Source organism: Nicotiana sylvestris, chromosome 11 (genome assembly GCF_000393655.2).
Source record: "Nicotiana sylvestris chromosome 11, ASM39365v2, whole genome shotgun sequence".
Classification (NCBI taxonomy): Eukaryota; Viridiplantae; Streptophyta; class Magnoliopsida; order Solanales; family Solanaceae; genus Nicotiana; species Nicotiana sylvestris.
In genome coordinates, this window is record NC_091067.1 from 16,711,011 (window position 1) to 16,783,099 (window position 72,089).

General features: G+C 38.2%; 2 protein-coding genes and 1 non-coding gene across 19 annotated transcripts; 1 reads left to right on the top strand and 2 right to left on the bottom strand.

Moving 5' to 3' along the window:
- Positions 1 to 13,721: 13,721 nt before the first annotated feature.
- Positions 13,722 to 28,631, bottom strand: LOC104233561 (uncharacterized). 17 transcript variants are annotated; one of them, XR_011403536.1, is made up of 15 exons: positions 28,384 to 28,627; positions 26,147 to 26,455; positions 25,848 to 25,937; positions 25,517 to 25,606; positions 20,938 to 23,719; positions 19,500 to 20,238; positions 19,082 to 19,193; positions 16,860 to 16,957; positions 15,961 to 16,181; positions 15,812 to 15,856; positions 15,702 to 15,731; positions 15,397 to 15,477; positions 15,153 to 15,309; positions 14,912 to 14,995; positions 13,722 to 14,243 (listed from the first exon to the last, which is right to left on the bottom strand). XR_011403536.1 is itself a non-coding variant. In XM_070162414.1 (15 exons), the coding sequence occupies exons 4-7, from the start codon at positions 25,572 to 25,574 to the stop codon at positions 19,781 to 19,783; spliced, it is 543 nt and encodes a 180-aa protein (XP_070018515.1). In that variant the 5' UTR covers positions 25,575 to 25,606; positions 25,848 to 25,937; positions 26,147 to 26,455; positions 28,384 to 28,625; the 3' UTR covers positions 14,754 to 14,995; positions 15,153 to 15,309; positions 15,397 to 15,477; positions 15,702 to 15,731; positions 15,812 to 15,856; positions 15,961 to 16,181; positions 16,860 to 16,957; positions 19,082 to 19,193; positions 19,500 to 19,780. The 17 variants fall into 17 exon arrangements, 8 of the variants coding, with proteins under 8 accessions (XP_070018515.1, XP_070018514.1, XP_070018518.1 ...); XR_011403535.1 differs by lacking the exon at positions 13,722 to 14,243 and adding an exon at positions 14,345 to 14,599; XR_011403539.1 differs by lacking the exon at positions 13,722 to 14,243 and adding an exon at positions 17,202 to 17,292 and having other exon boundaries at positions 14,754 to 14,995; positions 19,522 to 20,238; positions 28,384 to 28,629.
- A 1,491-nt stretch (positions 28,632 to 30,122) lies between these two features.
- On the top strand, positions 30,123 to 31,929 carry LOC104233558 (RING-H2 finger protein ATL43). The gene has a single exon (XM_009786969.2). The coding sequence runs from the start codon at positions 30,387 to 30,389 to the stop codon at positions 31,737 to 31,739; it is 1,353 nt and encodes a 450-aa protein (XP_009785271.1). The 5' UTR covers positions 30,123 to 30,386; the 3' UTR covers positions 31,740 to 31,929.
- Positions 31,930 to 48,195: 16,266 nt separating this feature from the next.
- On the bottom strand, positions 48,196 to 48,302 carry LOC138882479 (small nucleolar RNA R71). The gene has a single exon (XR_011404081.1). It is a non-coding gene; the product is annotated as a small nucleolar RNA R71 (small nucleolar RNA).
- Between the last annotated feature and the right edge of the window lie 23,787 nt (positions 48,303 to 72,089).

The window sequence follows — 72,089 nt, forward strand, 5'->3', positions numbered from 1 at the left end:
GCCTTAAAAATTTCAAATTTCACTTAAAATTAATTTTTTTTTTTTTGAAAATTTTAAAAATCCAAAAAACTATTTTCAAAATTTTCACTTCAAATCACTCAAAAAAATTGTCTGCCAAGCAAGAGGATAATAAGTTTCAAATTTTATCTCGATACGACTTGTAATTCTGACCATCTCTATAATATCCTCTTTACTACTAAAGGCTGCCAACTTTAATCTCTTCTAGAGTAGGCATAGCCAGAAGTGCTTTATTATTTGTCACGACCCGAATTTTCCACCCTCGAAAGTTGTGATGTCGCCTACTCGTAAAAGCTAGGCAAGCAACGAAATATTGAAAATTCAATCTCTTTCATTTTCAATTCTTTTTAACGAATTGAATTAACAGGTGATCAACATTTAAATAATAGCGAAAGATGAAATTAAGCGGAAGACTTAGACTAATATAATACCAAAATCAGTACGAAAATGCCAACATGCGTCTCTACCCAGAAACCGGTGTCACAACATCCACGGACTGTCTATGAATACTACATACAAATGTCTAAACAAGGAAATACAGTTTGTCTCGGAAACAAGGGGAAACAGAACATATAAATAGATAGAAGAGAACGCCGGGCCTGCGAACGCCTGCAGGACTATCTCGGGATCTCTAAGTGGACTGAAGGCTGGATCCCCAAGTGCTACTGTCCAAATGCTGCTCCAGTATCTGCACATAGTGCAGAGTGTAGCATCAGCACAACCGACCCCATGTGCTAGTAAGTGTCTGGCCTAACCCCGGCGAGGTAGTGACGAGGCTAGGACCAGACTCAAGATAAACCTGTGCAGTTATATAATATACAGCAAAAAAAAACAGGAATAAACAATGTAAATGGGAGGGGGTACATGCTACGGAGAATATATCAAATCCACCAGAAGCTAAAGAGTGATAAGAGAGAACAATTCAAGTTCTACAACAAACAATAATAATACTGTTGCGGCGCGCAACCCGACCCCTTATCATTTAACACTGTTGCAGCGTGCAACCTGATCCATTTATATTACTGTTGCGGCGTGCAACCCGATCCAATATAATATTGTTGCGGCGTGCAACCCAATCCAATATAACATTGTTGCAGCATGCAACCCGATCCAATATAACATTGTTGCGGTATGCAATCCGATCCAATATATAACAATGTTGCGGCGTGCAACCCGATCCAATATATAAAAATATTGCAGTGTGCAACCCGATCCAATATATTTATATACCTTAAACTCAACCATACCACGAGTCCCGACAAGGGATCAACAATAAACTACACTATTCCGGCAAGGAAATTCAACAATAAAAGTATATACGTCCCGGCAAAGGAGAATCAGCTATAACCAATCTTAACTCAATCCCTACTCATCTCAGCTAACACCAATACTCAATCATAATTACTTTCCACGAAAATAAACTAAATCCTTGCTCAATATCGAGAATCAGCAATTAAAGCATTTGTAGTATCATTTAAGAACACAACAAATATCAATTTAAGACTCACGGTCATGCTCGATACCAACATATAGATACTCGTCACCATGCCTACACGTCGTACTCAACAAGAAGCAAATAGCAAATATGACACAACTCCTAATCCCTCAAGCTAAGGTTAGACCGAACACTTACCTCGAACCTCCACGACCAACTCAAGCCTCAAACACCGCCTTTCTTTTCGAATTCGGCTCCAAATCAATTGTATCTAAACATAATTGGCTTCATAACATCAATAAATGCTAAACAATCCAATTCCAATGCTTAATTATAGCTTTCTAATCATTCTTCTCAAAAAGTCAAAATTTGACCCCGGGCCTGCTTGGTCAAAATACGAGGTTCGGACCAAAACCCGATCACCCATTTACCCACGAGCCCGAATATATAATTTATTTTCAAATCCGACCCCAAAACGAGGTCAAATTCCCAAATAATCAAAAAGCCTTAACTCTACCCAAATCCCTAATTTTCTACCCTTAATTACATGTTTTAGGCCTAGAAATCTAGTGGGTGTTGATAAATATAGAAGAAAACAAGTTAAAGATTACTTACCCAAGAGGTTATGGTGAAGAAGTTCTTCAAAAATCGCCCAAGAGGTGTGGAGAATATGAAGTTTGTGAAAAATAATGAAAATCCTGTAATATGTTCTGTTTTTGGAACGTAAAATAACTGGGCGAAATTACTCATCGTGCTCGTGACAGGTCCATCACATTCGCGATGGGTTAGGCCTTCGCGTTCGCGGAAGACGGCTCGCGTTCGCGGAGAAATGACCCCTCGAGCCTTTGCGTTCGCGTCCATGTGGTCGTGTTCGCGTCCATGTGGTCGCGTTCGCGTAGGTTTAATGCCCCACCCCCTGCCCAGGCTCAATTAGCCTTCGCGTTCGCGTTACCAGGCCCGCGTTCGCGAAGGGAAGAACCCCCCAACGCCTCGCGTTCGCGACCTGGGTTACGCATTCGCGTAAAAGGAATTTCCTTCAGCATAATTAACACATCGCGTTCGCGAGGGTCCTCCCGCGAACGTGAAGAAGGAAATATCATAATACCAACAACTGAAAACCTGCAACTTTTTAAGAGTTTAAAACCTTCTGAAACACTTCCGAAACTCACTCGAGACCTCGGGGCTCCAAACTAAACATACGTACTAACTCGAAAACACCATATGAACTTATTTGTGCGATCAAATCGCCAAATTAACATCATTAACATCGAATTAAACCTCAAATCAATGAATTATTTCAAACTTCTTAAAACATCAAATTTTGCAATTTAGGTCCGAATCACGTCAAATGACATCCGTTTCTTACCATACTTCACAGAGTTATCTTAAATTACATATAAGACCTTTACCGAGCACCTGAACCAAAATATGGGCCCGATACCAACATGTTCTAATCAAAATTCATTTCAAATTCCTTTAAACAATTTCAGAAAATAATTTTAAAAAAATTCATTTCTCGGGCTTGGGACCTCGGAATTCGATTTCTGGCATACGCCCAAATCCCATATTTTTCTACGGACCGTCTGGGACCACCACATCACAAGTCCGGGTTCGGGTCCGTTTACCCAAAACGTTAAACGAAGTCAAATTAACTCATTTTATAGTCAAAACTTATCATTTTTCATAGATTTTTATATTTAGGCTTTTCGGCTACGCGCCCGGACTGCGTATGCAAATTGAGGTGATGCTAAATGAGGTTTTCAAGGCCTTGGAACATAGAATTCAATTTAAAAGCAAGTGATGACCTTTTGGGTCATCACATTCTCCACCTCTAAAACAACTGTTCGTCCTCGAACGAACATAAGAAGGAAGTACCTGAGTTGGGGAAAAGATGGGGATAACGGCTACACATATCGGACTCGGACTCCTAGGTCGATGCCTCAGGAGGCTGACCTCTCTACTGAACACGAATAGAAGGAAACCTCTTCGACCTCAACTAACGAACCTGCCGATCTAGAATAGCCACCGGCTCCTCCTCATAAGACAAGTCCTTGTCCAACTGTACAGTGCTGAAATCCAACACGTGGGATGGATTGCCGTGATACTTCTGAAGAATGGACACAAAAAACACTGGATGCGCGGCTGATAAGCTCGGCGGCAATGCAAGTCTATAAGCCACATTTCCCACTCGATCAAGAATCTCAAACGGACCAATGAACCTAGGGCTAAGCTTTCCCTTCTTCCCAAATCTCATCACACCCTTTATAGGCAACACTAGGAGCAATACCCGCTCACCGACCATGAAATCCAAATCTCGAACCTTGCGGTCGCCATAACACCTTTGCCTGAGCTGAGCTGTACGAAGCTTATCCTGAATAATCCTGACCTTGTCCAAGGCCTCCTGAACCAGATCCGTACCCAACAACCGAGCCTCTCCCGGCTCAAACCATCCAATCGGAGACCGACACCGCCTACCATATAAAGCCTCATAAGGAGCCATCTGGATACTTGACTGGTAGCTGTTGTTGTAGGAAAACTCCGCTAAAGGAAAAAACTGGTCCCACGAGCCTCCAAAGTCAATGACACAAGCTCGGAGCATATCTTTCAAAATCTGAATAGTCCGCTAGGACTGCCCGTCCGTCTGAGGATGAAATGTTGTGCTCAACTCAACCGGTGTACCCAACTCTTGTTGAACTGCTCTCCAGAAATGCGAGGTAAACTGCGTACCTTAGTCTGAAATGATAGACACAGGCATACCATGAAGACAAACAATCTCCCGGATATAGATCTCAGCTAACCTCTCGGATGAATAAGAGACTGGCACATGAATGAAATGCACTGACTTGGTCAGCCTATCAACAATGACACATACTACGTCGAACTTCCTCCGAGTCTGTGGGAGTCCAACAATGAAATCTATAGTGATTCGCTCCCACTTCCACTTGGGAAGCTCAATTCTCTAAAATGAACCATCGGGCCTCTGATGCTTGTACTTAACCTGCTGACAATTCAAACACCGAGCCACATATGCAACGATATCCTTCTTCATTCTACGCCACCAATAATACTGTCGTAAATCCTGATACATCTTCGCAGCGCCCGGATGAATAGAGTACCGGGAGCTATGGGCCTCCTCTAAAATCAACTCCCGAAGCCCATCCATATTTGGCACACAAACTCGACCCTGCAATCTCAAAACTCCATCATTATATAAGGTAACCTGCTTGGCACCTCTGTGCTGCACCGTGTCCCTGAAGACACACAAATGGGGATCATTATGTTGTCGATCTCGGATACGCTCCAATAATGAAGAACGAGTGACTGTGCAAGCTAACACACGGCTGGGCTCAGAAACATCCAACCTCACGAACTGATTGGCCAAAGCCTGAACATCCAAAGCAAGCGGTCTCTCACTGATCGGAATATAAGCAAGACTGCCCATACTGGCTAACTTCCTACTTAAAACATCGGCCACCACATTGGCCTTTCCCGGATGATATAAGATAGTGATATCATAATCTTTCAACAACTCCAAATACCTCATTTGTCTCAAATTCAACTACTTTTGCGTGAACAAATACTGAAGAATTTTGTGATCCGTGAACACCTCACATGCCACGCCATACAGATAATGCCTCCAAATCTTCAACGCGTGAACAATGGCTGCCAACTCTAAATCATGAATCAAATAGTTCTTCTCATGAATCCTCAACTGCCGCGAAGCATAGGCAATGACCTTGTTATCCTGCATCAACACTGTACCGAGCCCAATACGAGATGCATCACAATAAACTATATAAGGCCCTGATCCTGTGGGCAAAACCAACACCGGTGTCGTAGTTAGAGTTGTCTTGAGCTTTTGAAAGCTCGCCTCATACTCGCCCGACCATCTGAACCGGGTACCCTTCTAGGTCAACCTGGTCATCGTGGCTGCGATAGATGAGAACCCCTCCACGAACCGACGATAGTAGCCTGCCAATCCCAAGAAACTCTGAATCTTTGTAGCTGATGTTGGTCTATGTCAGTTCTTGACTGCCTTAATCTTCTTCGGATCAACCTGAATACCCTCTACTGATACAACATGACCCAAGAATGCAACTGAAATCAATCAGACCTCACACTTCGAGAACTTAGCATATAACTGACTATCCCTCAGAGTCTGAAGAACCACCCTGAGATGCTGCTCGTGCTCCTCCTAGCTGCGGGAATATATCAAGATGTCATCAATGAAAACTATCACAAATGAGTCCAAATAAGGCCTGAACACTCGGTTTATCAAGTCCATAAAAGCTACTGGGGCATTTGTCAACCCGAATGACATAACCAAGAACTCATAATGCCTGTACCGAGTGCAGAAAGTTATCTTAGGGACGTCGGATGCCCTAATCCTCAACTGATGGTAGCCAGATCTCAAGTCAATCTTCGAAAATACCTTGGCACCCTAAGCTGATCAAACAAATCATCAAATGTTCGGCGATACTTATTCTTGATTGTAACCTTGTTCAACTATAGGTAATTAATACACATTCTCATTGACCCATCCTTCTTCTTAACAAACAACACCGGTGCACCCCAAGGTGAAATACTAGGTCTAATAAATCCCTTCTCAAGCAAGTCTTGCAACTGCTCTTTCAACTTCGGCGGGGCCATACGATACGACAGGATAGAAATGGGCTGAGTGCCCGGAGCCAGATCAATGCAAAAGTCAATATCCCTATCGGGTGGCATACCCGGCAGGTTTGAAGGGAAAACCTCAGGAAGCTTACGAACAACGGGCACAGAATCAACAGAAGGAACCTCAGCGCTAGAATCACGAAAATATGCCAAATAGGCCAAACACCCCTTATCGACCATACACCGAGCCTTCATATAAGAGATAACGCTACAGGTAAAATGATCAGGAGTCCCTCTCCACTCTAAACGAGGCAAACCCGGTAAGTCTAAGGTCACAGTCTTGGCATGACAGTCCAAGATAGCGTGGTAAGGTGAGAACCAGTCCATCCCCAATATAACATCGAAATCGACCATGTCCAGAAGCAACAAATCTACTCAAGTTTCAAGACCCCCCAATCACAACTACACAAGAGCGATGGACTCGATCTACCACAATAGAATCACCCACCGTGTAGACACACAAACAGGAACACTCAATAAATCACTAGGCATGACCAGATACGGTGCAAAATAAGATGACACATATGAGTATGTAGACCCTGGATCAAATAACACTAAAGCATCTCTAACACAAACCAGAATAGTACCTGTGATAACCGCATCTGAAGCCTCAGCCTCGGGCCTGGCTAGAAGAGCATAACATCGGGGCTGGGCCCCACCATCCTGGACTACCTCTAGGACGGCCTGCAGCTGGCTGGCCTCTACCTCTAACGGTCTGAGCTCCACCTCTAGCACCTCTACCCCCACCTCTAGTTGGCTGGGCGGGCTGTGGAACACCTGGTGCCTGAACCATAGTACGGGAACCCTGCTACTGCGACTGAGTACCCACTAATCTCGGACAAGCCCTACGGATATGACCGTACTCATCACACTTATAGCATCCACCTAAGTGTTGCGGCTGAGGAACCTGAGACTGATGACCTGAATGACCACCCCGAAAACTCTGGAGCGGCGGTGCACTGATAGGAGCTGGTGGTGCACTATAGGGCTGCTGATCAAAATACTACATGTGAGAACCACGGCCACCTGAAGCACCGTGAGAGACCTGAAGTGCTGACTAAAAGGGCCTAGGAGGATGGCCTCTACCATATGAATCCCTACCTCCTAACGAGGCACCACTGAATCTGCCTGAATGACGGGGCCTCTTATCCGACCCATGACCACCTCCCTACGACAGAACCATCTCCACTCTCCTGGCCACATTGGTCGCCTCCTAGAAAGTAATCTCACTCCCAGCCTCCCTAGCCATCTGAAGACGAATCGGTTGAATAAAACCGTCAATAAACCTCCTCACCCGATCTCTCTCGGTAGGAAGTATGACAAGATCATGACGAGACAAGTCGATGAATCTGGTCTCATACTAGGTAACAGTCATAGAACCCTACTGGAGACGCTCAAACTGCCTCCGATAGGCCTCTCTCTAAGTAATGGGGAGAAACTTCTCCAGAAATAGTTGTGCAAACTGCTCTCAAGTCAAAGCTGGCGATCCGGCTGGTCTAACCAAGCAATAATATCTCCACCAAGTCTTGGCGGATCCAGGCAAGCCAAATATAGCAAAATCGACCCCATTGGTCTCAACTATCCCCATGTTCCTGAGAACCTCATGGCAGCTGTCTAGATAATCCTGGAGATCCTTAGTAGATGCACCGCTGAAAGTAGTAGTGAAGATCTTGGTGAACCTATCCATCCTCTACAAAGCATCGGCAGGCATATCTGCTCCATCACCCGTCTGAACTACCATACCCGGCTGAACTGCTCCAATTGGCTGAACCGCTGGAGTCTGAATCTGGGGAGCTACCTGCTCTAGGGTGCGAGTAGCAGGAGTCTGGGCTCCTCCTCCAACCTGAGAGATGGCTGGTGCTACAGGAAGCAAGCATGCCCGGGTGACACTCTCCATAAGGCCCACTAGACGGACTAGAGCATCCTGAAGAACTGGGGTGGCAATAAACCCCTCTGGGACCTGAGCTGGGCCCGATGGAATTGCTAGGGCCGGAACCTTATCATCAAAGTCAACCTGAAGCTTCGCCACTGGGGCTGCTTCTCGGGGCTGAGCTCTACCCCTACCTCGGCCTCTAGCACGGCCTCGGCCTTGCCCTCTGCCCCTCGTGGGAGCTGTTGCTGGGGGCTCGGGCTGCTGAGCGATGGATGAGGAAGTGCGTGTTCTCGCCATATGTGAAAGAACAGAGTAGAAATTCAATTAGCATTGAGAACAAAACCGCACGACAAGAAAGAACAAATGTGAAGTTTTCCCTAACTCTGTAGCCTCTAAGGGATAAATACAGATGTCTCCGTACCGATCCCTCAGACTCTACTGATCTTGTCCGTAAATTGTGAGACCTATATAACCTAGAGCTCAAATACTAACTTATCACGACCCGGATTTCCCACCCTTGGGAGTCGTGATGGCGCCTACTCGTAGAAGCTAGGCAACCCACGAAATATAGAAAATTCAATCTCTTTCATTTTCAACTCTTTTTAATAAATTGAATTAACAGGTGATCAACATTTAAATAATAGCGAAAGATGAAATTAAGCGGAAGACTTAGACTAATATAATACCAAAATCAGTACGAAAATGCCAACATGCGTCTCTACCCAAAAACCGGTGCCACAATATCCACGGACTATCTATGAATACTACATACAAATGTCTGAACAAGGAAATACAGTCTATCTCGGAAACAAGTGGAAACAGAACATATAAATAGATAGAAGAGAACGCCGGGCCTACGGACGCTTGCATGACTACCTCGGGATCTCTGAGTGGACTGAAGGTTGGCTCCCCAAGTGCTACTGTCCAAATGTTGCTCCGGTATCTGCACATAATGTAGAGTGTAGCATAAGCACAATCGATCCCATGTGTTGGTAAGTGTCTGGCCTAACCGCGGCGAGGTAGTGACGAGGCTAGGACCAGACTTTAGATAAACCTGTGCAGTTATATAATATCCAGCAAAATAAAAATAAACAGGAATAAACAATGTAAATGGGAGGGGGTACATGCTACGGGGAACATATCAAATCCACCAGAAGCTAAAGAGTGATAAGAGAGAACAGTTCAAGTTCTACAACAAACAATAATAACATTGTTGTGGAGCGCAACCCGATCCCTTATCATTTAACACTGTTGCGGTGTGTAACCCGATCCATTTATATTACTATTACGGCATGCAATCCGATCCAATATAACACTATTGCGGCATGCAACCCGATCCAATATAACATTGTTGCGGCATGCAACCCGATCCAATATAACATTGTTGCGGCGTGCAACCCGATCCAATATATAATAATGTTGCGGCATGCAACCCGATCCAATATATAAAAATGTTGCAGCGTGCAACCCGTTCCAATATATTTATATACCTTAAACTCAACCATACCACGAGTCCCAGCAAGGGATCAACAATAAACTACACTATCCCGGTAAGTGAATTCAACAGTAAAAGTATATACGTCCCGGCAAGGGAGAATCAGCTATAACCAATCATAACTCAATCCCTACTCATCTCAGATAACACCTATACTCTATTATAATTACTTTCCACGAAAATAAACTAAATCCTTGCTCAATATCGAGAATCACCAATTAAAGCATTTGTAGTATCATTTAAGAACACAACAAATATCAATTTAAGACTCACGGTCATGCTCGATACCAACGTATAGATACTCGTCACCATGCCTACATGTCGTACTCAACAAGAAGCAAATAGCAAATATGATACAACTCCTAATCCCTCAAGCTAAGGTTAGACCGAACACTTACCTCGAACCTCCACAACCAACTCAAGCCTCAATCACCGCATTTCCTTTCGAATTCGGCTCCAAATCAATTGTATCTAAACATAATCGGCTTCATAACATCAATAAACGCTAAACAATCCAATTCCAATGCTTAATTATAGCTTTCTAATCATTCTTCCCAAAAGGTCAAAAATTGACCCCGAGCCCGCTTGGTCAAAACACGAGGTTCGGACCAAAACCTGATCACTCATTCACCTACGAGCCCGAATATATAATTTACTTTTAAATCCGATCCCAAAGCGAGGTCAAATTCCCAAATAATCAAAAAGCCCTAACTCTACCCAAATCCCTAATTTTCTACCCTTAATCACATGTTTTAGGCGTAGAAATCTAGTGGGTGTTAATAAAAATGGAAGAAAATAAGTTAAAGATTACTTACCCAAGAGGTTATGGTGAAGAAGTTCTTCAAAAATCGCCCAAGAGGTGTGGAGAATATGAAGTTTGTGAAAAATAATGAAAATCCTGTAATATGTTCTGTTTTTGGAACTTAAAATAACTGGGCGAAATTACTCATCGTGCTCGCGACAGGTCCATCACATTCGCGATGGGTTAGGCCTTTGCGTTCGCGGAAGACGGCTCGCGTTCGCGGAGAAATGACCCCTCGAGCCTTTTCGTTCGTATCCATGTGGTCGCGTTCGCGTAGGTTTAATGCCCCACCCCCTGCCCAGGCTCAATTAGCCTTCGCGTTCGCATTACCAGGTCCGCGTTTGCGAAGGGAAGACCCCGCAACGCCTCGCATTTGCAACTTGGGTTACGCGTTCGCGTAGAAGGAATTTCCTTCAGCATAATTAACACATCGCGTTCGCGAGGGTCCTCCCGCGAACGCGAAGAAGGAAATATCAGAATACCAACAGCTGAAAACCTGCAACTTTTTAAGAGTTTAAAACCTTCCGAAACTCACCCGAGCCCTCGGGGCTCCAAACAAAACATACGTACTAACTCGAAAATACCATATGAACTTATCCGTACGATCAAATCGCCAAATTAACATTATTAACATCGAATTAAACCTCAAAATCAATGAATTATTTCAAACTTCTTAAAACATCAAATTTTGCAATTTAGGTCCGAATCACGTCAAATGACATCCATTTCTTACCATACTTCACAGAGTTATCTTAAATCACATATAAGACCTGTACCGAGCGCCGGAACCAAAATACGGGCCCGATACCAACATGTTCTAATCAAAATTCATTTCAAATTCCTTTAAACAGTTTCAGAAAATAATTTTCTTTAAAAAATTCATTTCTCGGGCTTGGGATCTCGGAATTCAATTTCGGGCATACGCCCAAGTCCCATATTTTCCTATAGACCCTTCGGGACCGTCACACCACGGGTCCGGATCCGTTTATCCAAAATATTGACCGAAGTCAAATTAACTCATTTTATAGTCAAAACTTATCATTTTTCATAGATTTTCATATTTAGGCTTTCCGGCTACGTGCCCAGACTGCGCATGCAAATCGAGATGATGCTAAATGAGGTTTTCAAGGCCTCGGAACACAAAATATAATTTAAAAGCAAGTGATGACCCACATTATCCTCCACCAAAAATCATTTTAGGTGTATACTGTGATTATTTTGTAGGTAGTAAAATGTAAAAAAAATATGATTGGGCTAAATCAAATCACATTAAAGTTCAGACAAAGTGTAAGACTTTCCCTTTTTTAATTTTCTTTTATACATGAAGTTAGTTATACTCTTGTTTGACCCAAAAACATAAATTTTGGTTCAAATCATTAATTTTGGCAAAACATAAGTTAATCTTAGTTAAGAATAATATTCTCAGATTTTCTAAATCACAAAATGAATGGCGTTTATGAGGACACTATTGATTCTATATAATAAATGCCTTTTACTATCAAGAACAACACCTATGTATATGATATTCAATAAATGACAATATAATGGCACTCATGTAATTAAGAGGAATAATTTAATCAACAAGATGTGGGACAAAAGAACCTTCCACCTGATAATGATTGAATGATAGATCCTCAAATGATTGAGGATTCTTCGGATCTGACGAGAATCTTTGTGAAAAGTCAAGTCATGTATGAAGTGAAGAATGAATCTTTTTAAAGTAAAGTCTTGTATTGAGTGAAAATTGAATCCGAGCAGTCACTGGTCACTACACTTGAATCGTGGCATATATACAGTAGACTAGAGGAGGGATGAGCATGGGCCCAACACTGAATTACAAAAATAATTTCCTTAATTTTATTTCTCAAGTTATTTTGTAAAGATTATTTATATTAATTTAAATAATATATTTAAAGATAAAAATATATATATGGATCTTTGTTTAATAAAAATATTATTTTTTCGAGTTAATCGTTTGATTTTAAACTTATTTTGTTGGAATTAAACATCAACGAAAAAGATATAAAAAGGTTTCAAATATTTCATTAGATTGCTTCTTCTTTTGTTTTTTATGTTTGTTTTTCCCTCATATTCTAATTTAAAATTTACAATAATTTTTTTTAGCAAAATAATAAGTAGTCTTGTTGGTAACACAAAAATATTCATAGGCAACTCATATTGATAATTTCTTAGTGAGTTAAATGTAAGAGAAAAAGACTCTAATTTATTTAAACCTCATCAATTTGTGAATAGCTAAAGAATTTGTACTTTTTCCGTTGATAATTCATTTGCTAATAGTTTTAAATAAGATGAGATGTCCTCTTCTAGCATAAGAAAAATCACGTGTTACATTAAATTAACTGGACATGAAAATATAAAAATAAATATTTCTAAAAGAATACCAGCTCTACTTTTTCTTTTTAGAGACTTTTCTTATTAAGTACTTGAATTAAAGACAATTATTTGAGCTTAAAATGTTACTTGACCTTCAAAATAATCATGAAGATAGTAAAGTTATTATAGTTTGAATAGTAATATCGTGAGTTCTAATTTGACCCCATGTTATTTTCTAATCAGATTACTCTTTTCTTATAGAATATATATATATATTCCAAAAACGTAAATTTACTACTAATATTCTATTTTTATTTTCCTTTTTCACATGAATTATCGTCATTGGATTTTCTTTTTTTCCTTTTCCTAATACTGCAGTACTATGCTATTTTACAAATTTTAGTATATTCTCTATTATTATTACTCCATTATTTTGTGTTTCCAATTAAATGAAAGGTTGAAATATAACTGTGTTGCAATGTCGCCAAAAGGAAAAACTCAAGCCCAAATATAATAAGGTGGACCTTTATGAAAACCAACAACGAACCTTTGGGTGGAAATGACACCAGGTAGTCACTTTTAAGCATCCAAACTTAAATTTGGATGTCAGGACTTAGTGTCCTGAATTTATGGACCGCTAATTTTAAATTCAGGACATAAGATTCAAACTTTTGGACACAATTCTTAAACTTTAGGCGATGTCCTGAAGCTTAAACAAATTGACTAATCTTAAATAGATTGTAAACTGTAAATATATTTTAAACAACGGGCTTAAAAATGGCTATCGGTGCACTTCGCGCAACCTTTGGTAGCTGAAAAAAGATAAGAACTGTTTGATAAAGCTATCGATTTATTTTCAATTTAACTTTAAAAACTATTATTTTCTCAAAAACTCATTTTTCTGAAGTAAAGAAAAATTTTGAATGCAAAATAAAAGTTGTGCCTAGTGTAAATAAAAGACAACTTTTACTGAATAAGTAATTTTTTTTACCAAATACACAATTATTGCCCGTCAGTTTCTACTTAATGGATTTCATCTTGTTCACTTATTTTGGAATATATGAATGCTAAATTGGTAATGCAACAAACCTTGTAAAAGAAGCTCCCGCCCCCATCATTTTTCATTTGAAAGCTTAAATTCCAATTACAAGTGATGGCAAAAACTTAGTCTTTGGCTCATTGACAACTTCCAAAAAGCGATCTAGTATTATTAAGGTGATCTCACAAGCTCTAAAGCCATGAAAGGTGCATCATGGATTATAAGAATAATAATACTCGCTTGCTTTTTAACAGTTAACAAAAAACAAAAACAAAAACAAAAATACTTGCTTGCATTTGTGCATTTATCATTCTTCAGAAGGATTCAGAATGCAGTGTGAGTCCTTCAGCAATCAATAGTTTTTCCGTGAGCATTGGGAGTTAGCACAAAGTCTTGAGCTCCTCACAGAGAACTAAACAGCTAGGTATGAATCATAAAGGTAAAATCAGAAGGTCCTTCGTTGGAAGCCACAGGCTGAGTGATGAACATCTTAGAAATTTTCCCAGTCAACCTTGTATCATTTCTCAGTGGATTGTTGAACGATCTCATTGTACTTCCCAGAATAGTAAGCAGCTGTTGCAGCAACTGCTTGAGTAACTTTAGGAATAATGAGAATCCAGCTTAGAGCGAGCCAAGCTGATGCTGCGTAAAGTTGTCTTTATTTGCAACAAAATATTAGAGCTAAATGAACAAGATCGTAAAATGTGTTACAAAGTACATATTACATAAACAACAATTACTTTCTCTTTTATGCAGAGAGGTCAAGCCACAAGCAGAACATACAAATATGCATATTAAAATTTAGCAGCAGCCTTATTTCGCGGTCAATTTTCCATACTGCGATGATTGAATTCCACAGGTTTAACATATTGTACTGGTAGATTTGCAAGTCAGCCCATGGTGTTGGTGCAGAACGCCAAAGCAAGCATCTTAGAATCGGAAGGAAAAAGAATGAAAAAGGATTATACTCACCCATTTAGACATATGTTGTTCGGCAAACAATTATGATTGGGAAAGTATACTCAGGGTAACTGGATCCTGAGTGTCGTCGAGGCTTATGAGCCAATTATAATGTCAACTGTATCTCATAACTTTCAATACATTTGTATATTCTGAAAGTATACACAGATGACAATAAGAGAGGTTTGATAGTTTGAGGCATGATCGGAAGAGTAACTGAGGTCATTCAAGAATGCTAAATGTAAAAAAAAAAAAAAAAAAAAACATGCTCTCTTTAGCACCTTCTTTGGATAGCTTTCTTTCTCAAAGTTGACAAATCTTATGTCCTAGAATATACCAGCTTTTGTCATTTCTGAATGAGCTTTCTAGAAAAAAGAAAAAGAATTATAATTAAGCATCTTTACCATTAAGGAGGAACAGATCTCCTCTGCATAACTCAAACACGACAAATCAACATTCGCAGATTGTGTCCATCGATAATCAATTAATTTAATGTTGTGGATGCACTGTTTGTATCCTTACCTGGCGAGCTAATATTTTCTTAATTGTATCTGGATCTGCATGTGGTTGCACATCAACATTTGATATTATTGGTATTCTAGGAGTTCTGATCTCTGTTGCACCCAGAGCAGCTTCTAGTCTTGAGAAAGCTGGATTCATAAAACTCAGCTAGACGTACCTGGAACAATCAAAATCCAATGTTAAGATGCGAACAACATTGGCAATTGGCAGCCAAAACAACAGCGTTTGGAGAGAAAGGAAATACCGTCATTAGAGCTTTGAATCATTTTGCTTTTGCTTTTACCACTTTCACTCCTTTAAGACCTCCGGAGACTGCATAATTTTCCTGTAAAATATACAATGTCAACAACAAAACTGGAAAATGCTTAGCCAGGTTCAATATTGCAAAATGTATAATAAATATAATATTAGTCTGGTTATAGAGCATTTGAAAAAAATCACTGGGCATAAGAAATTTGCAATTTGAACTTTGTTGGCTTCATCAACTTCCTCATTAGCTGCATCACACAGTTTGTGGACCTTCTAGGAGTCTAGTCCAATTATACTAACCATTGCACTTTTTGCAGCATCAGCAGCATCCTGAAGGAAAAGGGAAAGAGTAGATATTTTAGAGTTCCATGCAAGATATTTTTTTTTATCATTGGATTGTTGAACATTACCTAGCTTCTCCTCTTAGCTTGACCAGCTTAAGCCCATCCTCGAAACTGGCAGAGGTAATAGATTAATGGGGACAATAATGAAATTTAAGCACTTGCATTTTAAAGATTGGTAAATACTGAATGATAAGAAAGTAACATCTAATACATACGCAACTCCTAATGTATGTGTTTCCATAAGGTTATGCAAGCCAAGAACTTGAAAGCTCCTGCAAACGCCAGAGCAGTGTATTCGCCGAAGCTTAGACCACATGTGACATCAACTGAATTAATTATTTGCTGATCACCAGCACTTTTGACATCGGCTGCAACAGAGCGAGCAGCTGCAGAAGCCTAGAACACGAATCGCAATCTTACGAATAGACTCATCAACCTGCAATCAAATCAAATAGTGAGCAATCTGATGGAAGAGGTAGAGCAATTTAATAGTATGTTTTTAATAACTGACAAAGCATATTTAACTACAAGAAATATGACTACAAAATTTTATAGTGCCAGTTGGTACCAAAATCACACACTATTTTCACAAAAGGTTGAAAGTTGTTACATATCAATTTTCCTTCTTGTTGGTCGTCTTTGTTGTACCAATTTCAGGATAAGGCACACGGTACATAAGATCTTTAAAATTCTATTTATTTGGATCACTGAATGACGAAAAGTTAGTTCAAGTCTATTCTTTCGACCGTGCAGATACGCAAACAGATATAGGCATCTAGCAGAACAAGTAATATCATATATGCCACAAGGGAAGATATTTTTACCTCCAACAAAATACATGTATTAGTGATAGCTTAATAACTCTATATATCTGCTGAGGTACAGGAAGCTAGCCTTGCTGATGAAACAGTAGAAAATTCTTCCTCGTTCCATGGGTTTGTTGTTCTATCGCCAAACTAGATATCATATCACATGCTAAAGAACGGTGACTAATTTTGCAACAAGAACTACACCAGCAGATTTCAGTCTGCATCACCCGTATCTATAAGTAATACAAATACATGTACAGGGTTGCCTCTGGATGAGGGCTCTACATTCATTAATTTATCAATACCTCTTATAAACCCAAGCTTCAATATCAAGAACTTGATACTTGAAAGATTTGGAAGCCAATAATATCCTTCAAACCATACGGAGCCCCATGAAGAGGACCTATAAAGAATAGAATCAAATAAATGTTTTCCTTTAAGCAAATTCAGAGAAAGCTAATTGTATATGAAGTTTTCTAATTAAGATAAAAAAAACCCGACATGATTCATTTCTTAGAATAAAGTGAAAAGTGCTGGAATAATGGAGGATGTTGAGAATAGGTAAAATGCTAATAGTAGCAAGGGTATACAAGAAAGGAAGAGGGAAAGGGGAAGAGAGGAAGGATGAATATCACCCAAATATTTGCCTTTTGAAAGCAGTTGATCGACTTCTTTTGCTTGTTGATATGCTAATTCTTCAGTAATTTTGATAATGGATTCAAGGACAGGACCATACCTCTGAAGCTCCGGAATTGCACATCATTTTGAGAATCAAATTATTCAATAACAAATAAAGCAGATTACATGAAGGAAATCATTCACTATACCTTTTTAATCTGTCCAAAAATATTTCTGTTAGCGCGCTAGTGTAATTAATTTTTCCTTTAAAAGTTGCCCAAGTTCGGCAATTTGATATAACATATCATGTACTCAATTAATAAAATTTAAAATGGCATACATTGGTACAACATAGTTACTTAGTTAATATCTCCTATAAGTTAAAAAGACTAATTTCATTAGTCTTATCTTTTAGGACAATATAAGTAAAACAACTGTACAGATTTTTACTGCTAGTGTAAAGGAATCACAATATTTCAAAAGAGAGCAATTAGAGCATGAAATACTAACAAAGAGGGCTCCGGCGAGACAACAGAGACCACTGTTGTAAATTAATGGGAATGGAGACAACTGATCAGCTGAGTAAAATTCTGTACCAGTAACTCTCTTGGTTTTGGATATTAGGAGTGGAAGTTACAGATTCCATGTATTTGTAGTACCTTTGCTTGCTCATTAATTTCAAACTTTGATGTATATCACTCAATGGTGCTTTGCTTTAGCATAAGCAATACCACATATCAGTTCCATATTGCTGGAAGCTTCTATGCTGCACTTCATTGTAGACTTTTTTACATGTCCCTATACAGATAAGTCACCTAAAGGCTAAAGGTATATATAGCTTTGTTGGGCAGGACTAAGCCATGTATATATAGATGACCACATATGCTCAAATGACACCAGTATCCAAGACTTTTAAGTTATTTTCCCAGAAATGCATAATGGAGTTTACTGAGATTGGTAATATCCAAATAAAGTAACTAAATAATAAGAGTATGAAGAATAGAAAATGTTATTAGCTCAAGCGTCTCGAAGATACCCTGACAGCATGTGCCTATAGGAGCAATTTGTAAACATGATGATAATCTTTAAGGATAAAACAGAAATCAGCTTCAAGGTCCATATTTCAAAAAGACTGCAGATTTGTGGATTGAATTTTTGTGGTTTTTTCATTTGATAGCCAATTAGCTTAACTTTTCAGTCCCATCACCACCTTTGAACAATTTACCAGCACATATAAGGCTGATCATTTCAAGGGTGATCCTATTGCAACTTTTCTTGTTCCTATTTTTTGTTCATATATTCTTAATAAATACTACGAAAGCAGGAAGCAAAGCCAATTAAAAAAAAGGGAATACAATAATAGAGAAAGCCTTACCATAAGTATTGATATTGACAGAAGATGAAATCAAAGAGAGAAATCGAGAGTTAATGGAGAAAATACAGAGGTCAAGAACAATTTTGATATTGATGGAGAATTGAAGGAGTGAATAATTAGCAGTTGTTATGCGTTGTTAGTTCACTGCCAGTGTAGTCTCCATATTCTAGTGTAGGTCAGCAAAATTCCACTGTAAGATTTTAGATCACAATAGACATATCCTGTTCTTCAAACAATTATGATTGGGAAAGTATACTTAGGCGTAACTGGACCCCGAGTGCCCTAGAGGCTTACGAACCAACTATAATCTTAACTTTATCTCGCAATTTTCAATACAATTATATATTCTGAAAGTATACATAGATGATACTAAGAGAGATTTGATAGTTTGAGGCATGATCCAAAGAGTAACTGAGGGCATTCAAGAACGCTAACTTCACTCATCTCTACTTTATGACCTTAGAATGAAGCAGTATATATGTTATGTGAGATATGATAGAGTATAATAAAAGGAAAGGTGAAAGAAAAAAAAACCTGCTCTTTTCAGCATCTGCTTTGGATTGCTCTCCTTTCTCAAACCTCTGACAAAATCTTCCAGACCGATGTCCTAGAATATACCACCTTTTGTCATTTGTGACTGAACTTTCTAGAAAAAGGAAAAAGAATTATAATAGAGCATGCGTAGGAGGAACAAACCTCCTCAGTACTGAAAATGCCTTCTAAAAGACAGAAAAATGATGTGATAGTTCACCATTCTTAGATGATATTCTAACCCCTTTGGTTGCTTAAGTAGCGCAGAGAAATACATTAGTAAGAATAAGAATACATATAATATGATAAACTTCCAGATTCATTGCTAAAGTCTTAAATAGTACACATAGTAAATGTAAGTTGACTAAACAGTGGCAAGTAGAATAACTGAAGGCAGATACATGGAAGGATATTAAATCACCTGTCTTTTTCTAGCCAAATACCTCTTAAAGGATCCATGAGTTGAAGTCGAATTCTGTTGGCTAGGATCTCCCATAATTGATGGCTTCTCATCATCAATTCCTTTTATCAGTAGCTGATAATTTGTGTACCTTCCATATGTATCCTTGACGTAGAACCAACTGAAATGCAACGATAATGTAAATTAAAATCCACAATCAATAAGTCAAGACACTGTAAATCCAACCGATCAAATTGAATGGACAATCAATATCCAATTCGAAAGTATCCAGCTCCAAAATTTCACAGGTTGTGTAACCGTTTCGTAGAAGAGCCAAGATTATGTGCAAAACTATCAATATAAGAAGCAAGAAGTTCACTGCACAACAAAGAATTATCAACATGATTTGCATCAACTTTTTGTGATTCTCCAGCCAAACATGTGGGGTACTCCATTTCACACTTAACTTTAGCATCAGAAAACTGCCCTGGTTCTTTGGCAACTTCCACTTCGTAAACAACAAAATGAAAATCAATGTATAGAAAATGTAGCAAAATGCATACAGGTAGATATAATCACTTGAAAGTATGTTCATGAGTCTAATACTTGCAATTTTGTAAATCGAAATAAAGTAGTCAGAAGAGTTTAACTGTAATTTAATCAAAATGTATAACGTAGTAGTTTTATACGTTCTGCCCGCTTTATTCCAGGTATATGACATGTCCTTATCTTGTAAAATTTTGGAATGCAAACGGAATTCCTAATTAATAAGCACAAAAAGAAAGTAGAAGTTAGTCACAGTAAAACTAAAATTGGTAAGTATTTTGATACATATACATATAGTCAGCGATGTTGCTTTTAAGAGACAGTAAACTCTCCTCCTTTGTTTGGAATTAGGTCTGGTTGGGTTATAGTATAAATGGAGTTCCTTTTGGTTCTTCACATAAGAATCAGCTGTAATAGTTAAGCGAGAATCAATCTTATAGAAAAAAAAATGTTAAAACAACCATCAAGTTTTTCAAGTATGTCACCAAGCAAGTATCTAAATGATATGAATACATCAGCTATAACACTTTTTTTTATTTTCCGTTAGTGAGCTTTAAATTTTTTTCACATGTAGTAGTTATGTTCTAAATTATTGGCATGAAAGAACCTAATAGTATTGATGCAAGAAAATGCATCTGGATTATCAAATAATATTGAAGCAAGAAAAAGAAAGTAAGATAGATGGACAAAATAAGACAGAGATGGAGCAGATTATACATGCCATAAAAACAGTAAAATCAAATAGATACAACATTGAGCTATTTATTGCGCATTAAAAAGAACGATAAAAGTTTAGCAAGGATTTGCAAGAACAGAAGTTAACATTTTGTTATTACATAGTAAAGGTGCAAAAAATATGTTTCAAGATGAATCGTTAAATGAATAATAAGCATACAGGTAATAGTAAAAATACCTCTGTAACAACATCAGAGTAATTTCTGGGGCGATGCCAAACCTCAAGCCAATTTGCCATGAATTATATGAGCTCATTACGAGAACAAAACTTGGGGCCATCCAATGGAACTATTTATGGAAAGCTTTTTGAATGATTTCATTATACACTATATTATAAGTTGAATGATCATCATCGCTTTCTGTTATGGCTGGTCGAATTAACAGTTTTACACAATTGAAACTTTTTGCTCTTGATAGCGCTACGTAGAGCTGACCGTGGGAAAAAACAGGTTCGCGTAAATAAACTCCCACGAAGTCCAATGTTTGACCTTGAGCTTTATTTATTATCATAGCAAAACATAATCTCACAGGAAATTGTGTTCTTTTGAAAGGAATAGGCAATTTTTTATCTGTTAATGATAATAATGGTATTCTGGGAATAAATACATGTGTATTCTTAAAGTCCCAAGTGGCAATTTTAGCACTTATAACATATTTTCGAAGATCACAACATATAAGTCGTGTACCATTGCATAAACCTTCACATGATTTAAATTTCGTAACAACACAACAATACAATTCTTTTTCAAGGTCAATTTATGGGGAGATAAACCAGCAGGATATAAAGTATGCAAAAAATCTTCATATTGACTTTGATCGTTTGCTTCAATAGTCTCATCAAATGCAACATATATTTTAGGATCACCAGGAAATTGAGCTATGAGCAAATCATTTATTTCATCAACAAAGTCATTTTTGGTTGTCAGAATTACACGCGAAGTTATAGAAGATGCATCGGAAAAACATGTATGTAGATATGGATAAGTAACTCTAAACAACAGATCTAATGATTGATTTTCAGAAATGAAAGGGATAAGAAAACAATTAGGGATTTCAATTTTGTTATGGCTATTTGTTTTTTCTTGTCCATTTCCAATTCTCATAAAAAATTCACAAAAGGTAGGATCCGTCTTTGCATGCATATTTTCTGATAATCGTAGTTTTTCTAGTTGATTCCAAATTTCAGAATATAATAAGCTTTCTTGAATAAAATCTTCTTTTTTCCTACTCCTAATAACCGGGAGAGTTTGTCTAAAATCATCACCGAAAATGACCACTTTTCCTCCAAATAGAGCATTTGTATCCATTAGATCCTTCAAGAGAATATCAAAAGTTTCTATCACTTTCTTTTTTGCCATAGATACTTCATCCCAGACAATCAATTTTGCATCATGTATTAAAGCTGCAAGTGCGCTTTGCTTACTAATGTTGCAAGAATATTGTTCATCGATATCAATAAAAAATTTAAAGCGGGAGTGAGCAGTTCGTCCTCCTGGGAGAATCGAAGCCGCAACACCTGAACTTGTTGTTGCTAAAGCGACAAAGCCTTTTGATCGTATAGCAACTAATAAAGTACGATATAGAAAAGTTTTTCCAGTTCCTTCAGGCCCGTCAACGAAAAATGCTCCCGATTTGTTAGAAAATATCCTATCAAGAATGATGTCATACGTTTTTCGTTGTTCAGTATTTAATTTTCTCTCTAGAAGTAAATCTTCTTCTCTAACAATGATATTTCTTTCAAACTAACAGTCATTGGTTTCTTTGATAGCAGTTGAAGGTTTAATTTTCTCAGGAATAAGATTATATTCATTAATATCACGTCCCATCAAATGCAAAACATCATTAATATGATTTAAAGTCATAAAACGAATATCTTTAGCATTCATGTTAGGTAGAATCTTAAAATCTTCGGACATTGAATCTTCAAATTGTTTCCAAAGTTTTGCTGGATTAGCGGGATTACAGTACACCAATAATGTTGTAAATAAACGCCTTAAACTATACGGCATTTGATAATTTGTAGATTCAGACATACATTCAACCAAGTTCTTATCACCGTGTAACAATCCTTTTTTTCTACAGCCTCTCTAAATGTATTATAACATTTTCCGTCAGCTTTACATAAGTCCTGATATGATTTTGGTCCTCTAACGTTCATCAACAATAATCTAAGATAATATCTTTCTCCTTCTGTTGGATGACATGTTATAACACGTCCAATTACATTACGTTGTTTTCGATGTGTCCACATTTTTTCCTTAAATGACCATATAAAGTACTCAGGAAATTCTTTATATAATAATAATAGTTGCATAGCATCTTTATTTGTTCTGTTCATAACAAAGAATTCAGTTAACATTGCTTTTTGAATCATTGGATTACTCAGTACTCTATCAATATTCTCAATACTTTTAAAAGAGACAAATTATTGTCCTTCTAAATGTAACTGAAGATGAAAAACGCTTGGAGTCATTTCACTTATTGGAAACGAAATAATCGCCACGCAGCTTCTAGAGGCGAAACTCATCTAGCAGATTGATATTCTTTTATTTCATCTATGTTTGTATCTGTATCACTACCATGTATATGAAATGTAATTTTATCGTGTCCTTTGCAAATATATTTGTAAATATATTTCACTACCTTGATATCAGAACAAACTTCAACGTTCATATAACAATTATACTTGCATAGCAAAAATGGATTATATGGAACTACCCAAGAATTATCGAGAAACTCACCTCTTACTTCTACAGCTTCTCTGGTTCTTCTCCTTCTATATATTGGATATGAATTCTTCCCTTTTGATGTTTGTTCAGCAAAATCTTTTGGATACTTGAATTTGCAGTTATTATTTTTCATGCAAATATTTGTAGGATTTACCTTTCCACAAGGACCATGCATCATATGTTTAATAACAAGTGAATATAGATCGCGATCTTTTTTAGAATCAGGCAATTCTGCACAGACAAATTTATCATAAGATTTAGGAGTCAGTAATTTGTGTTCATCAGCAAGTATAATAAGGAAATGGGCATGTGGAAGACCCCGTTTTTGAAATTCTATAGTATACATGAATCCAGCAACTCTTCCAAAGATTTGTCTTTTTAAAATATTTGTCTTTAATTCTTCTACCTTTGCTCTGAAAACTCTACTAACTAAATCAGCTATGTTTTGTACCTCATCAGCTAGTGATAAATGTTCTTTTATTTCTGGCCAAGAAGGATTACAAGTCATTGTTATAAAGAAATCAAGTTTTCCAAAATATTGTACCAATGCGATAGCATCCATGTATCGTCGGCGCATGTCCCTTGGTCACCCTATAAATGTAATAGGGAGGAACATTTTGTTTTCAATTTTAGAGGCTTCCCTTTCACCAAATCTTAAAATATCAAGGAGTCCTTGCAAGACTTTGATTCTAAATAAATTTGGATTAAATGAGAAGGAGTCTAATCTTTGTGTTTCAAGTTTTATATATACATCTACTATAAACTGTTGGAATATTCTTCCACAATGTATCACTTCATTTGTTTCATTATCTCTTATTTGAAATTTATAACAGTAATACTCTCGACATGACACTGTATCTCTTTTTCGTTTTTCTTTTTGTAATGATTCGTCTTCCATATCAAAAAATCCATTAACTGAACATATGTTTGATATACTGCGCAACTGTTCATGTTCACAGTAAGCTCTATGTTTCGTCACCTTATTTGTTTGAATAATTTTTTGTATTCCACAATGCCATCCATTTTCACTGAAGGGAAATAATAACGGATATTGCAACGGATCATAACATCCATAATAATAATGTACTAATCGAGTTCCATTACTGTGGGTATAAATTCGAATATATGGTGCATAAATGTCTGTAGAATTTTCTTCAAGCCATAATGCTGCAACCTCTGATGAGCTGGGTAAGTTATATGTCTGTTGATCTAACGGTGAGTGACATTTAAGAGCTATAGAGAAATCAGATAATTGGGGAACATTTAAGAGAGATTTTAGGAAAACAGTGTATGGATTTACTTTCAATATGTCCATCAACTTTTTCATTATTGATTCATTAATTCTTGTCGAACAAGCCATCCTATTAGCTAGTTCATTATCATGATCATAGAAGTACAACTGTAAATTCCTGGGTTTTTCATTGGAAGGAATTAAATCATCTATAAAATGATATGTTTGCCCCTGGACTCTAAATGTGTAGATACCGCAATTTCTTCTCGCTAGCTCTTTATCATACTTTACACCAAGTAAAGTAAATGCAAACATGTTGTTGTACATTCTAATATAAGTTCGAAAGTTTTCAGATTCTTCAGTCTTTCCAAAGTATAACTCTGATAATTCAGGTGGCATTTTATGATATGTCAACCTTATTGCACCACTGTTGCAGCAAAATCCTGGAGGTTCATATTCAAACCTCTTTGCATGACAGTATTGGCAGTGCGACATGTTTTTTAGAGCAACATAGTCACTTCGTTGCTCTTTAGCAGCCAGACACACCTTTTTGGCCCGGCTATGAACTGAATATGTAAGAAGTATCATTTAAAAAACGAAACACGAAGGCATACATATGGTGGACATTATTATAATATAAAGTTTATGCAAACCTTTGATTGGAACAGCGTTCAAGCAAACAAGAGGCAGTTTAGATGTACCCGACGTGGACCCTTATATACAAATAGTCACAGATTACAGTAATGTACAAACAATATGTTATTCTCAAAGAAAGTATAATCTAAAGGCAGGTTTACCTGTTTCACGAATGATAGGGGGATCCAATATAGACTTTTCTTTTTCTAGATTATCCATCACTGTAGTCGTGCAAGTTTGAAGACTGGCAGCTAGTAAATAGAATAGCCAAGACGTTTAAAAACATACAGTGAAGCCGCAGTAGATATAAAATAAAGTGTAAAACATCATGTGGTATTTTTGTATTTTAGTTTATAGGCACATATAAGATAAGTAAGATATCATACTCAATCTCCAAGCAAAATTAAGAAGCATCCTTGTCCTAATAATATATAGTGTATAGACATGAGTACAACAATATAACCTTTTTAACGAAGAGAAGGATATGGTTACCTGTTTCACAAATGATAGGGGTATCCAATATACCCTTTCCTTTTTCTAAATTATCACACAATGTAGTCTGGCAAGCTTAATGTTTGGTACCTGGTAACACAACAACGAATGCATTTAAAAATGTACAGTGAAGCTTCAACAAGTGCTAAATATAGTGCAATAGAGCACGTACTATTTGAGTATTTTAGCTTGTAGGCACATAAGATAAATAAGGTATTATACTAAGTTTCCAAGCAAAATACATAAGAACCATTGTATTAATAACATATGGTTTCTAAATATGAGTACAACAATCTAACCTTTTTCCGCAAGGGAAGGAGATTCTCGTATGGTAAGAGCAGTTTGTTTTAGAAATCATGTTTTGTCCCAAGATGATGTTGCCTGCTCTGGGACAGCAACAATCGGACTTTAAAGAAAGTTGTGCTTTGCAAAATTTTGTCTTCTCATACGTCGTGATAGCAACATCACTTCCCTTCTACGAGTAGATATTTGGCTCTGCGTATCATACCGTTTGAGCTGTATTGCAGCCTTCCTTTTTTTTTGCGTATGAGTACTTGTTTGGTTCTTTGGAATCCATCAGTTTATGGTAGTTCAATTTTCCTTTTCACCTATAAATATTTCTAGCAGAAGTTTTCATGAGATGTTTAAAAAATAAATAAATTATATTTTTAATATCACGAAACACAATATCTATTAAATATTCTATCTAGGAGACCAAAAAAATGGCATACTGATCACTGAGGGCTCATGTCTCAGAGACATGTCATACATCACTGCAAATAAATTGGCTTTATATTAATTTGTATATCCTTAAAAATCCTCATTAATGGTTTTGGTTATGAAATCATCCTAGTAAATCCAACAAAGCGTTCATTTCAACATCTTCTTATCTTATTATTATTATACCTAATACCAGGCTGAATCCTTGTCCAATATAGTTATCATAAGTATATGTGTACCTTGCAATTGCACAAACAGAGTAAAAATATTGTTCTTTAAAATTTTAAAGCTATTTGGAGCAAATAGACTGTCATCCTCTACATTATGAAGGGGCCTTCTTTATGCTTTATTTATTTTCAATAATGACTGTTCTGAAACTTATATAGCCAGAACAGCCCCCGATGTAAAACCTCTACTACTTGTCTTTCTTAACTTTTAGCTAGCACATTCTGCGTTAAAGAACTCACATAAGATAGATTCTGGATCAACACCTGAACACAAATTCCCAACGTTCTTGAAATATGATAATTTTTGCAGCAGCATCTCATATGAAAATTTGAAACAAGATCAAACCTTTAAAGCAAGAACTGAGTGAAACAAAACAAACTACTATTGAAAAGAGACAATGATAATCATCTATGAATGACAAAAAAGCATTTGCCATAATAAAGTTACAACGTTTATCAGCTTTAAAGAAACTTGTAAAAAGTGAAGATTATACTTTAGCCTTTGACAGACCCAGGTTGACATAGGAGAGACCAGATAATTGCTACAAAGTCTTCTTGCACTACATTTTCAATTGTTTTGATCAAATAAAGCCACGTTAACTCTTTAATGTTGAGGCTACTATGCACCACCCAAAAAAAAATTGATGCCAGAAATCCGTCAGAAGAAGAACATGAATAATACCAAGAGGCACTTTAAGCTAGCTAATATCGACTTTGAACAATTCGTTCAGCTCTTTCTCTTTAGCTATCGAATTATGATTAGTGTTGTGCCCTTTCATATTGAGCCCAGCAAACAGATCTACATCTATAATTTTTTCTTTAATTCAGGAAAGAATCCAACTTGAGACTTTGCGTTTATATAAGCAGGCATGGGTTAATCCTTTTGCTGCTAATTCTTCATTCAAGCAGTCAACTCTCTCTCTTCTAATTATGCTTTCATTTGCTATTTCTGTTTATCTTCTTAGTTGATTTAAAGCGTTGGGCATATATGTTGAAAAATTATGAGTGCATAAAATAAGTATATATGTAACCTATTGGAAAGCGAGAATAATGTTTCATCAAAATTTAATTTTTTCCTTTCTATGTTCTATATCAAGAATTCAAGATACTACCATACCTAAATAGCTATTTAGTAGTTTATACTGCTAAAACAACATCTTCTTCTACTCATTCTAAATATCCTCTTCTACGTAAGTGAAATAACAAGACTTTGAGAATATTTATCGGCTTTTACAGATTCAGCAGCTAATCGATGTGAACAAAAAAATAAACTTGATTGAAATTTCTCTCCTTTTTGAGAAAAAAATACAAGGCATGAATAGTTTAGTTCAATTTGTACTGTCTAATTGAAAGCAAAAGCAGTTGTTAGCATTTTATCGTAGGTTTCCCCAACTATTTCACACTCGAGAAATTAAACTCAAAACAATAGTAGAAATCTAAAAAAAATGCCTAATTCATTCAAGAATTGCCTCAAACACCTAAAAAGCAAAATCGACGGACAGATTAAATTCTCTGAGCAATAAAGCCCTAGCATGCCATAAAGATTAAATAGAGAAACATGGGCGAAGAAGAAGAGGAGGAAAACTCACAAGAAACAACGATCCAAACAGGAAAATTCACAAAAGTGCAAAGATAAGATCAGCAAAGCTTTTCTGATAATGGTGATACTGAATTTGCAATAAACTGGTTGTTAACCTTTTGATACAAATAACCTGCATCTGCCAAGTATCTCAAAGAGTTGTCTGCCTGATACCGATAAGAACAAGAAGAGTGAGAAGAGAGAAGCGAAAGAAGAGCCTGTACAGTGCGGTGATTGCCAGGTTTTGAAGTGAAACATTAAAAATTAGATGAAAAGACAAAATTATCCTTGAAGTGTGAAGCAGGCATGTCGTCCAGGTGTGTGTTAAGTCCCTCTTATTAGATAGGAGAATATTTTGGCTATAAAAACGTAGCCTTAAATTGAATTTATAAGTTAGTTCTAGTATTATTCACAATCTAGTAGAACACAACTGTTCATCAAAAAGTAATAAAAGTGTACTATACAATATTTAGGGCACACATTCATCATTATTCAGCACCAAACTAGGATTCGAACTTGTGAACGAAAATCATCTCGCGGTAAATTAGAACATGATACCGTAAGCTCCCAAACAATAATAGAAGTTAGGACTTTAATTGCATATCTATCGAAAATGAGCCAGCAACTTATAAGCAGTGACTTGTTTAGAAAAAAACCTAGCAAAATAGTAGCAAATCAAGTCTTTGTGGGACATTTGTCATTGCTTATGGACTCGGACGAAGATGAACGTTCTATTCTTAGTGTATTTATTTGCAATACAACAATAACAACAATAAAAAAAACTCGTAATTCCATAAAGCAGTCTGTGGGAATGGTAGAATATACATATATATCCCAACGTTTTCTGGGTTCAAGGATGAATCTGTTTGCAATATTTAAATTAATTGGACTAATATACTTTAAGTACCACAAGGTTAAATCGAAAAAAAATAATATTTTAAATTCAATTTATTCGTCTATGTTTATAAAAAAACAAACCAACCATGTGTCACAAGTATAGTTAGTACACATTGCTTCAGTTACGGTATCTGTGTTGTGGTTCTTGTTTCCTCCTTCCCTTCTCATTCTTTTCCATAATAATCATATTCATCAATCAACATCTTCTCTTTCCCATTTTTCTTCTCCTTTCATCTATATTATTTACTGCACAATCATGTGGCCATTAACATTAATTTATTCACAAACAAACAATACTTACACAGTTTGTACATAACCAATTATTCTTCATTCCTTTCCTATTAGTAAATCCAAAGCTTCTTTCTTCTTGTTCTTGTTTTCTATATTTAATACAAAACAATTTAATGTGCCTTTGTCTCCCCTACCCCTCCTTCAACCTACCTTCCCTCAATTCCTGACCCTTATGTCCCATTTCCAGTTATACATTTTCCTTCTTTTTGGTAAAGTACTCCACTTAACAATACTTTCAAATCTCTCTTTGTCTTTTCTTTCTTGTTTCGTTATCTTAGGAGGTGTTTGGATGTCTTCGGCCGAGGGTCTATCGGAAACAGTTTTTCTATCCTTCTAGGTAGGTGTAAGGTTGCGTACATCTCACCTTCTCAAATCCCACTTGTGGAAAAATACTGAGATTGTTGTTGTTGTTGTTTGGATGTAAGAATTATAAAATTCCGAAAAAAAAGTGAAAAGAGTTTCAAGTTAAAAATGACATTTGAAAATTATAATTGTGTTTGGACATAATATACAATCTGAAGCTGTTTTTGAATTTCTGTGAGTGCTTTAAAGTAAAAATTCTAAAAAATAATTTTATGGAGTTTTTCAAATTTTAAAAAATTTAGAAATTCAATTTCAAGTGAAATTTGAAATTTTCACGGCCAAATATTCATTCCAGAAAAAAGTGAAAATCTTTTATGGCCAAACAAGCCCTTATATTTACACTAAACCTCATCTCCTAAAACCCACTATATATGAAAACAATTCTTGAAAATCAAATCAAAATTATAATCTTCTTTTTTTCTTTTTAATTATTGCATTCTTCTTGAGAGAGAAGAGCCAGAGATGGGCATGATTTTCAATGTTCATTTTCTTTTGCCTTCTCTCTGGCTCTTCTTCTTCTTCTTGAACACTCCTCAAACTATTACCTATGCACAAATTGCTCAAACCCCATTTTCTTCTACACCATTTTTAACAACCCCACCACCCCAACCTCCCACCCCATATAGATCTAGAGAATCACCATTTAGACCAAGCATAGCAGTAGTTGTAGCAATTCTCACAACAATTTTTTCCATCACATTTTTATTACTCTTATATGCAAAACATTGTAAGAGGGGTCCATTCGGAACCACCACCACCACTGCCGCCTACGGCGGAGGAGGAGTTCCGCCGCGGTCAAGCTTCAGAAAAAACTCTGGTATTGACCGTACGGTGATTGAATCTTTACCCGTTTTTAGATTCGGGTCTCTCAGGGGGCCTAAAGCAGAGGCTTTGGAATGCGCTGTTTGCTTGAACAAATTCGAAAACAGTGAAATCCTACGGTTATTACCCAAATGCAAACACGCATTTCACGTTGAGTGTGTGGATACTTGGCTTGATGCACATTCCACGTGTCCTCTTTGTCGTTACAAAGTTGACCCAGAAGATATTCTTCTTATCTCACATGAAAATAATGGTCCCCAATTAGAGAGAAAATCTTTTTCAAATTCTACGTCATCATCGCCGGCGAAAGAAAACAAGAGGATTTATTCGTCGGGAAGACATTCGTCGGCCGGAGAAAGAGGAAGTTCGTCGTTACAGATAATAGTAGAAACTCCAAAAGAGGAAAATGGTGGAACGGCGTCGTTTTTGAATAAAAGAATGTCGTTAGACAGTTGGAATTTTTACAAGAAAAAATGTAAGTCCACTAACTCAATATCATCAAGGAGAAAAGATACGATGTTATTACCGGCGCCGGAAAAAAATAACCACCGTATAGATGCGGCGGAGGATGTAGCGGAGCAAAGGCGGCTGGAACACCGGATAATAATTTCTGGGGATGAATCAGAGGACAGGTCAGCAAGTGGGGCCCAATATAGATGGAGTGACGTGGAAGCTTGTGATATGTTGTTTTTACGGTCGGAGATGATATTGAGCGAGAGCCGTAGATATTCGGGGTCGAGAAAATGGACGGCTGAGATTGAAAGAAGAAACTGTAATAGTAATAGCGGGAGTGGCAGAGGAGTAATAAATGAGAGAAGCGTGTCGGAAATGACAGGTATGAGTAGGTTTAGGAGCAATGAAGATGAAAGAGGAAGACAATTAGAGAGACAAAGACAAAGAAGAGGAGCAGTAACGAGGTGGTTGGATTGGATTTCAAAATCACAATCTCTGTCTTTGCCAGCTGCACCTTCTTCTACTTGTTCTGCAACTTGATATATAGCTGTAAGTTTTTTGAGGCATCTTTTATGAAATAGACGAAAGAAATGATGATGAAGTCATATTTGTAATAGTTTAGTGTACTTTAGTTTTGTAGTTTGACGAGACTATACATTGATTTATTAGAATGTGAAAAGTGGTAGTAGTAAAAGTAGTAACACAAGTTTTGAACTTTTTTGGATTTCCACTTCTGTGAAAAGTTGTGTAGTAATAATAGTACAAAAGTGTGGGGGTGGTAGGGGTGTGGATGAGTATCATTTTGAAATGTGACAATTTGAGATGCTTATCGTCATTTGCCTATTAAGCACTTATACTATACTAAACTTGTTCCAGGTAGACACTTTTTTTATAATTAGCCAAATTTACAAAGTGTGTGCAATGTACTCGCGACTAACGTGACGAATGACAAATTAAAAAACGGATATATATCATTTTGAGTTTAAAAAAAAAGAAGAAAAACTATTTTAAAATCTATTTAGTAAACAAAATAAAACAACATTCTCAAAAAGAAAAAAAACTTAATTTACACTCAATCAAAAAATGACACATTATTAACAAAAGAAAGACAAAAAAAGGACACATTAGTGTTCTTGGTGTTTTTCACTATCTTCATGTCTATTCTTGTTCCAATCACGATTTAATCCAAAATTCAAGAGAAACTCCTCCAAATTTGTTATAAATTTAACTAAAGATTCTCTACCAAGATTCTTAGACAACCCCAATATTAATTTCTTAATTTTGGAGTTGCCTTACCAAGAGACAAGCTCAAGAAAAGGGTACAAAACCGGTACTGGAGAGGGAAGCAGCAAGGGTGCTAGATCTAACAGACGGATCGATCGGTCCGAACCGAAAAGGTATTCCGACCGCTGGGTTTTCACTATTGCACCACCATTCATTTCTAGAGGCTCATCAATGAAATCACCAAAAGTTGGAGCTGAAACCAGTGGGTGGTGGGGTGAAGAAGAAGGGTTCGGCGATGGGGTTAGAGAGGAGGGTGGCAGAGGATTTGGTGGTGAAGAGGGGGGAGTTTGGCGGTGGCTAGTTGTTTGGAGAAGGGGCTGACAGCTGTTTTTTTGTGTGAAGAAGAAGGGTTGTTGGTTCAGACTTTCAAGTTAAATCAATAGTAGAGGCACAACAATGGTGAAAGTGGAGGAAGCAACAATGAAAATGGTGGTGGATATAAAGAAGAAGAAGAAGGAAAAAAAACAAAAAAAAATCTGTTTTTTGGGCTCTTCACGCGCCTATATTGGGTGAAACTCACTCTATGTGCCAACTCAGCAAGAAGAGTCAAATTGGAACAAAGTTCATGTAATGTACGTGCTCATTAGGAACACCTTAAGTTTAGGTGTCTAAATGAAAAATCGTGCCAATTTTAAGTATCTTCGTATATATTCAGCCTTCTCAAAATTTATGTGGTGTGACATACCTTTGTATTGAGAGCCCGAAACCTTTTTAATCATTTTTTGGACAAAAAACACTTTTGTACTACTTTAAAAAAAAGTTACATAAATGAGTAAAACGCAGTATTATACTGCGAATTACTTTAACGAAAATTTTGTCGTTAAAGTAATTCGCAGTATAGTACTGCGTTTTACTTTAATTTTTTTTTTTTGTAATTCGCAGTACTATACTGCGTTTTACTAAGATGCTGGGCTGGGCCTATATTTTATTAAAGCTGTTCGCAGTATTATACTGCGTTTTACTTAAAACGCAGTATAATACTGCGAACAGCTTCAATAAAATATAGCCCTTCTTCTTCCTTGGACCACTGAACCGAAGAAAACCAAACACCTTCGATTCTGCTGGTCCCCCCCCCCCCCCCCCCGCGTCAAACTTCAACAAAAAACAATTTTGGGCCCCACCCGTCACCTAAAGAGCAAGGAGTGTAGGTCCCACATACAAGACAAGCTTTAGATTCCTTCTTTCGGGTGCAAAAATTCGATTTCAATCAAATTCAAAAAACTTAAATCGAGGTATTTCAATTTTGTTTATGTCGAAACTCGTATAGTACATACATATTTGTATTGTTTAATGTGTTTCCATGTTAATTTGTGTTATGTTTGTGTTTAAATTTGTATCTTATTTATACCCGGATTGATTTATTAGCTTTGGTACAAAAAATTGTTAAAATTTGATAAATTATTTGTATTGTTAAAAAATTAATATTATTTATTTTGTTTGTTGTTCATATTTGTATTTTATGTTAGTTGTTTTTATATGTAATAGTGACCTTTTAGCGTAGTAAAATAAATAGCCTTTTAGCGTAGTAAAATATAGAGCATTTTAGTGTAGTAAAATATAGAGCCTTTTAGCGTAGTAAAATGTAGAGCCTTTTAGCGTAGAGTCTATGTAGTTTAAGTATGTAGTAACTGCAAACTCTATCCAATTACACTTTACAAAATTAATTATTTAATTTATAACAATAAACTTACAAAAGTAACAAATTCCTATATGTTGTAAAATTAACTCAAATATCGAGCCTGGAACCCATACATAATTATTCAGTCCAATTTTAAATATAATTAATTATTTAATTTATTAAGCTAGCACACACAATTCTAAAAATGTTAAAATTGACACGCATAATAATTAAGGATAACTCGGTGCTACCGGGCCTCAAAAATCGAGCCTGGAACCCATACATAATTATTCAGTCCAATTGTAAACATAATTAATTATTTAATTTATTAAGCTGGCACACATAATTGTAAAAATGTTAAAATTGACACGCATAATAATTAAGGATAACTCGGTGCTACCGGGGTGTAGAATTTTTCTATGTAAAACGCAGTACAATACTACGTTTTATGTATTGAATTATCGTTATGTCAGTTCATTATTGGTGGGGGCAAAAACCAGAGTACAACGCAATTATTTAATGTAAAACGCATTATTATACTGCGTTTTACAAATGTATCTTAGTAAAAAGCAGTAAAGTACTGCGAATTACAAAAAAAAATTTTTTTTAAAGTAAAACGCAGGACTATACTGCGAATTACTTTAACGGCAAAATTTCTGTTAAAGTAATTCGCAGTATAATACTGTGTTTTACTCATTTATGTAACTTTTTTTTTAAAGTAGTACAAAAATGTTTTTTGTCCAAAAAATGATTAAAAAGATTTCAGACTCTTTGTATTGACATTCAATGCTAGACAGAGTGTTAACATTCAATGCTAGATAGAGGCAAATAGACGATTTAGATTAATAGACGAGTACTATAAGTTTATATGGTCTTGCAAAGTTTAAGCTAGCGTTTGGATATAAATTTGATTGAAATTTAAAAAAAAAAAAATTTGAAGTTGTGTTGAAACACAAATTTTGGAAAATGATGTTTTGTTTGGACATCAATTTATTTGAAAAAAAGTTGAAGTTTTGTGAGTGAAAAAAACCAGTTCTTTAGAACTTGAAAATTTATTCCATTTTTTTTTAAATTTGATCATATTTTATAAAGAAGTAATATTTTTAAAATTTTCTTAAGAAAAAATAATTAAAATCTATAGCCAAACGGAAGCTAATTATCTTAATCAATCTTGATTTCTTTTTAATGATTTTATATTGCATGAAGGTTAATGTACTCCGTATAAAGGGTAAGTAGAGGGGTGGATGAGTATCATCTTGAGATGGGACAATTCCAAAAAGCTACCATTTGAACCAAAATGTGGTTCTTTTGGACTCAAACTACACAAATAGGTGGTAAAAAAATGACCTTTTTATATATAGCGCCATAATACTTGGCGGCATATACTAACAGTAACGACACCGTTTAAGGTATAGCGCCAGGTATTGTGGCGCTATACTGTAAAAGCTGACATGGCCATGTATAGCGCCACAATACCTGGCGCTATATATACATCATTAATGTATAGCGCCAGGTATAGTGGCGCTATACATAGATTTTCCTGGCCCCACCAATAATTCATGACTTCAATAATTCAAAAGCGTATAGTGCCAACTTTTTGGGCGTTATACCTATATAAAAAAAATCTCCGGCTAGCCATTTCCTATATAAAGAGGTTAGGATTGTATAGAAATTCATTCAAAAATTTTGTTACCTCTTGTTGAAACGTTTATTGTTCTTAAATTCTCCAACATTTTTTCATTATGTCTGAAGAGCGTAGAATAAGAGTTTCATTATATTGGGGGGGGTGAGGTTGTGATGGAGAATAACTCCGTGAGCTACAGTTTACCTGCTCAGTGTCATGTTAAATTGCCGCTTATAATAGAGTACGGTAAATTGATATCGTTGTTATGCAAAAAACTGAGTGTGAGGAAACATTCAGTGTTACTTAAAGTAACCAGAAGATATCCGTATTCCGTCACTCCGCAAGGGGGTGCTTTTTACTCGGAGTTTAACATCGACGATGATGAAACTTTGAGTGATTTTCTGAGGACTCCGAACGAATGCCGGGAATTTCTTGTAATCACAATGTTGGAGATGTACGTGAAGGTCGAAGACGTTCCAAAAAACGAGGTTGTGCGTAGCAGAGATAACCCCCAATCATCGGGTGGTTATTATGGAGCAGTTTTTGCCGGACAGGTTTCGGATGAAAGAGTTTTCCTTGATTTAAACTTATCACCGCCGGCGAATGAGCAACGAGAAAATAATTTATACCCTGCTTTTCATAATTCACAAGACGAGTGGTAAACTTCAATTTTCATTTGTGTTAATTATGTATATTTTTGGCGTATTGAATTTGTATTACAACAACAACAACATCCCAGTATAATCCCACAAGTGAGGTCTGGGGAGGGTAGTATGTATGCAGACCTTACCCCTACCCCGAGGGGCAGAGAGGCCCCTGAATTTGTATTAACGCTCATATATTTAATAGGGGGTACTAGCCGGATATGAATTTTACAAGTGGCCCATCCGGTAGTCATCACTTAATTGAAAACGCCCATCATGAAATTTCATCACATTACGACTTGTAAGTGAAGTGATATAGCCATATGGAAATCATTTATTAATTCAGTAGCTTATATTTTTGTTGGTTGTGCAGTGAAAACGAGCAAGTTGAACCACCCGTACTCACTCAATTGACCGAAAACGACGTATTACATCGGGATCTGGCAGATGCACAGAGTGAGGAACAGAACAGTGACTACGATAACAATGCCGATGAATCCGGAGATGAGACACCCTTTTTTCGTGAGGATGGTGATGAGCAGGATGAGGAGGAAAGACCTGATTTAAAGAGAGACCCCCTAGACGAAGAGTGTATGAGTCCGAAGTACCATTTCATTCAAGGGAGATTCCTTACATTGATAACTTGCCAACTGTGCCGGATGTGGAAGCTCTAACAAGGGATTTTGATGAAATCCGGACAGCAATATGGGATGAGTCTAGACCAACGGTGCTTGCAAAGGGGATGCTTTTTCCTGATAAAACGCGCTTAAGCAGGGCTTGTAAAATGCACAACGTAAAAGAGTGTCGTGAGATGCAGGTATGGGAGTCAAGTCCGATGGTATACAAGGTTGTTTGCCGCAGGTGGTTTTGGCCATGTAATTGGATGTTGTGTGCGACCAAGAAGAAGACAGGTATGTGGAAAGTGGGTAAATACATTCCCACCCATACATGCGAAATGGACACATTCAACGGGAATCACTTCAACTTGGATATTGACTTGATTTCTCTTGTACTTATTCCGTATATCGAAGCGTCCATAAGGTATACAATCAAAGAGTGCATTACATCGGTCCACCAGGAATATGGCCATACCATTACGAAAAGAAAGGCATTTCTCGGGCGCAAACGAGCGTTTGAAATTGTCTACGGTAATTAGGATAAGTCATTTGCATCTCTACCAAAGTACATGGCCGCACTGCAGCACTTTAACCCTGGGACAGTTGTTGAATGGAAGCTTGAGCAGAGTCCGGGAACACCAGAATACATATTCAATTACGTGTTCTGGGCGTTTAAGCCAGCAATTGATGGTTTTTCGCATTGCCGGCCAGTAATATCCATAGACGGAACTCATGTCTATGGAAAGTACGATATCAAGCTATTGATAGATGTGGCAGTGGATGCTAATGGACAAATATTTCCTCTAGCTTTTGCTGTTTGTGCCAATGAGTTCCAATGAAAGCACAAAGACGTGGACGCTGTTTTTGAACCACATGAAAGAGCACGTTGTCAAACAACGTTCAGGTATTTGTCTAATATCTGATCGGCACGGTGGTATATTAAGTTATATGGAGAACTTGCCTGCATGGCAAGAACCTTATGCATACCACCGTTACTGTGTGAGGCACTTTAAAGCCAATTTCCAGAAGGCATATCCCAACAAGGATCTACATGATTTGATATGGATGGCAGTAACAGACCACCAACAACATAAATTTCGGAGGCATATGGATTCTATTAGGCAAGAAAGACGAGGCAGCCTATCGTTGGTTAATGCGACATGACCCTGAAAAGTGGACGTTGCATGCGGATGGTGGCAGACGATGGGGAATTCTTACTACAAACGTGTCAGAGTCCTTCAACGGGTTATTGAAGTCGGCAAGAGGATTGCCCGTCACAGCCATGGTGCGAATGTCGTTCAAGCAGATGGCAGAGAGGTTTGTTCGACGGTCTGCAGCTGCAACGGAATTGATGGAGAGGGGTGTTGAATTTATGCCAGTGCCTATGAAGAGATTTGAAAAATACAGACGGCGAGCACATTGGCATTCATTTTTGCAGTATGATAATGAAAGAGGTGTTTTTGAAGTTCGCACCGCTATCCATAATAATCGGGGTAATAATGTACATACTGTAAATGAATCTGTAAGGTTATGCTCATGTGGGAAATGGTCCATCTACCACTTACCTTGCTCACATGCCATCAAGTGTTTTCAACGTGTTGGTTATACGGAGACCAACTATGTTGATCAACAATATAGTGTTTTCAAGTACCTAAACACATATAGTGGTCAGTTGCAGCCAGTGGGTGCTGAGCATTATTGGCCCCCGGAACCATTTAAAATGGTGTGTAACAAGTCCTATTTGCGTAAAAGACAGGTGCAGAAGAGAACACGTATACATAACTAAATAGATGTTAGTGACACCGTTTATGCGCGCAAATATGGTATATGCTCACAAACAGGACACGACCGTCGTAAATGTCCTTCAACTGGTTTGGGTGGCAAAACTAATCAAGCTCGTGGTGGGCATTTTTTTAGTGTACCTAACTACCCATGAGTTGATGTTGTAATAATTAGTTGTTATATCTATGTTGCAAGATTTATGAAATAAAATTATGCTTGTTAACTATTATTTGTACTTTCCCATTTTACCTATTTAAATAATAATTTAATAAAATTATCTGTATATTTATTATGTGTGTGTTGTCTTGTCGAACTGAAAAAGCTGACCAGCTGACATAAAGTTGTCTTGTCAACATCATGATATTTAACACGCAAAGTATAGCGCCATTAGATAGTCCGTTATGTGTGTGTTGTCTTGTCGAACTGAAAAAGCTGATCAGCTGACATAAAGTTGTCTTGTCAACATCATGATATTTAACACGCAAAGTATAGAGCCATTAGATAGTACGTTATGTGGGTGTTGTCTCGCCTATAAATAACGGGCTCATTGTTGTTATGTTGTGTGCTCAAAATTTACTAAAAGCAAATATTTTATTAAAGGTAAGGTTTTTTTACTAAAAGCAAATATTACACAAATGGCTCAACCTCTTTGTCCACCAAAGTGCAACTGTGGAAAAACATGCTTGATGCAAAATTGTTGGGAAGGTGGTGAAGTTGGACGCCGCTACTGGCACTGTATGAACAAGTTTTACAAGGTTCCCGGCGAACCTATTTGTGATTTTCAAGAATGGGTTTATGAACCATGTTATCAGGAATGTTATAGAGAACAACTACAGTTTCTTCATAATATGTGTTTAAGACAACAGGAACATGAAAAAGAAACAATAGAATTATTGCAGACTTGAGGGCGAACCAGAAGGAGGTGGGAGAAAAAAAATGAAAAACACAATGGAATTGTGAAGCACAAAAGGATCGAAAAAAAAAATATAAACTGAAACTTGCGGAGGTGAAGGCGAAACTGAAAGAGGTAGAAGAAGAAAAAGAACAACTGGAAGAACGATTTAAGTGGTTGGAGCGGAGAATAAATAGCAACCGGGGCTAAACATTGGCATGTATGTGTTTAGTGTATTTTTCATATTTCATGTATTTTTATTATGTTGGTCTGCTATGTTTGTGTTTGTGATTGTGTTTGTGCTATAGTAATATTTTCCTTGTGCGTTGTACTAAATTTTATTTTAATTGAAGTAGAAGTTAAGTTTAAGTGCTTGTGTTGTACTACATTTTATTTTAATTGAAATGGAAGTTAAGTTTAAGTGCTTGTGTTGTACTAAATTTTATTTTATGAAACTATCAAACGAATGGAGAACTAAAAAAAGTAATGCGCATATTCGATTAAATAATATTGTTAATGTATACAAAAATATTATTTACACCATGTCAATGTGTCCCGCATCCGGTGTGTCTCAATGCAGCCGCTGGCCTGAGGCGCATCCCCTCCCGCCCGGATACGCTATCAGGATCATCATTATCAAGTCGTCTCCTTATAGCCGGATGCGACGCAGGATGACATGTATCGGTGGTGCTGTCAGCTCCAGTAGAAGGCTACATAATAATATGAAACTTAGTATAGAAAACTACATAACAATTCACAACAATTTATATTGTCTTACCATCATCGTCTCTAGATCCTGAATGTAGTCATCTGTCGCTGCATCGCATGAAGCCTTAAAAAGGAAATTAATAAAGTTAAAGAAAATAAATAAGTTACAGTTAATACAAATTCAAATTCAATACTAATAAACTCATACCTGCGCATGTGATGTGGAACCATAACTCAGTCGGCGCCCACTATAAAAATCTCGGGTCGGTCGATCCTCAACAGTGGTAGACGGGCCTGGGAAGTATCTACCTCAATCCACTCCTTGAATATCCAAGCCCGTGATAAATAACTGACCCGATGGGGTCACCTGCGATGGCACTGGAGTGCGATAAATTCCAAGGCTGTAAGATGGCATGTCTGTCTCATGCATGCCACCTACCATATCAGCAGCAACATCATCAGCAGGAGCCTCAACGCCCCCTTGCTGGGGACCATCTCCTCTCCGCCCACGACCACGTCGTCTGGCACCACCAGCTCGTCGGCCACCACCAGCTCGTGGGATACCACGACCCCGATGGTACTGCGCTGGGTCCATATAATCAGCCTCGTGTGCCAAACACTGATCCGATCGGGCTCGCTGCAGTGTCTGGGCAGCCACATCCATGAATCGACGACTATACTCCTGCATGGCCACAGGATCGTGGACATAACTCTGCATCTGCTGCCCCATATGATAGACGGTATGCAATCCAATCGCCTGCACAAAGTAAAAAATATAAACTACATATTTGGCACTAAATTATAGCTATATAACTAATAATAGCAGAAAACATACCAGGGCCTCGTGTCTCCCGGTGTATGGGACGTACCGACCGTGTGCCCGATGAACTGGGTTCCCGATAAAAGTCGGGAACAGTACGGTACCATGCCATATAACGTGGAGTAGGAAAGTGTTGCGGAGGTGGGGTCAAGTCCCTCGCTTATCCCAGGTACCCAACTGCTCGTTAAGCCATGCCATAAATGTGTCGTCCGCCCTGGACTGATCATCCCTCTCATAATGTAAAACATGCCATGCAGGCGGAGTCGGTATAGGTTGCGACAGGCCAAACTGACGAAATACCCGCTCGGAGGCATGTGCTCAACAATATTGAGGCATATGAGCGGGACAGAAACCCTCCAAATATGTCGGCCGAACGTGCAATACGCTGGCAGGGTACCTATCACCTCATCGCTGTACGACGTCCATATGAACTATCAAATAAGAACACAAACCGTTAGTATGCACAATACTAAGTTAATCTATAACATGTAAGTTTAGTTAGATATTCACATGTGCGTCTTCCAGCAGATCCAACACATCCCTGCAGAGGGGGAGATTATGATGGGCATCATACTCTCGTACAAGAGTACGACGCATAACCCACCTACAGGCTAAAGGGAGTTGCGAAATTTCTACATTAGCCAGTAGGTGTGGTAGAGGTGGCTGAAACTGCAGAAATCGCTCCCAGACCCAAACCTAACATACAAAGTTGACGTAAAGTATAAGATCAACTATAACTAGGTAGAATTGTAACTAATGGACATATTATTTGAATATGTTGTCACTTGTAGAAGCGGCAGAAAGCCACCAACGTCTCTCTGTGTGCCGATGCAAGCTCGACACATCTGCCTGTACAGATATGAGATGACAGCACCACTCCAGCTGTACCAAGATGTATCCTCGAACCGGGCAATATGATGCAGAAAACGGAGGCTCACTAGGTTCCCCGAAGTGTTCGGGAACAAGACCCCCCAAATAGAAGGAGCAACAACAGTCTCATATATCGCTGTACATCCACCTCCGCAGACTCATCGATGATAGTATGGTGAATCTGCACCAGGTGGTCTCTAATGGGGACCAACTGTATATGACTGGACCCAGACGCTACCGCCTCGTCCTCCGGCATGAAACCCATGAGTATGTGCAGCATATCCCAATATGCTTGCCGCGAATAATATCTCATGGTCGCAGGCAGTAAAACTGGCAAGCCATCAGCGGACATGCCATATAAAATCTCAACGTCCTGGAGTGTGATGGTGGCCTTGCCGATGGACAAATGGAAAGTGTGCGTCTCCGGTCGCCACCGCTCAATCAAGGTCGTGATCAAAGCATAGTCGAGCTGTATCCGGCCAATCCTAATAATCCTATATAATCCCATCTCCTCCAAGTAATGGACCACGCGGGGATGTAGAACGCGGGGAGGACTCAAAAACTCCCACAATAGATCCACTCTCCTAGCTCGGAAAGTCTGTGTAAGCAACTGTCCGTCCCATATATACTCGGATCTATGCTGGGGCTGTAGGGCTAATAGATCCAACGTCCGAGGGCCGGGATGTATAGTCGCGTCCATGTCGTCAACTGTAAATTCATATTTTTAATAACTTAATTGTACAAATTATATATATATATATATATATATATATATATATATATATATATATATATATATATTCAGGGCTCGATATTTTGAGGGCCAGTGACACTAAACTATCATTAATAATTATGTGTTTTTATTATAATTTAAATTCATATTTTTTAATAACTTAATTGTACAAATTATATATATATATAATTTGTACAATTAAGTTATTAAAAATATGAATTTAAATTATAATAAAAACACATAATTATATATATTTATTTATGGGTTCAGGGCTCGATATTTTGAGGACCAGTGACACTAAACTATCACTAATAATTATGTGTTTTAATTATAATTTAAATTCTTATTTTTTAATAACTTAATTGTACAAATTATATTATATATATATATATATATAAAAATGTGTTTTTATTATAATTTAAACTCATATTTTTTAATAACTTAATTGTACAAATTATATATATATATATATATATATATATATATATATATATATATATATATATATATATATATATATATATTATGTGTTTTTATTATAATTTAAATTCATATTTTTTAATAACTTAATTGTACAAATTACTAATTATGTATGTTGATACAATTATTAACTTAATTGTACAAAGTTTGCATTTTCAACTACCAGTATAAGATACTTAAACAAAAGGAATTCTAAGCTAAAATACTACACATTACTACGCTACAAGGCTCTAAATTTTACTACGCTATAAGGGTCTACGTTTTACTACGCTAAAAAGGTCTGGATTTTACTACGCTAAAAAATAATCTAAACTAACCATAAACAACAAATAAATTTAATTGCAAATAAAATACAAAACGACATGAAAACACATATATATAAATCAGGATATTAACAGACAAATTTATTTTACTAATTTATATTTTTTTAGAAAATACTAATATTAAATCCGGATAAATTTAACATGCTAGTTTCGAAAAAAAACACAAACCGAAATAGAACACATACAAATCAAATAATATACATTATTATAAATGTTTCAACTTAAAATAAATCGAAATACCTCGATTTAGAATTTTGGCAAACCAAAAAGATTGAAATTTGACTCCGGAATTGTGAATCAACAATAACACGAAACTCTACTCGAATGTGGGACCCTTTTTCTTCGAGTTTTATGTGTCGGGGGGACCCATTTTTTTTTTTTTTTTTTTTAAAAAAATGGCAGAAACGGGGTATTTGGTGGGGGACCAAGAAAGATGGGGGTTTAAAAATGGAGGATGAATCGAGTGGAAGACGGAGAGGTATAAAATATCTATGTATAGCGCCACTATACCTGGCGCTATACATTAATGATGTATATATAGCGCCAGGTATTGTGGCGCTATACCTGGCCATGTCAGCTTTTACAGTATAGCGCCACAATACCTGGCGCTATACCTTAACGGTGCCGTTACTATTTGTATATAGCGCCAGGTATTATGGCGCTATATATAAAAAAGTCATTTTTTTATCACCTATTTCTGTAGTTTGAGTCCAAAAAAATCACATTTTGTTTCCGGACTCACATATCTTACTGGTGATATTCAATGCTAGACAAAATAGGTAAGTAGAACTGTAGAATGTTGGGATGGAACAAGTACTTATTCGTTTTTTACCAAAAGTTTAGAGTTCATGTTTTAGGTATAGATTCACCTTGGGAAGGAAAAGGTTCCAAATAAAAAAAATGCAGTATTTTGAGTCCATGAATGCAAAATATATAGTGAAATAATAAACATTTTTACTTTCTATATACATTAGTTTGAGTCATGACTCATTACCAACATATTACATCCACATTGGTGCTAGAATGATCGAAGCGTTTGGTAATGTGTGTGAATTTTGCCGTATAAATTATATTTATCTTTTATGATAGATCATATTAATTTATTATAATTAATCTATTCACATGTTCGAGCCGTGGAATTAGCCACGAATGATTGTATCAAGGTAGACTGCTTACATTACAACTCTGGAGGTTGCCCTTCCCCGAACCCTGCGTGAACGTGAGGTGCTTCCTGCACCGGGATGCCCTCTTTAAATATCAGCAATAAAATGAAATAAACATTTAACTAACTACTGTATAATTAAGTTATAGAAGTACAACTTAAAAACGGTATGTCATGTGTAATATTTATTGCTTTTTGCGAGCGAATAAGCTCTTTCCATATGTAAAATAAGGAAGAAAAATTACGCAATCTCAATAATCTTTAAGTTTGTCAACCTGATTTCCTGAATTATTGCGGGTTTAGGGATGTAAATTGTAATCTTGTCTCTTCACAAACAATAACAATAAATTATTCTAATTCGTTACTTTTGGTTAGCGCTTCACGTTTTAATTTATCTTATTATAGGTTACATAAGAAAGGGGAAATTTCTTCCTCCTAATAAATGACCAGATTGAAAAGTTTTTTCTTTCTCTTGATAGAGCAGGAAAAGACAAAAGAGTAATTAATTTGGTTACAGAAAAAAGTAAATTTTGGCAGGAAATTAATCAAAAGAGTGGGGTTGAGAAATTATCTTGTTATTGTGTATGTGCACTTTGCAGTATATGACCCTTAGGGACCATCCTATAAAATTTAGTGGTGCAACAGCAACCACAAAAGAGTTTAGGATTGAGATCCCTTTATCCTAACTAACTAGAGATTATGAGTTTCAGCTTTGAGAATACATTTTTCAGCCGAAAATGCTTTTTCCTTTAACGAGCTTTATACGAAATAAATTTGAATTAACATACAATTATCGAATGCCAAATGAAAAACATATAAAAAATAAAAAAGGGTACAACAATGAACTTTTTCTTGTTCTTTGTTTTTTTCTTTTCGCATTTTCACCTTTTGATAAGTGCATCGGCCAGCAGGGACCAGCTGGTTACTTCATAAGTTATAGTTCCAAATATGAAATCAAATAACATGGCTGGTGGGGGGTGAACAATAATCAATTTGAAGTTAGGGTGGAAAAATTTCACACATAATAATAAAAACACACGTTATAATTAATGAGAATTCATTTTAAGGAAAATCACTTCTAAATATCTTTAGTTATACCCAATGGCGGAGCCACGTTGAAGCAAGGGGTGTCAAGCGACACCCCTTCGCCGGAAAATTATACTATTTTGCTTGATAATTTTTTAATTTTATGTATATTTAGTATACGTTGATTCCCCTTGACTTTTCGATGTATCTAATTATTTATATTTTGACACCACTTAATAAAAATTCTGGATCCGCCACTGTTATACCTATCCTTGCTTAAGAATAAGTAAGTAAAAGAAGAATTACTTAAACTGAAATGATTGATGAACGTATAATATGTGTATAACCTTGCATATATGTATAACTTTATGTATTTTATGTATATTAGCTATGATAAGTTATGCGTATTTTGTTTTGATGATTTGACAAACTTTATGAGAAAACTAGATAAGGAACCTAATACAATTAGTTCCCCTGCACTAAGAGTAATTAGTTAGATATCTGGTTCAATTTTCAATAAAATCAGATAAGGGAACTGATAATAGGCTAGATTTATGTAATTTGGTGATTGTTTATGCCCCAACTTGATTATGTTTCACTGCTAGAATATAGTTAAATGATGTTAAATTGGCTCTAATTGTGAATTTCACACGTTGCAGGAGTGCGTAGCATGTATGAGGACTTAAGACTATTGGAACTAAATTGAAGCAAGAAAAGCCCCTAGGAGCTTAGTACGTGGGAAGACGAAAGAAAGAAGTGATGAAATGAAGACCTGGACTAGCGCGACCGCGCTAGCCCAGTTCCGAAAAAGTAAATTTCAGGGGTAAGATTGGAAGTTCGGGGGCAAATCCACTTAACCTATAGAAGGTCTAGCTCGCCCAAAGGAGGATTATCAAGGTTTTCATAGCTTAGTTCAAGGCAAGGAGAGGCAAGAGGCAAGGAGGATAATTCTACATCGAATTCTTCCTTTTGTTTTTTATGATTTGTGATGAATTTGAATATTGTTATGATGAACCATAGTACGAGTAGCTAAATATTTAGTCTAAGGTTTTGATGGAACCTATTGAAGGATGAACTTCCTGTTATGTTAATATAGTTTGCCTGATTTAATCTCTATTTGTTCAACTATGTGCTTGTTGTAGTTAATTGACAGGATCCTCAATTAGCTGTGCCTATTTAGTGCGCATAACTCGGGAGAGAGTGCATATTTAGGTAATTGTTGAACAACACCACTCGCAAAGTATATGAGGGATCAATAACTGCGGGTTTAAAGGCGGGATTAGGGATAACGAAGCCTTGGGTGCAATCTAAAGTGAGCTGTAATAAACAAAGTCAGCTAGCGTATCTCGGGAGAGTGCATCTAGTAAATTATCGTGATTACTCAGGAGAGATTTATGGTAATAGGAGTGCTCATGATTGATAGAGATGATTTGGTGATTCTATGTGAAGCATAACCGGAAGGAATTCCATCAATATGGAAAATCATAACCTTAGAATTAATTGTTTACAACTCAATCATAGTTAGTTTTCAGTTGCTTAGTTACATTCATTTGTAGTTAGTAGAAATACCCTCAATTGTTATTTACAACATTTGGGAAGTTGATTCCACGGAATTTAGTAAGCCTAACGAGAAGTAATTGATAGGTTAATTCCTTGTGGGTTCGACTCTAGGCTAAATACTCAGATTATATTTGCAACGTCCGCGTGTCCTTTTTATAGGCATAGTTGGGCGTGATCAAATTTTGGCGCCATTGCCAGGGAATTAACGGTATTATCAATCATAATTTAAGAAATACAAAAATTCTTAGTGTAGTCAGTTTTCTCTACACCCAATCTATACATTGAAATTTTAACGTTTGTTGACTTGGGTGTACAGGTGCATGCCTAGAAACTCATCGAGAACTGATGAAGTATTTGAAGCATTATCAGATCCCGAGAGAGTTTTCAAGGCCTTGAATCGGGACAACCGGAAAAACAAACAACTGAACAATTCGAACCAGACATGGGGGATCACGAAGTAGGCCTAGCTATATCAATCACTCCAGAGGCTGCTCTCTATGACTGGGCACAACCCACAGCTGAAAAGCTGGCCACAACGATTGTAGTCCCGCAGATACAGGTTGAATCATTTCAAATCACGAATAACATGCTGCACTTGTTGTAAAACAAGTGACTATTTTCGAGGTCACAAATCGAAGATCCTCAACAGCACTTGAAAATTTTTCTGTCAATCTGGAAAACCCAAAGGCAGCCTAACGTAACTCCGGAAGCAATCAAGCTGTTATTGTTTCCATTCTCAGTGACAGGAGCTGCCCAGACCTGGCTAAACTCACTCCCTATAAATTTCATAACAACTTGGGAGGAGTTAGTCAAGCAATTCCATAACAAGTTCAACCCACCCAACAACACTGCTCAACAAATTGATGAAATTTTGAGTTTTAAACAGGGACTAATGGAGACACTGCATGTAACATGGGAACGTTTCAAAGGGATACTGGTTATATGTCTACATCATGGTATTCCAGATCTGATGTTGGGGCAACAATTTTACATGGGATTGTCAGATATCGTGAAGAACATTGTTGATGCTTCACCTGGTGGAGCATTTTTGAGCAAAATATGGAGAGAAGGCCAGAGTCTGCTCGATAAGATGGCGCACAATTCGGGATGGACAACCAGGAATGCACCAATCACTCTAGTGGTTCACTCAGTGCCCTTAGATCCATCCAACTCTATGGCTAAAAATATGGCCACCTTATTGACACAAATGAGTATACTTACTAAAAAGTGGAAGAGTCAGGGCAGAAGCAGCAGGTACACATCGTAGATACTACCAATGGGGGCTTGTGCACATCTTGCATTAGTCAGCCAATTGGTAACCAATGGAATGCAAAACATGATCATCATCACTACCTTGAAGACATGAACTATGTGTCTAATTATGGAGGCCAGAGACAGGGTGGTCAGAATTGGGGCCAGCAAAATCAGCCGTACAGGACAATCCAGCCACAATTCAACAATGGGAACATGGGAGATATGAGACCTTATAACAATATGGCACCTTACCCAAAGCCATATGGATATAACAATCAGAATCAGCAGCAAGGGTATCACCCTCCTCAGCAGCAACATAGTGGACGACAGGAAGATGGGTTTGCTAGACTTGAGGCAATGATGCAGCAGATTATTGGGTCTAATGCAAAAATTAGTGAGAGAGTAGATGCGACGATTCAGCTATCAAGAATATTGAAGTGCAGATGGGCCAAATTTCAATGTCTCTGAACAATCGTCCTCATGGGACATTACCTGCTGATACCCAAATAAATCCAAAAGATCAAGGTCCGAAGCAGCTGATGGCAGTGAGTCTACGTAATGACAGAGATTTGGATGTAGAGTAAGAGAGGGCTCGAGAAACCAGATAGGCTAAGACACTCATACCAGTGCCCATTGAGCTAGATAAGTCAACAAAACTAACAGAGGTGACAGTCCAGCCTGCCCAGGAAGAAAATAACATTCAGATTGAGACTGAGAAAGAAGCTGAGACAGCCCAGGAACTAGTCGTTGAGGTGGTAGTTGACAAAGATTAATCCCAAATCATTGGGAAGAAGAGACCTCCTGCGCCATTCCCTCAGAGGCTGGCTAAGTACCAAAAAAAGAAGCACTACAAGAAATTCTTGGAGATGCTAAAACAAATCCAGGTAAATATTCCATTGCTTGATGCTTTGAAAGAGATGCCTAGGTATGCAAAAATGATGAAGGACTTGATGTCCCGAAAATTTGATTTCCAAGAATTGGCCACAGTTACTCTTACTCAGACCTGTAGTGCAGTGGTGACTAGACCAATTGCGAAAAATTTGTCTGACATAGGGAGCTTTACAATTCTATGCACTATCGGTAATTTTGCTTTTGCTAAGGCACTATGTGACCTAGGGGCCAACATAAATCTTATGCCCCTAGCGATTTATAAGAGGCTGAGGATTGGAAGAGCTAGACCCACCTCTATGTTGTTGCAGCTGGCTGACAGGACTGTAAAAAGACCCTCTGGTATCCTGGACGATGTGTTGATTTAGGTAGGGAAATTTGTGTTCCCTATAGATTTTGTGATCTTAGACTGCAAAGTGGATGAAAAGATTCCTATAATTTTGGGAAGGCCATTCTTGGCCACTGGGAGAGCTCTCATAGATTGTGAGACTGGGGAGCTAAAAATGAGATTGAACGACGAAGAGATAACATTCAATGTGCAGAAATCTATGAGGCAACCAAGTGAATTCGCCAATTGCTCTCTTATTGATGTTGTGGATGTAATCGTAGAGACTGATGATGAGATGCTGACTATTGAGGACCCTCTTGCTGTATGTCTAATGAATGTAGATTAGGTAAATGGAGAAGAACTGGCAGAATAGGTGTTGGCATTAGAGGGTAGAGGGTTCTGGGATAGAACTCTTGAATTTGAGCCTTTGCACTTAGAAAATAGAGAAACTTCTCCAGCCAAGCTATCTATCGGAGAACCCCCAAAGCTGGAGTTGAAGCCACTGCCTGCCCATCTCAAGTATGAGTTCCTTGGACCTGACTCCACATTACCTGTTATTATCTCATCTAGTTTGTTAGATGTGCAGGCACAACAACTCTTGCAGGTACTCAAGGAGTGTAAGACTGCCATTGGGTGGACCATGGCAGATATAAAGGGGATCAGCCCCGCCTACTGTATGCATAAGATTCTGTTGGAAGAGGGGCACAAACCTTCCAAGGAACACCAAAGAAGGCTGAACCCCAATATGAAGAAAGTGGTGATGAAAGAAGTGATAAAGTGGCTAGATGCGGGAATCATTTTCCCAATCTCTAATAGCAGTTGGGATAGCCCGGTTCAATGTGTGCCTAAGAAGGGTGGCATGACGGTAGTAAAAATGGATAACAATGAACTGATCTCTACGAGAACCATCACGGGCTAGAGAATTTGCATGGATTATAGAAAGTTAAATCTAGCCTCCCGGAAAGACCACTTCCCACTTCCCTTCATTGATCAGATGTTAGATAGATTGGCAGGGAGGTCACACTTCTGCTTTTTGGATGGGTACTCAGGGTACAATCAGATCTCCATTGCACCAGAGGACAGAGAGAAGACCTCCTTTACTTGCCCGTATGGCATTTATGCCTTTCGGAGGATGCCCTTTGGCCTATGCAATGCACCCACCACATTCCAAAGGTGAAAGATGGCCATATTCACTGATATGGTGGAGGACATAATGGAGGTATTCATGGATGATTTCTCAGTGGTGGGCAACTCATTTGATGGGTGCCTTATAAATCTGACTCGTTTGCTGAAACAATGTATCAAGACTAACCTGGTTCTTAATTAGGAGAAGTGCCATTTCATGGTACAAGAGGGCATAGTCTTGGGGCACCGGGTGTCAAGCAAAGGAATTGAGGTGAATCGTGCTAAAGTGAATGTGATAGCAAAACTGCCCCCTCCAACTTCAGTCAAGGCAATCAGGAGCTTCCTCGGGCATGCCGGTTTCTACCGGAGATTCATAAGAGACTTCTCAAAAATTGCCAATCCTCTCTGTAAGTTGTTAGAAAAAGATCACCCCTTTTTGTTTTCTGATGATTACAGGATAGCATTCGAGGAGCTAAAAAAGAGGCTAGTCACAGCACCCATCATTGTTGCCCCCGACTGGGAGTAACCATTCGAACTCATGTATGATGCCAATGACTATGCAGTGGGGGCAGTGCTGGGATAGCAGAAAGACAAGCTAATGTATCCAATCTACTATGCTAGTAGAACGTTGAGTGGAGCCCAGCTGAACTACACGGTGAGTGAGAAGGAGATGTTGGCTATGGTGTTTGCTTTCGACAAGTTCAGATCATACCTGATTGGCTCTAAGGTAATTGTATACACTGATCATGCAGCTCTCAGGTACTTGATTGACAAAAAGGAGTCTAAGCCATGCCTGATTCGTTGGGTACTGCTACTGTAAGAATTCGACCTCGAAATTCGTGACTATAAGGGCACAAAAAACCAAGTCGCTGACCATCTATCATGACTTGAGGGAGCAGAAAACTCAGTAGAGGTTGAAGATATTCTGGAAACCTTTCCAGACGAGCAGCAGCTTGCTACTAGCCTCGAGGAAGTGCCATGGTATGCAGACTATGCAAATTACGTGGCCAGTGGTATAGTTCCCCATGGCCTTTCATCTGTATAAAAGAAAAAGTTTTATCGTGATTGCCGCATGTATTATTGGGATGAGCCTTATTTTTTTAGAATATGTGTTGACAATATGATCCGGAGATGTGTCCCCGAGATAGAATAATCTTCTATTTTGCAGGTTTGTCACACATCGGTGTATGGAGGACATTTTGGAGGGGTCAGGACAGCTGCAAAAGTGCTAGAGGCCTGATTCTTTTGGCCAACAGTGTTTAAAGATGTGCACCAATGGGTGAAGGCTGCAATTAATGTCAGCGAACTAGGAACATTTCTCATCTCCATGAGATGCCCATGAACCCGATTCAAGAGGTGGAAGTGTTCGATGTCTGGGGGATTGACTTCATGGGACCCTTCGTCAGCTCCTTTGCCAATAAGTACATACTTGTTGCTGTGGATTACGTGTCCAAATGGGTAGAAGCTCCAGCGTTGCCCACTAATGATACAAGAGTGGTGGTGGGGTTTTTGAAGAAGAATATATTCACCCGTTTTGGGACCCCGAGAGCGATTATCAGTGACGGAAGCACCCACTTCTGTAATAGAGCCTTCGAGAAGTTGCTAGCAAAGTATGATGTATGCCACAAAGTGGCTACCCCTTATCACTCATAGACCAGTGGACATGTGGAAGTGTCTAATAGAGAGATAAAGAGTGTATTGACCAAAACTGTAAATGCCACAAGAACTGATTGGGCGAAAAAGCTAGATAATACACTATGGGCTTATAGAACTGCTTTTAAAACACCAATTGGTATGTCCCCATATAAGTTGGTATTTGGGAAGGCCTGTCACTTGCCACTGGAACTTGAACATAAGGCTTGGCGGGCACTGAAATAGCTGAACCTAGACATTGAGGCTACGAGCACAACGAGAATCACTGAATTGCATGAGCTTGACGAGTTCCGACATCTTGCTTTTGAGAGCACAAGGTTGTAGAAGGAAAGAATGAAGAAGTTGCACGACCAAAACATTGTTGAGCGAGATTTCAAACCCGGGGACATGGTATTGCTCTATAACTCAAGATTACAGATGTTCTCTGGTAAGCTTAAGTCACGATGGTCTGGTCCATTTCGAGTGGTTGAAGTATTCCCTTCAGGGGCTGTAGAGATTGCCTCATAGAAATACTCTCACACGTTTAGAGTCAATGGGCAGAGGTTGAAGCTATACATATGAATGAAAGAACCAAAGGAAGTGTCAGAGATCCACCTGACGGAACCTCATAGGTCGAGCGAGCCTTAAATGCGCTTGTCTGCATCGTGCCACGACGTTAAATCAGGCGCTGCATGGGAGGCAACCCATTGAATTGTTGTAATCGTCGTGCCACGATATTAACTAAGGCGCTAGTTGGGAGGCAACCCAATGATAGTAGTCGTTGTTAATTGTGAGTTTTTAGGACGTGCTAACCAATGCAGGTGACAATGGGCAGGTGATAAGGCCATCAAAAGTGGTAAGAACAGGTGAAAAACATGAAAAAATCGCCCAGGAGCGACCCCGCGCTACAGGCCGCGCTATGGGTCGCGCATATGGGCAAACATTCTTCCTGGGCTCAAAAATATTAGCGTGCCCGCGCTATTGAACACGCTACTGGCCACGCTACTAGCGCGATCACGCTAGTGGCTGCGCTAGAGGCCGCACAAATGGGCTTGTGTTCTGCCTGGGCTAGCGCGGCCGCGCTACGACCACGCTACTTCCGCCCAAAATCTGACGATTTATTTTCTGATTTGTTTTAATTTTTTATGTTATTTTTTTCCTTAATTCTTATAACCCCTCATCTAATAAACCCCTCTTAAATCACAAAATCCACCCCCATCGGTACAACCATCTTCAAGACCCCTCCCTAACCCTAACCCCCCTTCTTTTTCAAAGAACTCTTATTTTATCCAACATATTCTCCATTCTCATTCTCTCAAGTCTCAATCCCCCTTCACTTATACTTTTCTTATCTTCTCCCCACACTCTATCACTACAAGTATGAGCCCCTTGTTCTATTTTCCCTTTTTCTTTTTATATTTTTTAGATTTTCGCGTGTTTTTAGAGTTGCATTTTTCTAGTTGTTTTTCTTTGTTGTTGAGTAGTAGAATTAGTAACATATGTTGTAGTGTTTGTGGGTGGTGAGATTGGTGGGGTTGTTACTTCACTTGGTTTGTGATTTTGGAAGATATTGTAGTGGGTTGAGGTTGTAACATGTGTGAAATGGGGTATGAGTGTAGAATGCCCACAAGGTGTTTGTGGGAATCCTCAGTGAATGTAATTGTGTAGTTGTGATCACTTATGCATGTGAAGTCTGAGTAACCGTATTGCGTCACAATTTTGTGTTGGGCTATGCTAATGTGCTCCCTTTTTTCAGGTACTATGGCTCCATCTAGGAAATGCCACGCCACAAGTGCCTCTTCTAGTAGCCAAGCTGGCTGGTCCAGGACACGTGGGGCAGCCCCTGCCCGCCCTTTTGATAGCAACAGATTTGTCCATGCCAAGGCTCAGGACCGTTTTGCGGATAAGGCCTCTAAAAAGCCAATTCCGGAGAGGGGTATTGACATAGGATCGGTCCAGCTACATTGCCCTTACATGTACACTGAGCTGGTGAGGCGGGGGTTGCAAACTTTCATTAACGGGCCGGGGAGGGCAATGTAATGGTTGTTAGAGAGTTTTATGCCAATGTGAAGGAGCATGACAATGGCGTAGTCACGGTGCGCCGAAAGGCGGTGAATGCCTCTATTGAGGCGATATGAACGGCGTACCAGCTGCGGCCTCCTGTGGATAATTATGATGACTATTATGAGGTGTATGGCCGAGGACACACACATTGGGGGAGGTTCTGAAACTATCTGTGTACCGGGGAAGGAGGTGGTTTGGATGAAATATGGTGAGAAGTTTCACTCCTCGGCACTAATCCTTGAAGGGAAGTGCTGGCTGTATCTTATCAACAACCGTCTGATTCCATCCTCCAACACTACGGAGGTAAATGGGCCCCAAGCAGCTTTGATTTGGTGCTTTATCAGTGGTCACAACTTCGATGTGGCCAGATTGATGCATGAGGAAATGTTCATCCGCTGTCCAGTCAAAAGGTATGAGTTCTTTTTCCCTTCTTTGGTTACTAAGCTTTGCAGGGAAGCTCGGGTGCCCGAAAATCTAGATGTGGATGGGCTAGTACCAAAAGACCGCAAGTTCTAGGCTGACAAGGTAACCACGAGTAAGGAGCCGGCGGCAGCAGGTGGGGAGGATAATAGTGGCTTTGATGACTCAGAGGAAGAGGAGGCCGAGCAGGAGGACTTGGGGGAAGAACCATAGGCCCATGAGCACAGTGCAGCAGCTGCAGCACCATCGGGGACTGAAACATCTTCTGGAGCTGCCCGGTTGTCCCATTTCACCGCTTTGGAGCAGGATATGGCTTGGTTTCGTAATTCAGCCACTGATTTGGGTGCCCGCATTGATGCGGTGGCTGACCGGCAGGTGAAGTCGGAAAATAAATTCTTAGGCTGGCTGAGAGCTCTGGGTCATGCTTGCCATGTGAACCCAGACACTGTCTCCGATCAGGAGTGATATTTCAGGGAAGTTCCTTTACCTCACTGTTCTTTAACTTTTTATGCCATGAGAACATGTCTACATTTTAAGTGTGGGGTGGGGGTACTTCGCTGTATATATGTATATGTAGCAAGTTGACTGGTTGATGTTTCTTTGTTTCTCTTTGACTATTTTTGGTGTTTTGAGTAATAATTTCATTAGGTAATTTTAAAGTAGGTAAGTGACTTGTCCCGACGACGGATCTCTTTCGGCGGGGTTCTTGAGGGACTAAGTCGAGAAAAATGGGAATATGGAGACCCTTCTTGATGACGGATCTTTTAGACAATTTTCTTGAGTGAAGTAAGTTTAGAAACAAGACTAAAAAGAGTTTTTATTTTTTTATTTTTAGGTAGTGTAGTAACTCCCTCTTGGTTTTTCTTTGGGCCACGGTTCTTTTCCAAGGGTTTAACTTGAATCAGGTGTAGGTAGTTTTTGGTTATTGTGTTTTTTTTAGTTTTTTTAGTTAGGATTAATGGGCTACGAGCTGAAATTGAAAGAGAAACCCTGAGCATTAATGCAGATAAACACAATAGACACTAGAGTGTGACGCTTAATCTTAGTGGTTGATTCTTGCTAAAGTGCCTTAAAATTGTATGTTTGTCACTGACTTGAATACTCAGAACAGAGTGTCTTGATAAGCCAATCTGGAATATGTCATATGCCAGGTGTGTGGGAGTTTTACTGTATTCCATGATTCACATTTGATGCCTAGAACTTGCCCCGTGTGTTTACAAAGCGAAATAGTAGTTTCATTCAGTCTTAGAAGTGATATAGGCATTTCTTTGTTGAGTCAGACATATAAAGTAAACCCACCTAACTGTAATACATCTTAGTTAACCCCGTTGAGCCTATAAGCATGTTTCTTTGGCAACCACATTGCGAACCTTACCCAATTGTTTGGATAGCCTTCTGTTTGAACCCGTTACCTCCCATAAGCCCTTGAATGGTATTGACATTATGCAAAAGCAAAAGTGTGGGGTGGTGGTTTGGTTTTTGACTGGAACCATTGAGATAGAGAAATGTGCAGTGTTTGGAAAAGCAAAAGAATAAGCACCACGAAAAAAAAGTAAATGTAGTAATCGATAAGTGGTGGTTTGTTATAATTGCACCTAATGGATGGGGTTGTTGTAAATAAAAAAGTGGTGGAGTGTTTGGTTGACATAAATATGTTTTTGAAGGTTAATGTAATTGTATTAAAAGTGCTTAGGGAGGTTAGTCACTATATCCAAATATATCTTACCCGTCCCTTAGCCTACATTACAACCAAGTGAAGTACTATTGATCTTAGACCGAGTGGGCTCGATTAGTAGAGTAGTACACTACGGGCAAGCCTATGGTGCATCTTTGTGGCATGTGAATGTTCTTTTTGAGAGTGAGCGAATTTTGTCTATCTAAGTTTCTTATTGTTCTAATTATCTTTATATGTGGAACTACTCTCTTGTGTGATGTGAGGGCATGTGGTTCATGAAGGAAAGACAAGTCATGACTTCTGTGTAGAGAAGTTTGAGAAAGTATGAATATTGCATGGCACGTGAGAGTCAACTTTTGGGGTGAAAATTGTTCACTACTAGGCGTAACTTATGTGATTTGTTCTTGGTGTGATGCATTAGGGAATAATGCTTAGTGAAGGGCCTCTATAGAGTGTGGTGGATTGCTCGAGGACTAGCAATAATTTAAGTGTGGGGTGTTGATAATAGGCTAGATTTATATAATTTGGCGATTGTTTATGCCCCAACTTGATTATGTTTCACTGCTAGAATATAGTTAAATGATGTTAAATTGGCTCTAATTGTGAATTTCACACATTGCAGGAGTGCGTAGCATGTATGAGGACTTAAGACTATGATTGGAACTAAATTGAAGCAACAAAAGCCCCTAGGAGCTGAGTACGTGGGAAGACGAAAGAAAGAAGTGATGAAATGAAGACCTGGACTAGCGTGACTGCACTAGCCCAAATGGTCGAGGCAGAATGATAGGGCATATGTGCGGTCACTAGCGCGACCGAGCTAGCCCAGTTCCAGAAAAGTAAATTTCAGGGGTAAGATTGGAAGTTCGGGGGCAAATCCACTTAACATATAGAAGGTCTAGCTCGCCCAAAGGAGGATTATCAAGGTTTTCATAGCTTAGTTCAAGGCAAGGAGAGGCAAGAGGCAAGGAGGATAATTCTACATCGAGTTCTTCCTTTCTTCCTTTTGTTTTTTATGATTTGTGATGAATTTGAATATTGTTATGATGAACCATAGTATGAGTAGCTAAATATTTAGTCTAAGGTTTTGATGGAACCTATTGAAGGATGAACTTCTTGTTATGTTAATATAGTTTGCCTGATTTAATCTCTATTTGTTCAACTATGTGCTTGTTGTAGTTAATTGACATGATCCTCAATTAGCTGTGCCTATTTAGTGTGCATAACTCGGGAGAGAGTGCATATTTAGGTAATTGTTGAACAACACCACTCCCAAAGTATATGAGGGATCAATAACTGCGGGTTTAAAGGCGAGATTAGGGATAACGAAGCCTTGGGTACAATCTAAAGTGAGCTGTAATAAACAAAGCCAGCTAGCGTATCTCGGGAGAGTGCGTCTAGTAAATTATCGTGATTACTCGGGAGAGATTTATAGTAATAGGAGTGCTCATGATTGATAGAGATGATTTGGTGATTCTATGTGAAGCATAACCAGAAGGGATTCCATCAATAGGGGAAATCATAACCTTAGAACCTTCTCTTAATTGTTTACAACTCAATCATAGTTAGTTTTCAGTTGCTTAGTTACATTCATTTGTAGTTAGTAGAAATACCCTCAATTGTTATTTACAGCGTTTGAGAAGTTGATTTCGTGAAATTTAGTAAGCCTAACGAGAAGTAATTGATATGTTAATTCCTTGTGGGTTCGACTTTGGGCTAAATACTTAGATTATATTTGTAACGTCCGCGTGTCCTTTTTTAAGGCATAGTTAGGCGTGATCAAGAACGATAGAGGGAACAGATAGGGATCAGTTCCCCTGGTCATCGTGGAGTCAACTCTACAACTGTAAAAGTTGTTGCTCTGTACCGTCTGGCAGTAGCACAGTCGTAGCTTTCTAAGGCCAAACTAAAGGACACTTTATTGTATCATCCTTGATGATCTCTCACACACATATTATCAACATAAGGCAATGAATTTCATTTGTCTAATACTTGCAAATCCAAAAATCATATTCTCTCAATTGCTAGCCACCACCTCTCTCAAGAAAAAAGTTGGTGCAACGTCAAGGACCAGATCCAAAGATTGAAGATATCTTAAGTCCTTAGATTTGTTGAGTCTTTGTTATTTTGTTCTTCATTTGTAATCCTACACTACTTTCAAGAAGTGTCTTTGTAGGACAGATTTAAACCCTTATTTGGTTTAGTTTCTTGACCAGAGTTAGTTAAGGCTTGTTGCTTTGTAATAGAATTATTGCAAAGAGCTTACAATAGAGTAACTGTAAAGGGTGAGAGATTAAGAGTTTAATTCCTAGATTGACTAGAGTTAGTCAAGGTTTGTTGCTTTGTAATTGAGTTATTACAAAGGGCTTACAATAAAGTTATTGTAAGGAATGATGGATCAAGAGTTTAATTCCTAGATTGCAATATGAAGTTTACTCGGTTTAGTAGTGTTGAAATCCATCTAGGGTAGGTCATGATTTTTAATTCCTTGAGCAAGGAGTTCTCCACGTAAATATCACGTGTTCTTTATTTACTGCCGATTTATTGTAGGAACATATTGAGAAGCTGGTTCCTTATACTGTTTGGTTTTAAGTCTATTGCTTACCGTGAGAACTGATAGAGAACCTGGTTCTCTATACAATTTGATGGACTCTTAGTTTCTTTCGATTGATATCAGAGCAAGTTCTTTCTAAAAGGTTAACACATAGAAAGTATCCTCATGGCTGCTCCACCAAACTTCGAGGAATGACAATCAATGTACAGACCACCAAGATTCAACAACCAATACTATGGTTGATGAAAAACAAGAATGCATGACTTCATCATGGCTGATGACTTAGAGTGTTGGGATGTAATCTGTGATGGACCTTTTGTTCCCATGAAAACTGTTGGTGAGGGAACAATTACAGTCCCAAAAACAAGAAAAGGGTGCCATGATGCTGATAGAAAGACTATTGAGAAGAATTTCACGGCAAAGAAGATTCTTGTTTGTGGCATCAGACCATATGAATACAACGGCATCTCAGCTTGTCAGTCTGCTAAGGAGATCTAGAAAGCTCTTCAAATTTCCCATAAGGGAGCTACTCAGGTTAAGCAGTCCAAAATTGATTGCTTACTACTGAGTATGAGCTTTTCAAGATGAAGGAGGATGATGTAAAAGACGAATCTATGCTAAATTTCATTAATTTTGGCCTAAGGTCATGTTTTAGAGCTCGAGTCCAAACATATTAACTTTTTTCAAGAAGCACAAGAAGTCCAAGAAGCTCAAGATTGATTTCAAGAATCCAAGATTCTTTCCTTCTTAAAATAGAATTTAATTTATTCCTTTTAGAATAAGGATATTCCTTCTAGTTAGATTCTAGTTTCTTTTCCTTGTAGAATAGGGATTTTACTTTCCTTATCTTTAGTTATTTTATTTTCTTATTAGAATAGGAATTGTAGTCATCAAAGAAGAGACCCTAGGTCTATATAAAGGGTTCTCATGCCTTTGTAGAGAAAAAATCACGTTTTTGAGGCTTGCCCTAGTTTTACAATAGAGTGTTTTTCTCTATTTCGTCTTCTTTATCCTTGTTTTTGGTTCCAAGCAAGGTGGTGATAGTCTTTATATTGTTTTCAATTGCGTGTGGTGTTTCTTTATCACATTAATTGATTGCAAGTGATGACTTTAGGAACTTTTCATTCAAGAACACGTTTCTTGATATAAATTCGTTATTTTGATATCCTAGAATCAGAACATTCATTGAACCACTACAACTTCAATATTTACTTGTTTTGAACGAGCAAATAGTCTTTCTTATAGTTCATATTGTCATCTTTCACCTCGTTTTTGAATTATTATATTCCGAGTTCTAAAACTTGAGATACGCTGTTTCTTGAAACCATCCCACAAACAACATTTTCGTTTCAAGATCTTGATCCTGGTCGGTTGTTTCTTTGTTAACTCAAAGAATCACATCAGAGGATGAGTCTATTCAGGATATGCACACATGTTTCACCTCTATTATAAATGAGCTTCACTCCCTTGGAAAAGTCATCCCAAGAAACAAGCTAGTCCGAAAAATACTCAGTGTTTTACCAGGTTCCCGAGAAAGTAAAGTGAATGCTATTACTAAAGCCAAAGATCTGCAGAAGCTGACCATTGATGAACTTATTGGAAATCTCAAAACCTATGAGATGAAAATAAAGAAAGATCTTGAAAGAAGAAAGCCCAGGGAGAAGAGCACATATGGAATGATACATTTTCTGGGGCCATACTTGATCTCATACGGTACAAAAAAAAAGAAGCTTTGTGGCTCTTTCTACTGTTGAAGATAAATATCTAGTTGCTGCTTCTTATTGTGCTCAACTACTACAGATCAAGCAATATCTTGAATACTTTGGTGTATTTATGGCTTGAACCCGGTACATCACAAGAGGACAAAGCACATTGATGTGCGACATCACTTTTTGAGGATAATGTTGAAAATGGTCTAATTTATATGAAGTTCTAGAAGATGGAGGACCAGGTAGCAGAAATATTCACCAAGGTGCTGAGCAGGGAATACTTTGAAAGAAATCATCTGGAGTTGAGATTGATCAAGCTTAACTAAGGACCTGGTTCCTCGATGATTGGCTATGTTAAGAAGGAAAGGTACAATACTAAAAAGTATTTTTTGGCGACATCTAACTCAAATCTATACTATTACAGGTATACATACATGGCAGTTTCAGGACAAAATATGTAAGAATGACATTGCACTTCTAGGAGTGTTTGCTCAAATTTTCAAAAACCATCAAGAAATTTGGTTCCTACGACTCACGTTAGTAGTATCTTCAATACTTATATGCCTTTTTAAACTGATGAAGTGTTATGTCATTAATTTATTCCCGTCTTTCTCCAGATTTTTGAAGTCCAAAATGTTAATTCTTTGCTAAGTTGACCTGTTTCCCCAAAAAACCATTTCCTTCTCTCACACCAACGAAAAATAATTTTTTTCTTCAAAACCAAAATCAACCTTGTCTAAAAATAAAATCATTCTCTCCAAATATATCAGAAGTGAACCAAACTCTGTCATATTCCAAAATCCTAACTCTATCTAAATCAAAATCCCCAAGAAGTCTTTGGTAGATTTTGTTTGGACTTTAACTGAAAAAGGAACAGGGTAGATCTAATATTCTAGAGAGTGAGACTGACACTGTTGCTGGGTTTGTAGAAGCCTTAAAGGATGGAAGAATTAGTGAATGTTCTGGAAAAGGGGGAACTAAATGAGGGCCCTGATCCCTCTAGTCTGTCTCAGGATATTAATTCTAATGATGACTTCTTTTTGAGCTCTGTGTTTATACGAACTTTTGATCCAGTAAAAATGATTGATGAAAAGTAGGATGATTGATGATGAAATGGCGTGACCTACTGATGTGGTGAATATAGAAGAGATAATGAAGTTGAAAAATCTTCACGTGTGAGAAAGAATTCAAAAAGATCAGAATGGAGAAAAGAAAGCCGACTGAGAAAGATGTAACAGATAATAAGGGTGAACAGATTGAGAAGAAGAAGAGGGACACATAGCCGCTCAAGAAAAAGAAAGGGTAGTTAAGATGAGGAACCTGGTTCCTTACAAAAGCAAAAAGTTGAGTTATCGGGTTCAGAGAGGTAGAAGACTCTGAAGTCTCAAAAAGTGCTCTTAGGCAAAGTGTTGACTCTGATATTGCTGAAAAATGGAGGAACTTCTTAGCATTGTTGAGTTCCAAAAATAGAATCACCTCTTTGTTCCTCCAACTCCCAACGTTTATAAAGAAGAAGTAAAAACTGGGTCCGAGTTTGTTCTTGATAAGGAGAAGCTTGGGGAGATTCTTGGTGATCTTATTGATGGTTCAGCCTGCTTAGATAGGTAGAGAACTAGGCCCCCGTGGACCCTTGGTAGAATGGAATGCTCAATTGAAGGGTGAGAATGAAAGATTGAGGAAACACGTAGAGGACCTAAGAGAGCAGATGATCATTGATAAAGGGATTGTGAATGAACGAATGGACAGGCTCTTCAAGGCCTTAGCCCCTTACTTTTCTTCATGCCCAGTGATCCATGTCTTTCACTCATTACAAATTCCCTCAAATTCCTATCTTCTTTTAATCCCTGTGTTTGACCACATTAGTACTTTAACTGTTTAAATTGTCATATTCTGTATTGGTGAAACTATTGTGCTTTTGTTATATTACTCTACTATGGGCAATCGCTCTATTTTGTGCAATGACATTTACTTGTTGTTCTTGTTATATGCCCAAGTGGTATGAGTTAATATTGCTGAAATTCTTTTTAGTTATGCTTCTTCTGTTATTCTTTTCAATGATGCCAAAATGTGGAAGTTACATAGGTGTCAACAGGGGGGAGGGGGAGGAACAAAATCGAATTGATATGTTGTGTTGTGCATGAAAGATAGCTCTGCTTCGCAGGGGGAACGTTGCTGACAACATGTTGATTATAGGTCTGATCCGCAATGGAACATGTGAGGAATCTGGTTCTCAGGGGGGAACATCAATTATGAGTTTGTCATCATCAAAAAGAAGCAAATTGATAAGCTATGCTAGTTTATATTTTGATGATTTTCGAAATAGTCTCGAGGAACCAGTTGTGATCAGTTCCTTTGATATGGTTCCCAAGAGGAATATGGTTGTTTCGTAGGGAGAACAATGTGGAGATCTGATTCTCAAGAGGACTAACAATTCTAAGTTTTTCATCATCTAAAAACGGGAAAATTGATAAGTTATGCGTCTTCTATTTTGATGATTTGACAAACTTCATGAAAGAACCAGACAAGGAACATGATACAATTAGTTCCCTAGCGTTTAGAGTAATTAGTAAGATGTCTGGTTTAATTCTTAATGATATCAGATAAGGGAACAACAGAGGAACATATAGGGATCAATTCTCCTGGTCATCATGCAGTCAACTCAAAAGGTGTAAAAGCTGTTGCACTGTACTGTTTGGCAGGCTTCTGCACTGTACGGACTGGCAGGAATACAACATCACAATTGTAGCTTGCTAAGGCCAAACTAATGGACACTTTATTGCATCATCCTTGATGACTTCACACACACATACTATCAATATGAGGCAAGGGATTTCAATTGCCTAACAATTGCAAATCCAAAAATCATATTCTCTCAAGTACTAGCTACCATCTCTCTTAAGAACAAAGTTGTTGTAACCTCAAGGATCAGATCCAAAGATTAAAGATATCTTAAGTCCTTAGGTTTGTTGAGTCTTTGTTATTTTGTTCTTCATTTGTAATCCTACACTACTTTCAAGAAGTGACTTTGTAGGACAGATATAAACCACTATTTGGTTTAGTTTCTTAACTAGAGTTAGTCAAGGTTTGTTGCTTGGTAATAGAATTATTACAAAGGGCTTACAATAAAGTTATTGTAAAAGGTGAGGGATTAAGAGTTTAATTCCTATATTGAGTAGATGTCACGACCCAAAAATTGACCTGGTTGTGATGGCGCCTATCGTGAAACTAGACCATCTGACACAACTCCCAAATCAACCATTATTCAATAAAAGTCATTTTTATACCATTTATTAATCAATAATCTTATGATGTAAGTTTAAAAATGAAAAGTGCGGAATAAATATACAAGCCCGACAACGGGGTGTCACTAGTCATGAGCATCTACTACAACTGTCTAACAACATCAAAACCAATATGGTTGGGAAAATCACAAGAATACATAAGGAAGAATAGGGAGGGAGAAAAGCAGGGCTGCGATCGCCAGGCAACTACCTCGCTAACTCCGATGAACCTGCCACCGAGTTCAGAAATACCTGGATCTGCACACAAGGTGCAGGGAGTAATATGAGTACGCCAACTCAGTAAGTAATAAAAGTAAATAAAGTCTGAGCAGTAAAAAATTACGTAAACCACATCATGGCACCACAGAGGATATCGTATGTTTCCAAAACAGGATACAAATCAAATCATCTCGTTCAACTCCTATTTCAGGAAAATCCTTTGAAAATGCCTTTCTAACAGTTTTCAGTAGAAGTTCAGTGAAATTTATAGTAAAAGTGATGAAAATCATAATCGTCCCCTCGGCCAAAATATAATTCGTATATAGCCCCTCGGGCAAACAGAATTTATAACCATTTCGTAACTTAAAATCTCAGTAGTAGTAACAAAGCCAAATCAGTGACTAAATTCCGAATACCTAGTACAAGCTTCAGATCAAAGGAAAGTTGTTTAAAATATTTGTTTAACATTTTAAATAGAGGCTCGGTCTAAAGATGAGTGAAAACAGTAATTAAATCAACATATTCAATAGACATTCACTTTAAGGAGGAGTGAAACCAGTAAGTTCATAAACTGGCCCCTCTAGCAAGGCATCACTCGTATACATGTATATATATCCCCTAGGGAAAGCCTCTTAGTCACTCATGACTCAAATCTTATCGATCAGTGCTCACACTTAACACTCATGCTCAATAGGTACCATATAATAACTGTTGCGGCGTGCAACCCGATCCATATATCACTGCAGCGTGCAACCCGATCCATATATATAATCGACTGCGCTCACTGGGAGGTGTGCAGACTCCGGAGGGGCTCCTAAAACCCAAGCGCTATATCGTTGCGGTGTGCAGCACGATCCAACATATCGCTGTGACGTGCAGCTCGATCCATATATCGCTGCGACGTGCAGCCCGATCTATATATCGCTGCGGCGTGCAACCTGATCCACAAATATATAATCCTCACAACTAGGCCCTCGACCTCTCTCAATCATTAACCTCGCAATCAGACCCTCGGTCTATCTCGGTCATCAATCTCACAATCAGGCCTTCGGCCTCTCTCAGCTATCAACCTCACAAGTCACTTGGACTATCAGTAAAACATGGCGTTTAGCTCAACTATCATTTATAGTGCCAAAATTTAGTAAATAAGGCTGAGTTAGGAAATTACAAAAATGCAGCATGACTGAGTCCAATTTTTAAGTTAAAATAGTAAGGAAAAGTAGTAAAAGTCCCATAAGGGTCCAAAACAGTTGGCACGAGGCCCCAAACATAGCATTCAGCCCAAAACATGATGATACAAACAGTTTTCAATCAAATACGCAGTTAAACAGTCATACGGGATAGACTAAGTCACAATCCCCAACGGTGCATGACCCCACGCTCGTCCTCTAGCGTGTGTGTCACCTCAAAATAGCACGACGATGTGAAATCCGGGGTTTCAAACCCTCAGGACAACATTTACAATCATTACTTACCTCTATCCGGCCCAAACTCTATCCCGCGATGCCTCTGCCTCTCGAATAAGTCTCCAATTGCTCCAAATCTAACCAAAATCAGTTCCACATCATTAATACATGCAAAAGGAACAAAGCCCAAGCGAAAAGAATCGAATTAACTCAAAAATCCCGAAATTGGCCAAACCCGACTCTGGGCTCATGTCTTAGAATCTAATAGATATCATATCAATAGATCCTTACACTCTCACGAGTTCGTAAATATCAAATATCAAAATCTGACATCAATTGCCCATTCAAATCCCCAAAAGAATTCTCAAACTTTCCTTCCATTTTCCCCCAATTTCCACTCTAATTTCTCAAATTAAATGATGAAATTCAAGACTAAATCATGGAATTAAACCAAATATGAGTGAAGAATACTTACCCCAACAGCTCCACTGAAAATCTCCTCAAATTTCACCTTCTCCCGAGCTCTCTAATGGTTTTTGTGATATTGGACTTAAAACCTCGATTTGAACTTAAACATTCTGCCGGTTATTCCTTCATCGTAATGGCGGAATCTGCCTCGTGATCGGGAAGCACAAAAATAGACTGCCCCTCAAGTACCTTACATGATCGCGGAATAACACACACGATCACGAAGCACTACCAAGACAACTCACGCGATCGCGACCATCCCCACGCGATCGCATAGAACAATGCCTTCCATTTCTCACTAGCCCACTTTCTTCTACGCGAACGCGGCCTTTCCCACGCGTTCGCGAAGCACAACTTCTCAAACATCCGTGATCGTGAAACCCTTTTCTGCGAATGCATAGAACAACTTCACCCCAGCCCCGAAATATTCTACGCGATCGCGAAGAGCAAAATACCTGCAACAAAATACCAGCAAAACTGGTACTTTCAAAACATGAAATTGATCTGTTTAACCACCCGAAACTCACCCGAGGCCCTCGGGACCTCAACCAAACATGCCAACATATCCCATAACATCATTCAAACTTGTTTCAACTTTCAGACGCTCAAAAAAATATCAAAACACCAAATTTACATTGGATTCAAGCCTAAGAATTCTAAAAACTTCCAAATTCCGCTTTTGATCAAAAAGTCTATCAAACCTCGTCCGAATGAGTTGAAATTTTGCACACACATCACAAATGACATAACGGACCTATTCCAGCTTTCAGAATTCTTTTCCGACCCCTATATCAAAATCTCACCTATCAACTGAAAAATGCCAAAATTTTAATTTCGCCAATTCAAGCCTAAACCTTCCACGAACCTCCAAAATACATTCCGATCACGCTCCTAAGTCTCAAATCACCTAACGGAGCTAACCAGATCATAAAAATTCCAATCCGAGGTCATATACCAACAAGTCAAAACTTGGTCGAATCTTTCAAACTTTAAGCTTCAAACTGAGAACTGTTCTTCCAATTTCATTCCGATTATCTTGAAAACCAAAACTGATGATTTACATAAGTCATAATACATCACATGGGACTAGTCATGCCTGAGAACTGGCGAGCGAAGTGCAAAAGCTTAAAATGACCGGTCGGGTCATTATATCCTCCCCTACTTAAACATAAGTTCGCCCTCGAACGTGCCTAGAGTTGTTCCGAAAACAATCAAATCGCCGTGAAACCTTACCATGCACATACCCTGGGGTGATCCCACGACATCCTATCTCATGTAGGTTCGATAATACAATGTAACTGAAATTTCACAATCCAACCTAGCCCATAAACCTTAGAACCACATTTCCACTTTTGAAACCATCTACAAGATCAGAATCTCACATTTATACTTTGAATAAGCCCGAACCAGTTGTAATGACCCATTCCTGCAACCTCAGGTGCAATTACATGACATACCACATAACTCAAGCACTTGTAACGATAATTTCTAATCACATCAGTTGCTCAAAACATCCAAATTTCGATAATAAGCCTTTTATCGAATAAAGCCTCATTCCAATACTTCTGTATACTGTAAATGATAAATGAAACACGTAAAAAAAGTCATAACCATTCCTCATATCAACCATCCGTGAAGCCCTTCTCCTTTGGCAAGGACCATGGCAAACTTCTGAGCCGAACATCGATAGTATCCTTCCAACACGCCGAAACCGAATCCGTTTGTATTCATTATAGATCCCTAACGATCTCATCTAATCCAACACAACTACACTGGTGATATGACATATCAATACTATATAAAACCACAACTCGTGCAATCCGCGCACCAATAAGCAACAACCCGAACATATTCAAATCATGTGAATGACTCAAATAAGAGAGCTGTACCGTAGGCTCACCAGTACCACAACACAATGCTAAGAAACCATCATATATCATAGGACCAAAACACACGAACCTAACCCGAAGGATCATAGCTCGACATAACTTCGCCGCAATGCGCGACCCTATCCAAACACTGGTTCACATAAGACGACACCTCAAGTCACCATGCTCAAAATCATCAACCAAGCACACTTTGATACCTAGAACCCAAAAGTGGATCATCATAACCATGGAGAAGCAAATGACGCAACGCCATATCAGTCCGACAGAACATACCCAATGCGCAACAAATCATGCAATGCCCAATTACCCGTCACGCTCAAATTCCGCTATAAAGCTCAAATGGAATCGCACCATATGCGCATATAACCAACAAATCACAACTCCTTTTAACACAGAAGAGTAACTCATAGATCACTCTAGAGCATGGATAAGCTTAATAACAGTCGAATGGAACATCTCTCAACAATAACAGTTCGGAGTCAACAATTCTGACCCGGCGCAGAACACACATCCATGTTAGGCCTACCAATGAAACACACATCAACTCTGGTCACCCACAACAGATAAATAACCCTCCGAAGGTTCACAATGACTAAATCATAGCACAAACCATTATCTGACTAGCTTACCCACATCTTTACAATCCACAACTGCGAAATAACCTGTTTATGAGAACCCCCAGTCTCCAAATCCGTAAAGCACACAAATTACCATATCTGATCCTAACTCCACCGCCCAAATATCTAACACATCCCTACTACTCGATCATCCTACGCGGGGTACTTTAAATTTTCTTCTGTGCCACCAAGCAAACCTTGAATATCAGCAGTCGATCAGACAAGATAGTGCCGCAATCCCAATAAAGCATCCACAACTCAAACACATTGCCCTTTCTGAAATGTATACCCTCATCAAGCCACACCAATCAGTGATCTCGTTTATCTAGTCATCTGAAGCTGTCCATGCTGCCTAAGAATTTATGAACTTCCTTTCAAGACTGAACCGTGACCTTACACATCCAAATCTCAACCCCACACAACATACCGCATATACCATACCATCCAATGATAAATATGAGAACTTCACAATCCACTCCGAGCTACAAGCAGCTACGTACTCAACCAGCCAAGAACTTTTCCATTTGATCTCATCTAGGAGAAAATCATTATACATCCCATGCTCCTTATGCCAATAGAAAATATACATCTCTAACCGTGGTAGAAACCATCAAGAACTCTCCGAAGTCTAGTTGCACAATACCAAACCGTCAGAACTAAATCCCTCTAACTCAACCCAACTACGCATGCCATCAAACCTATGAGCATTGCCACGAAACACCTGTAGAAACCCAGTGCATCATAAACACCTAAGAGCTGATCATATCTGTTACACTGATGATCCAACCTATTACCAAGCTGTCCAAATTCTCCGAGTTCCTTCCGAATAACCCTCAAATTGTACGTTTCCTTGCTAGTACACCACTATCCTTAACTAAAACTTGCCCCACAAACTTTAGCTTAACATCACATCGTCCTAAGGCTCATAAACCCTCTCATTCCTCTGAAGCACCCCCAAAACTACCACAGCCGAGATACCCGCTCTGAGAAGACCTTCTGCGAATCTAAAGTCATTACCTTCACCTTCCTGATACTGATGTGTAGAATCCATAATAATATAGGAATACCACGAGTCTTGACACTCTCCAATGCAAACCTCAGACCTAGCTAAATATACAACTTGAAAATCTCCAATTATTACATGTAAAACTTTGAACCCATTAGAACCATTCTCGAGAGTCATCCACTCTACCCAAACCGGCCGATCAAACGGACCAGGCGACCTATGCTCCAATAGCACTCCAACACCGTAGAATGTAACCTCACCTCAATGCAACCAAGCAACTTCTTGTCCCATGCACCGTACATTCTTTACCAATAACAACTTAAGTCATTCCATAGATTCTTATATGACCATAAAGCACAACATAACCCCTATCCAAAATTTCCTTTATTCGGGTCATCCTCGATCTCAACCTCTGTAAGCCATAACTAATTTCACCAGTGTGCCCCAAACTGGAACCAACATAGCACATAACCGTACAATCAATTAATCAATAGCAAACTCCCCCACTTGGCCCAAAGCCACAGATCAAAGCACACAATAACTCATAATACATACTCTATTGCTACTATAATACCATAGTGAGATTAAACTCAATCCTTCATAAGCTCGTGAAACACAGGTCATCTAGTACTTTAAATCTTCTACAAATCTCGCATCCGCCCTCATAACAGTCAAGCCCACTCTATTAGGCAACCCGAATTCAAATTGCAACACATATATTTCACTAGCAACAAAGATCTTCGAATAAACGACATAAAGGATCACACAATCTTCAGAACAATCCGCAGGAGATAACCCACCTGCCTCGCCTCAAGCTAACACCTCTTTACACCCTTCTGCTGTCATAAACATTACACAGTCACTTAATCTTCCTGAGTCTGAACTCATCTCACAACGTGAAATCCACTTCACTTCCCAGCTAGGCAACATGAGAAGGTCCTTCAACACGCCCACGACTCGGGTTAAACATCAAATCACGATGGAAACCCAGCACTGAATAGTTCTCACTACACCCAAGTAGACCCTTCTTATCTCGTTTAAATCATATGCGCACATCTCGCAGTCCCATCATACTCATCACGTAGCTATCCAGCCATCACTCCCAGCAATAGGGACACTATCAGACATATAAATCCAAAAGCACGTGCTCACACAATCATCGGCTCAGTGCTCAAGCTATAGGCAAAACCCGACCTCAAGTCCTCTAGACTGGCCCAACATCAACACACAGAGATCACACCTCACCCCTCGATCAAGGAATCACAAGCCATCGATGCATATCTGATACTAGCGCTCATGCACGCATACGAACGTGTGAAAGGAATTCAAAGAGTTACATTTCAAGCTGAATCAAAGACGCACGATAAGAATTCAAGAATATGAAGTTTTTCCTAAAGGTTCTGTAGCCTTCCGAGGATAAGTACAGACATCTCCTTAGTGATCCACAAGACTCTACTAAACCTCCTCATGACTCATGAGACCTATGCAACCTAGGCTCTGATACCAACTTGTCACGGACCAAAAACTGACCCGGTCGTGATGGCGCCTATCGTGAAACTAGGCCAACCGACACAACTCCTAAATCAACCATTATTCAATAAAAGTTATTTTTATACCATTTATTAATCAATAATCTCATGATGTAAGCTTAAACATGAAAAGTACGGAATAAATACACAAGCCCTACATCGGGGTGTCACTAGTCATGAGCATCTACTACAACTGTCTAACAACATCAAGACCAATATGGTCGGGAAAATCACAAGAATACATAAGGAAGAATAGGGAGGAGTGAAACATACCCTACCGCAGCAATATATATATATAAATAAATATATAAATCAACATATTCAATAGAAATTTACTTTAAGGAGGAGTGAAACCAGTAAGTTCATAAACATACCCCTCAGGCAAGGCATCACTCGTATACATGTATATATATATATATATATATATATATATATATATATATATATATATATATATCCCTTGGGCAGGCCTCTCAGTCATTCATGACTCAACTCTTATCAATCAGCGTTCACACTCTGCACTCACGCTCAATAGGTACCATATAATAATCGCTGCGGCGTGCAGCCCGATCCATATACATATACATATACATACATATACATATACATACATACATATATATACATATACATATATATTTATTTATATATATACATATACATATATATTTATATGTATATGTATA

Excerpts from the sequence above, each read along its gene's own strand:
- LOC104233558 (XM_009786969.2), top strand. The coding sequence starts at position 30,387 with ATGGGCATGATTTTCAATGTTCATTTTCTTTTGCCTTCTCTCTGGCTC.
- LOC104233561 (XM_070162412.1), bottom strand. The coding sequence starts at position 25,307 with ATGATACTTCTTACATATTCAGTTCATAGCCGGGCCAAAAAGGTGTGT.